General features: G+C 36.5%; 4 protein-coding genes, 1 long non-coding RNA gene and 1 other non-coding gene across 8 annotated transcripts; 3 read left to right on the top strand and 3 right to left on the bottom strand.

Annotated features, from left to right (window-relative positions):
* Nucleotides 1–7001: 7001 nt before the first annotated feature.
* On the top strand, nucleotides 7002–9698 carry LOC112018102 (transcription factor DIVARICATA). The gene is made up of 2 exons (XM_024050614.2): nucleotides 7002–8220; nucleotides 8721–9698. Exons 1-2 carry the CDS (start codon nucleotides 7796–7798, stop codon nucleotides 9196–9198), a joined length of 903 nt encoding a protein of 300 aa, XP_023906382.1. The 5' UTR covers nucleotides 7002–7795; the 3' UTR covers nucleotides 9199–9698.
* Nucleotides 9699–36785: 27087 nt separating this feature from the next.
* TRNAS-AGA (transfer RNA serine (anticodon AGA)) lies at nucleotides 36786–36867 on the top strand. Its single transcript has one exon. It is a non-coding gene; the product is annotated as a tRNA-Ser (tRNA).
* Nucleotides 36868–41104: 4237 nt separating this feature from the next.
* Nucleotides 41105–46171, bottom strand: LOC112018098 (uncharacterized). 2 transcript variants are annotated; one of them, XM_024050603.2, is made up of 9 exons: nucleotides 45417–46171; nucleotides 44991–45201; nucleotides 44567–44657; nucleotides 44322–44467; nucleotides 43417–43660; nucleotides 42925–43029; nucleotides 42660–42842; nucleotides 42260–42461; nucleotides 41105–41858 (listed from the first exon to the last, which is right to left on the bottom strand). In XM_024050603.2, exons 1-9 carry the CDS (start codon nucleotides 45586–45588, stop codon nucleotides 41377–41379), a joined length of 1836 nt encoding a protein of 611 aa, XP_023906371.2. In that variant the 5' UTR covers nucleotides 45589–46171; the 3' UTR covers nucleotides 41105–41376. The 2 variants fall into 2 exon arrangements, with proteins under 2 accessions (XP_023906371.2, XP_065628062.1); XM_065771990.1 differs by having other exon boundaries at nucleotides 44991–45119; nucleotides 45417–45529.
* A 1785-nt stretch (nucleotides 46172–47956) lies between these two features.
* On the top strand, nucleotides 47957–67313 carry LOC136066922 (uncharacterized). Its single transcript, XR_010628448.1, has 3 exons — nucleotides 47957–48086; nucleotides 49096–49219; nucleotides 66257–67313. It is a non-coding gene; the product is annotated as an uncharacterized LOC136066922 (long non-coding RNA).
* On the bottom strand, nucleotides 50555–55983 carry LOC112018089 (uncharacterized). Of its 2 annotated transcripts, XM_065771988.1 has the most exons (9): nucleotides 55328–55983; nucleotides 54910–55120; nucleotides 54522–54612; nucleotides 54276–54421; nucleotides 53421–53664; nucleotides 52756–52860; nucleotides 52491–52673; nucleotides 52115–52316; nucleotides 50555–51300 (listed from the first exon to the last, which is right to left on the bottom strand). In XM_065771988.1, the coding sequence occupies exons 1-9, from the start codon at nucleotides 55497–55499 to the stop codon at nucleotides 50819–50821; spliced, it is 1836 nt and encodes a 611-aa protein (XP_065628060.1). In that variant the 5' UTR covers nucleotides 55500–55983; the 3' UTR covers nucleotides 50555–50818. The 2 variants fall into 2 exon arrangements, with proteins under 2 accessions (XP_065628060.1, XP_065628061.1); XM_065771989.1 differs by lacking the exon at nucleotides 54910–55120 and having other exon boundaries at nucleotides 55328–55344.
* A 139-nt stretch (nucleotides 67314–67452) lies between the features above and the next one.
* LOC112018090 (uncharacterized) lies at nucleotides 67453–69690 on the bottom strand (the record flags this gene model as incomplete). Its single annotated transcript, XM_065771986.1, is given in 4 exon segments — nucleotides 67453–68173; nucleotides 68964–69165; nucleotides 69320–69502; nucleotides 69586–69690. Coding segments are annotated over 4 exon segments (972 nt in total), but the record flags the coding sequence as incomplete, so codon positions are not given.
* Nucleotides 69691–72089: the final 2399 nt, after the last annotated feature.

Below are 72089 nucleotides of genomic sequence, written 5' to 3'. Positions count from 1 at the left end.
GAAACATATACTTTTTAAAAGTCCAACACTCCAATATTTATTCAATATCCATTCCTTTCACATAAATGATCTCATCATGAACTTGAAGTTTACCTATAAAACCCATTATCTCGAAGCACTAAATAAATATTCATAGTAGTTACTCCAATTAAGATTGAATTCTTGCCCTCAAATTTGCATACATTATAGAAATTTTTACATCCAAATTCTCTTAAACTAATTCATGCTTTCAAGTCTTTAACCATTATTTGAATAACTTCTTGACAGTTGTGATTGAAGTCTATCAATTGAATGACAGGCCCTTCCCAAAGTTTTTCAATTAATAAGTTACTTTTGCCTCTCTTATTATACCGACCTAGAAATAGATTGTGGACCACATGCATGCATGTACACGTTAAAATGTGATTCAAAATAACCCTTATGTTGCTGAAAGAGCTTATAAACATTGACACTGCATGTGCTAGTATTTTTTTACTTCTGTGCTAACATTGACAATGTTATGAAACACCCTCCCCAAATCCCCCCAAAAATATCAATCGTGTAAAAATTTTAACTGATAATTAGTATATTATATATTTATAAAGACATTGACCAATGTATTTGAATTTTTCATCTTATTCAATGAAAATGGTTTTTTTTTTTTTTTTTGCTTAAAACAAGTAGGTAATGATGGATTTAAACCATAATTGACATTGAGTTTCAAAACTCTTGACCAAAAAAAAAATAACTTTGAGTATTTGGGAAGATGGTAAAAAAGGGGAAACCATTACATTTTAACATTAGAAAGGGATATGATTGAAACAGAAGTTGCAGAAGTTTTCAAATAATTTAAATTTTAGTTTAAATGGGTAGTTCTGACTTGTGAGTATTTAAGAGATTGGAATTTAATCTCTAATTGTCAAATTTGAGAGAACTGATTAATAATGGTAGTTGTGGTAACTAGTTCAAATTCAAATTATAACATGATTTTACAATGAATATCCTTAAATTTTAAATAGATTAAGTATTTTAATTGTAATATAAGGATATTAATGAGAAAATAGAAGTTCACTATAGCTTCAGCTTCACTTGAGGATTACCTATGGATAAAAGCATGGATACCTGTGGACTGTTCTTTGTTTAAGAGAGAGAACTTGAACACCGAATTGATTCACAGAAGGGACAAACAAAGATGTATTTTATAATTTGGAACAGTAAGTGGAGAATATGAGTTAGTGGAAAAGGGTTCTGGTTGTTAGTTGTGATTGTATTTTCCTATTAGTAAAGAAAAAAAGAGAACATTTTGGCTCATATTTTTATGAAGATAAAGCAGAAGATACCTATATATGTAGGCTACAGCCTACAAATGGGAACAATCACTATTATATGGATTGAGATCTTGATGCAATAGTAATACATAGTTGAGATTAAAAGTAAAAAAAAATAATAATAATTTCCATCTCAACCATTGAATAAAAAAAAAGTTAAAAAATTAAAGTTAAAAAATGAAAATAGTAAAAATTAATGTGAGAGAGAGTGGTGTAATTGCACCTAGTGCAATCCCCTAGGGTATTGTACCAGATCGAAGTCCCTATTACAATTAAATATTTACATACAATTTTCTACTGGAAAAAAAAAAAGAAAATTGAAGCCACAGAAGTAATGGTTGTAATGGTATACCTATACTTTATTCATTAGTTAATTGCATGATGATAAAAGAGAATGAAAAAAAAATAATACACCAACTTAGGAAGCCATTTTTGTAATGTATCAATTTATTTCTTGATACCTTAATGTTGTTTGTGAATTGTATAATATTGATGTCCACGGTGTTGTCTACCTAACCAATAATTTTTTAATCTAGCATTTTGTTTATGAGTAATGACAACCTTAATACACCTTTTGAGTCATTAGCCCCAAGTACCATGAAACATCTCCTTTTAGGTTTAAAGTAATCAACAGATCCCACTTTTGCTTCCCCATTTCATTTGGACCCTGAGATCCCTATGTGCGTGTGTAACCTAGCTTTAGCAAAGCCCATTTTGCATTTCTTTATAATTAATTAATGTGACTAGGAACATTATTAAATACAGAAAGGGTGGTTATTCTGATCAGTCCAACAAAATTTGCCATTAAGATTGATAAATATAAACTCAAGAATTGGCTTAGTGGTTCCTAGAGCCTTATGATATTTATGAGACTTTGGCTTTGAAATCTTTTGCCAACATCTTAGAACCACCTCCATGGGATTGCTCCTTGTAATAACCTGGTGTGTGCAAGACAAGGAGACTGCATATATAAAAGGGAATAGTCAGATATACGAAAAAGTCTAGATACTTTTTTATTAAACAAAATTAATAAATATAGGTTTTAATTAATTCAAATGTTAAAAGTCTCTTATTATAAAAAAAAAAAAAATAGTGATGTATTAGCTTAATGATAAAAAATAATCATATAAAAAATGTTATAAATTTAAATTTTATCTTTTTTATATGTAATAATAATAAAAAATTGGCAAAATTATTACGTTTGAGCTGTTATTTTTCCTTAGCAAATTAAAATGACTATTAATTTGGAAATTTTATACGATCCATAATGAATTGAATGTGAAGAAAAATTCAACATATTTTCTCTTAATAATAAAATTAGGAGAAATTACAATAAACTCACTTATGGTTTAACCCGTTTTCACTTTGTCTACCCATAGTTTAAAACTTAACACTTTGCCCACTTGTGGTTACTTCCGTTTAAGGCTCTGTTACCCACCTTTGGTTTTTCTGTTAAAAAACAACTTTTAACACCAAAATATAACATAACATGATTCGAAAAGTTAGGGTTTGAGTTTTTGAAAGAACTTGGGTTATGGGGTTTTGTGTCTCTTTGCAAACTATTAGTCCTTTGCTAAAATTCCTTTAAAAAATAATCAAGAAAGGAAGAAGGCAAGAAAGATAGGATTTTTTATGATGAACCATTAAAAAGGTCTACATTAGGACCTTTTTTAATATATCTGTAACACACTAAACCCCATAACCCAAGCACAAAATGACTCTATAACACACAAAGAAAATATCTCCCACATCTCTCACTCTAAAATTGAAAAAGCACTGTCTCAACGTCGTGAAATCGAGGTCACCATCGCCGTTGGTGGTAAAACTCATTAACGCTGTACCAAGTTTCCTCCGAACCCATCAACTGATTCTTTGCGATGAGCTCATCTTTCCTCTGCTGCGACTTAACTCATTGCCGCTCCTCTTCTCACTTCGTCGACGCCACCAAAACGCTATAGAAATCCCTTTGCTTACACTCCAACAACGACTCTCGATCCTTCAACGGTCACTCCATCGAGGTCACCATCACCGCCGTGAAATCGACAACCTCATGTTCGAGCAACTTGGTGTTGTTTTTCTTGGAAAAATTTGGGGGAAATCAAGGCAAATCGGGGAAATTTTGGGGCAGTGGTTGTGGACTGTGGGTGTGCTAGTGGCAGTTGTGGGTTCTAATGGTGTTAGTAGTGCCAGTTTTGGGTTTCTTGTTTTTGAGCTTTTCTGGGTTTTCAACTTTTCTGGATTTCAAGTTTTTGGACATGAGGAGTAGGAGATTTGATTTGATTTATTTGAATGTTGTTGAGTTAGATTAGGAGTTTTAATTTTTATCCAATTTTTCTCATACGGCTTTATCATGCTTTCAAATGTATAATTAATTTATTTGTGGTTGAGATGATAAGTTCAAATGCAAGTTGAAGTTCTAAGAAATTACATAATATTTTTTACCAATAGCACATTTTGATATTGTTTTCTCTTGAATTTTTGTGTTTTATGTTTTGGAAGGAGATAAACGTAAAAATGGTGCAAAAATACATATTTAACATTCTTTTTAATAGAGGTGGGTAACAAAGCCTTAAGGGAAGTAACCTCAGATGGGCGAAGTATTAAGTTTTAAACTACGGGTATGCAAAGTGAAAACGAATAGGTAAAGTGAAAACAAGTCAAACCACAGATAAATTTATTGTAATTTCCTCTAAAATTATGTGACTCAAAAGATTGAGTTAAAAGTCTCATAATTTAATTGATTGACATTTTTTGAATCCAATAAAAATATTTAAGGCCCATTTGTTATCGTTGTTTTAAACAAAAATCGTCAATATTTAAACAACATTACATATATTTTTACACATTTTTTTTACTCCGGCATATTTTTATAAAAATTTGTTAGAATTCAAAACCACTCATCCTAATTATTTTTTTAAAAAAAAAGTTGATCCATTAATGGGCTTTGAACTAGTGGAGCATTAAAAGGCTGAATTAATTAGAGGGCATGTTCACCCGTACAACACTGAGGCATGTAGCACTGCCGCACTGCACAACACCTTAATGCATTTTGACAGGGAATTTTGACTCTGAGCATCCGTCCCAACATCATGATTAATTGATTATATGCCACAAGGTAAATAGTAAAAGCATACATAATGGTCAATATCAATATGGTGTGTTGCGCTTGTGATTAAGAAATAGTAAAAAAAAAAAAAAAAATTATCAAAAAAAGAAGAAGTAAAAATAGTGTTAGTAAATATAAATAAAAGTGATTTTATCTATACTATTTATAAGAAAATTTTTTTATTTGAATTTGATTTTTATGTGATTTATAAATATTCCTAAATTTTAGGTTTAATAAAGAAAAATTTGAACACAACCCGATAAAAGTTTGTCTTCAATTTCACTTAAAATTAAAATAAGATATTTTCCTACTAATATATATGTTCAAAACAAACTTATCCAATTTTTTTTTTTTTTAAGAAAAGGAAAATTATGACAGTACACCAAAAAAAAAAAAAAAAAAACTCATTGCACGCGCAAAGCGCATTTGATGAGGCTAATTCTTGTTATAAGAATAATTCTTTTAATTAATATTTAGGTTAAAAGCTAAATTGCACACTTCAAGTTTGATTAAATTTATTTCAGTTTTTTGAATTTGATTTCATTCAATTAAGTTCTCCAGATTTCAAATTTACTCAATTTAGACATTCCATCCAATTTTGTTAAAATTTTTTTTATAAAATAGTATTTTTCTCACTTGAAAAAATTTTTAAAAAGTAATAAAAATATTTTATGAATTTTTAACATGAGAATTTTTAAAATTTGTTTTTCATTAGTTAATTGCATATTTAATGAAAAATTTTTAACGGAATTGGAAGAAAAACCTTAATTGAATAAATTTGAGACTTAAAAAAACTCAATTAAAAGAAAGTAAAGTTAAGAGGCCAAAATAAATTTGAATCAAATTTAAAAGATGTAATTTTCATTTTTTTTTTTTTGATAAGATGTAATTTCCATTTTTAGTCTAAGACTGATTATAACTTGTCAACTTGATAAATCATTCCCTAATATTTGTCAAAGCTATGGGATTCATCATTGAAGGATCATCATTGTAACTTATAAAGTGGATGACGGCTTGAATAAAAAAGGTGAAAAGAAATAGTCCTACAATATATGTAATTTAAATGTTGCTTTCCAATTGGTTAAGATTTTCAACTTGCAATTGTTTATTTGGGAGAGAGAAGGAATAAAATAGCTGCTTTGGATATCCTCACTTTTTAACTTTTTATGGACACCCACAATAATTAATTAAGTATGATATAGTCCCATTAGCTTTAGCTTAGATCTTGCTTTGTAGACTGTAGTACAGTTATACAAAATAATATGTTTAACATAACTGTCTGAACTAATTTGGATCAATAATTTAAACTTCTTTCCTATCTTTTTAACTTTTTCTTTTCCCACTCTCAATAATGTGTTCGAATTATTTTTGCTACCTTTTTTAACCGAATGAACTAACAAAGCCCCCTATATTCTCTCTTATAGAATTTCACATCAAATTTTATACTATTAGTGAGTATTAGGTATTTGTAAAAGTGATGATAGATATAATACAATAATCTTGTTTTGTATTTAAAATATTTTAAAAACTACCGCCTATTTAATAGAGTATTGAATTCAAATACAATATTAAATTCAAAATTTTTTTTTTGAATAATATGACTCTTCTTGGATAGGCTAAAAAGAATGGATAGTGTTATTGTACGATTGAAGAAGAATAATTTAAAGTAGAATAAGTTAGCTAAACCTCTGTCTCGCTATAATTTAAAACTCTCACTCTAAAAAAAGAATAATTTAAAAGACAAAAAGATCATCCATGATAAAGGGGGATTTTTGTTTCCCTCCTAATTATCTATAGAGTTTTGAACAACATGGTAAAATTCAATTAATTAATTAATTTTAAATTGTATGGATAGAATTTGTAATTATTAGAAGTAGACTTCATAGGTTAAAATTTTCCCTCTAAAAAAATGAATAATTTAAAAGAAAAAAAAAAGATCATCCACAATGAAGAGAGATTTTTGTTTTCCCTCCTAATTATCTATTCTAGTTTTGAATAACGTGGTAAAATTCAATTAATTAATTTAAAATTGTATGGATAGAATTTTTAGAACTCTAGAGAATTTTGAATAAAAAATCAACAATAATTTTGGTTTGCCGTTAGGACATAATGAAGTTAAACGTCAACACCATTGGCACCAAGGTAGTTCTACTTAATTTAATTTAAATTGTAGTTGCCACTGATAGATTTTTAAAATCTTCATTAATTAGATTTACCAAAACAAACTTGAATGAATCTTAAAGAATTAATGCAAAATACTAGTACTAATGATAATTAAAAAATTATGAGGTGATGTTAGTGACATGCATTTTGACATAAATGAAGCTAAACGTCAACACTCAACAACGCCATTTTGCCCATTTTTTGATTTAAATAACCAAAATGCCCCGAATGCACGCTAGCCAATCAAAGCTTGTCCTTCTCAAAAAGTCCCACAAATTTTGATTTAGACTTTGGGGGTGATCGGTCTCTCTCTCTCTCTCTCTTTCTCTCTCTATCTCTATCTTTCTCTCTCTCTCTCTCTTCTTGTTAAGCCGCAACGCCCCACAAGTACCACATCAACCAATCACAACTCAACAGCTTTGACCCATCTCTGTCTCTCTCTTATTTTAGTCTCTTCATTCATCCCTGTTCCATAGATCCTTGTCTTGCAAACTAGTACAAAAACGCTGACATATTTGGATTCGTTTCATTCTCACACACACTCTCTCTCTCTCTCTTTTGGTTTTGCTTTGGCCTCCCAAGCTAAAAGCAAAAAAAACAAGCAAAAAAAGCCAAAATCTTTCCCACTGGCCACTGGTACTATAACCAGTAACCACCACTTCATTTCTGAAGAAATCACTCTGCTCTCTCTCTCTGTGCTTCTACTCCTATTTTTATCAACTGGGTATTGTTTGTTTTTTCCTTTTGATTCTGGTTCAAGTTTCAAGTTTTTTTCTTTTATTTATTTCTTTTCTATGGTTGGAAGTTCTGTGTATCACTTTGTGAAGCTTCAAGTTGTCAAATTTATCACACAGACTTGATCTAAGCCTTGCTTTCCTTTGTTTTTCTTTTGTGGGGTTTTGGATCTGATGTGGAGGTCTAGGGTTTATCTTTGAGAAAAATAAGATCTGCTTTGTTTTCTCACTGTTCTCGAATTTTCCTTGGGTTTTGGAAAGTTGGGTCTTTTCTAGATTCTCTATTCCTCACCTTATGCTTATGTGAAAAAGATACTCAAATTCCTTCCAAATGCTTCTTAATTAGTGCCTCCTTGGCCATAAGACCTCCACGTCCCTGCATTTCCTATCTTGGTTTTCTCTCTCTTTGAACTCCCACAGAGAGAGAGAGAGAGAGAGAGAGAGCTGATATTGTGCTTGGTTGTACGGTCTAACTGTTTATAACTATGAATCCGGAAATTGAAATTCAGTCTCCAGCCTCGTATCTGCAGAATTCTAACTGGTTGTATCAGGAAAGCAAGGGAACTAATTGGACCTTGGAAGAGAATAAGCGGTTTGAGAATGCTCTTGCTTTATACGATAAGGATACCCCGGATCGATGGCTTAGGATTGCCGCCATGATCCCAGGCAAGACTGTAGGAGATGTGATGAAACAGTACAGGGAGTTGGAAGAAGATGTTAGTGACATAGAGGCGGGCTTGATTCCAATTCCTGGTTATGGTAGTAATTCTTTCACACTGGAGTGGGTGAACAATCAAGGCTTTGGTGATTTGAAACAATTCTATAGCGTTGGTGGAAAGAGGGGCGCCTCTACTCGGCCTTCTGATCAGGAAAGGAAGAAAGGGATACCATGGACAGAAGAAGAGCACAGGTATTGCATGCCTTGGTATATAATTTGTATAAAATATGTGCCCTGACAATTTGGAATGTGAATGAGATATGATTGGCAAATCTAGCACTCAGGGTTATTTCTCTTGGATGCTAGTTTACATTATGTGTGGCGGAGCTCGATTAATTTATTGAGATCCATAACGGACCCCAAATCTTTAGGATTAAGGCTTAGTTATTGTTGATATATGCTAGTCTACACTACAATTGAACCTATAATAAGATTTGTATTCTTGTTCGTATCTATAAACCATAAGGTTTGAATTGAGATGTTGAAGATAACCTTATATTATGATGTATATGTTTGAGAATTGAATTTTTCCTGATAGATCTAGTTAATTAGTTTAAAATTTGACTTGTAGATTAATGTTCATATTTGCTACTAAAAATTGCTTTATCATTGTTCATTTTTCTATCTGTCTGGCTTTCAATTTCTTAGCGTCCTCCTGCAAGTTTTTAATTTTGTGTTAATTCTAACTACAGGCAATTTCTGCTGGGTCTCAAGAAGTATGGTAAAGGTGACTGGAGAAATATCGCTCGCAATTATGTGACCACTAGGACCCCTACTCAGGTAGCTAGTCATGCTCAGAAGTACTTTATCAGGCAGCTTTCAGGAGGGAAGGATAAGAGAAGGTCTAGCATCCATGATATTACTATTGTCAATGTTCCAGAAACTAAATCTCCTTCTTCAGACGGTAAAAGATCTCCTTCACCAGATCACTGTGCAATGGTTATGCAGCCTCAGCAGCATCTAGAGATGGGTGTTATCAGTAGACAGCAGCCATATGACTGGAAAACACCATATGAGGCTACAACCATGGCTTTCAACCCAGCAAATGTAAACATGTTCATGAAACCATTTTGTGGGATTTCTTCATATGGACCTAACCTGCAGGAACAAAATCTATTTCGGAGCACCCTTCACGGATCTCAGTTTGGACCTTACAATACAATGTTTTAGATGCAGCCAATGCAACATCAGTGAGAGTTCTGGAGGAATCTAATGCCAAACCATGCTATATGATGGTTATATGTGAATATGTTGATGAGGACTTTTAGTTAGTCCTTAGTAATTAGACTCTGCAAAGAAATCAGTTAGTTGATATCATGATTGATATTCAAACTTGGAAGGAAAGTTTATTAATGTGAAGTGTAGCTTTCATCATTAATGCTGCTATGTTGTGTGTTGGGGAATTAAGGGTAGTAAGTGGTCCTTTTCTTGTGCTTTCATGTGTTATACATTGTGCTCTTGTACACAAGATTACATTGAGGATCATGGTCAAAACTATATAGTAGGTTGATAGGCTCAAGTTATCACCCAGTCACTTCTCTTTGGATGGTGGATGAGATACGGGCATTAGTGAGATAATTATCTTGTGGAGGTATATTGAAAGCTTTAAACTTTGTGAATATCATTCGTAAATGTGATTTGTCAATATGCATTTGAACAAATTTCTTGTAGCTTTACTTCCCGAATACGTGGATGCGTCTCCTTTGGCGCTTTTCAATAAATTGTTTAGTTATAAAATAACACAAAAAAACCTTGGAGCTATGTTCTGTTACTTGGTGGACATGTGGATCTTTGCATGATAACGATTGTTCTGCAATAAAATAAGTTGTGTTGGTGGTTATCTAGTATCAAGTTTATTAATTACTTTAATCTATATTTACCGTTAGCCCCCACTGGCACTGAAGAATAGGATTGGTCTCAATACCATTCTTTTTTTGAGAATGAACTGTAGTAGTGAAGCAGAAAATTAAAATGCCTGCCTGGGGTGCAACATGAGGAATATGGTTGCTTTGCATGCATTTGCGTTATTAGCCCAATTGGAAGGAGCTGATCCGAGGACTGTAGTTCATATCAGCAGATGCCTAATCCAATATGCCTTCTCACAAATGCACCAACGAAAAGAGGAGCAAATCAAGCATTTGATTTTGAAGTGATTTTAACTCCTATGGGTGCTATTTGTCATTTCAATTCCAGACTTTGATGCTGCATTGCATATTAAGAGGCTCTGTCCTGAGACTCTATAATACTACTTAGCTTTAATGAAGTGTCTCTTTTGCCCAAAAATAAAAGGATATGCCGTCTAAGTTGACAGTGCCTCTCTCCCTATGACGTTGTTTGCTTTTCTCTAATGCCTTTTTAATAAAACATAATTTATACTCTTAATGGCAATTAATATACTTAGTGTTTGGGGATCGAACCTTGACCCAATCCATGACGAAGGGCCACTTGGGTTGAGTTTGACAATCGAATCTTGACCCTAGCCATGACCAAAGGCCACTAGTTTAAGCATCAGATGCTCAATTCTTCTTTTCCTTTATTCCTTCACGGAATCACAAGGATGACGATTTCTCTTTTTCTAGATTACTTGCTGAGGTTAAAGATCTAATGAGATGTACTAGCGAATATGATTAATCAAACAATCCTTGTAACTATAATGTGTGTTTTCCTTTTTGTTCTTCTGCATATTCTTCTGAACCACAAAGACAAGAATTTTTTTCTTCACTCTAAACCAGTTTTCAATGGTACCAAAGACTTTCTATTCCTTTGGACTCTTTTTAGTCGACTCATCAAAGGCATCAAACTTTTATGATTCTCTAGTGTACCATACCAATTAAAGAAACTTTGAAAATTGTCATGCTGTTATCCAAATCCTGCTCTCTCTTGTGACACTACGCATTACAATTGAGTATCTAGCTTTTCATGACGTTTTAAAAAGCTCATGATGCTCGTTAACATTCTCCAATAGGGCAGTGAAATATTATCATGACCTTCCATTTTGTGAAAACACTGACAGTATTAATAACCGTCTCCCTAGTCAGGTGCAGTTTGCAAAGAATGATCTTATTATCAATAGATTAACTAATCCTACTAGTGCTTATGCGAATTGAATCTCATTCGGTAGTAATTTGACCATTTTGAAAATAAGATGGGAAAGGAAGAACATAAAAATATGTGTGCCGCGAAATTAACCAATGTGCAAATACGTCCACAATTTTGCTAAATTAAGTGTGGGTTTGGATCCACGTTGCATCTCTGCATTGCGTTTTTACTGCGTTTTGGACTTTTTTTTTTTCCTACGTGTTTCAGGGAGACAACGGCTACTGTTCATGAACAATAGCCATATATTGCTTACTTTTCAGCCATTTTCATCAATTTGTGGGTCCTGTGCACTGTTCATGAGACCCACAAAATTTACTTTTTAGTAACTTTTTTATTAAAAATGGATCCCATAGCACTATTAACACATTTAAAAATTATTTTGCTATAGTGTTTTCTGTTTTTAGTTTTCAGTTTTAGCAAAATAAGTTCTATCCAAACGGACCTTAAATGTTTGGGAACCACAATTTGACTCTCTACGACCACTCTAAAAACAAACCCATGAGATGTGATATCGAATATCATAAAAGACTTAAGTATGTCTTCCTTATCACCAATTAATTTTGAGGTAGAGTGACACAACTTACGATTCGACAAGTAATATTAGAACCAAGGTCATAAGTTTGACTCATAGGAGAGTCATTGTGAGATGGGGATTGTTGGGAGGACCATATTTTGGCTCCCTATGACATATCTAAAAATAGGATCGTGAGGCGTGATATGGAATACAATAAAAGATTTGAATCTATCTTTTTCATTACCAATTAGTTTTGAGGTGGAGTAACATAGCTCATGGCCTAGCATTAAAAACTCAACAATCTTGTAATTTTATTGTTTATGATAACCCACCACCTTTTGTGGAGAATTCACTAGCCTTTGATAAGGTTGTGCTTGTTTTTTAGGATTTTTTATGTTAAATACATTTCCCTCTATTTATCCACAAAAAAGGGGGAGGGGTGGGGGGAAGAGAAGATATCTTGTTAATTCTGAAAGTGGGCTAGTTTTGTTAAAAATGGAGTTTTAACCTTTGAAACATTTTTATTTTTTTCCCCTAGTAGATACACAAAATTATACAGGAAAATTAATTTAAAATCTCATTCCTTTTTTTCCCCCTAACACTATAGCACTACTAGAGAAAAAGATCTTTAAAAATGGTGTCTCCTGGGCATGTGCCTTATCCACTATCAAGTTATCTTTTCCATCATCTATGATGACTTAAGCATATTCAAAAGATTATTCAGCTAAAAGTTCCTCAAATATCATGCGTTGTCAGTTCAAAAGTGATATATGATAATAGAATTTCCTGTTGCTATTGGTTTTGTTTACCCTCTTTTCTTTAGCTATTGCTAATTACTGATACTGGCATTGGCATTGGCATTGACATTGACATTTCTATTACTGTTGCAACCTTCATGAGAAGGCTAGATGAGTTATTCTAGGACTATAATTTTTATCACATTTTTTTACAACAATTTATGTGACAAATTGCGACTATTTACCTGTACTTTTATATTAATCTACCATTTTTTCTTCACACTTATTATCATTCTCACATAAGTACTGTGGTAAAGTGTGTAGAATAGGCTATGGTCCTAAACTTTTGAGGCTAGAGCCCACCACGTTGCTTGCACTTACTTTTTGGGGTACTACCCACTCTACAAACACTTCAATCAGAATGACCAATATGAAAGGCATTAAGAAAGAAAATAAAGTAATGTTAAAAAGTCTAAAAATTGTGTCCTTGTTAAATGACAGTATTACCCACATTCTTTTTAAAAAGGAGTAGCTTTTATGCAAGTTGCACAGGAAAGCACTTTGGCTACTTTATTCTATTTTTGATCAAAGCCTTTATGTGTTGATTTGAGGCCACATACCTTAGTCTCACACTTTTGGCTATTTTGTTTTCTTCTATGCTTGCTTTTATATATATATATTCTGATTCTTCCCACCAATACTTTCAATAAAACATTATTTGTTAAGAAGAAAGAGGGAAAAAAAGAAAAAGAAAAAAAAGAGCTTGCCGAGTCTTGTTGAGATCCATAACTGACTCAAAAATAAATAAATAAATAAAAAGAAAAAGAAACTAAGTTTTTGTTATTATTGCTGTATTGACGCTTAAAATAAAATTGGGTTATCCTTGACTACTTTCATAAAAAAAAAAAATAATAATAATAATAATAAATAAAAAGAAGGGTGGGAGGTTATCCAAAATAAAATTAAAATTGAAGAAAGAAATAAAGCGAGAGTTGTCATAGAAAGCTTTTTTTTTTTTTTAGGTGATGAGTTATTCTAGGACTATAATTTTTATCACATTTTTTTACAACAATTTATGTGACAAATTGCGACTATTTACCTGTACTTTTATATTAATCTACCATTTTTTCTTCACACTTATTATCATTCTCACATAAGTACTGTGGTAAAGTGTGTAGAATAGGCTATGGTCCTAAACTTTTGAGGCTAGAGCCCACCACGTTGCTTGCACTTACTTTTTGGGGTACTACCCACTCTACAAACACTTCAATCAGAATGACCAATATGAAAGGCATTAAGAAAGAAAATAAAGTAATGTTAAAAAGTCTAAAAATTGTGTCCTTGTTAAATGACAGTATTACCCACATTCTTTTTAAAAAGGAGTAGCTTTTATGCAAGTTGCACAGGAAAGCACTTTGGCTACTTTATTCTATTTTTGATCAAAGCCTTTATGTGTTGATTTGAGGCCACATACCTTAGTCTCACACTTTTGGCTATTTTGTTTTCTTCTATGCTTGCTTTTATATATATATATTCTGATTCTTCCCACCAATACTTTCAATAAAACATTATTTGTTAAGAAGAAAGAGGGAAAAAAAGAAAAAGAAAAAAAAGAGCTTGCCGAGTCTTGTTGAGATCCATAACTGACTCAAAAATAAATAAATAAATAAAAAGAAAAAGAAACTAAGTTTTTGTTATTATTGCTGTATTGACGCTTAAAATAAAATTGGGTTATCCTTGACTACTTTCATAAAAAAAAAAAATAATAATAATAATAATAAATAAAAAGAAGGGTGGGAGGTTATCCAAAATAAAATTAAAATTGAAGAAAGAAATAAAGCGAGAGTTGTCATAGAAAGCTTTTTTTTTTTTTTAGGAAACTTTGTCACAGAAAGCTTAATTATTAGGACCATAATTTTTCTCTATAGTGCATCAATACAGGTCCACAGACATTTAACAATGCTCTCTTATGGGGTCTTTTGAGTCATATTACAGAAAAAAATTGTATCAATGCAGAAAGTGGAAGATTGTATATGCCATTATATTATTGAGCTTAAAAATAACTCGTGAATTTTGTGTCCAAACAACAGAAACAAAGTTTCTTATATAATAATAGTACCAAAAGAAAACAAGTTTCTTATAAAATTAATACATTCCCTATAATGACTTCATCAACAAAGTGGCAAAAAATATATGTATTGAAAAAGCAGTTGTTGGGAAATACGATTACATAACGAAGCTGACACACTGTATGAGCTGTGTGATGTGTCTGATTGCATAGGCAATGTACGGGTACATTATTTATCATGTCTTCATTTTGTTGGTACTAGTTGTAAAACACTTCTGCAATCATTTTCTCTTCCAGACTATATAGTATTCCCATTTTCTTAATTAATTGTTACTAAATTGTGAATTGATGGATTCCATACGTCATTGTTGATATCAAACAGTTTACTCAAAAGAGTTTTCATACTGGGATTTTCTACTTATTCATTTTTTTATAGCTCATAATGTACACAGCTAGATGGGCTTTGTGACTTTGTCTCTCTGTGCAGAATAGCCCATTGCTCTATGTACCTTGCCTGTTTGAATTTTCAAGCAAGAGGGGAGAGAAAAAAGATAGTCTTGATCCATATGCTTCTTTTGGTTTGTAATGTGAAATCCTGTGTGTTGCTTTTTCTTTTCTTTTCTTTTCTTTTTTCTTTTTCAATAAATTATTGTTTATATAGCTGGGAAAAAAATAGTGAACATTAATCTTACATATTTGCAATTTCATTGAAGTGGAGGGAACGATGGTAATTTCTTGACCTGTCAATATCGCTACTACTTGACACAAAAAAAAAAAGGTGTTGGCATTGCATGCTGCAATATCGTTAAAGGATCTATCATCTCACAATGTGACACAACCATTGGATTTGGAAGACAGTAAGCATAAATTTCTCAAGAGGTTTGCCTTTTGTGTATCAGCTGAGGATGCTTATTGGTCAGTGGTCACCAATAATGCAACAGATCGTTTACAAAATTACAATACTTCCAAGTTCGAACGATTTTAACTTTACAGTACCTATTCTCTACTCACTTTTATAGCTATGAAAAAGCATACCTTTTTACCTAGTAGGAATAAGATTGATTAGTTCCAAGAAAGCATCGCGCCAAGAATAGAAGTTTTTAAGGAATTTTGTATGGTATAGTTCTTTAAATCCTCATTTCTCTTTTAAAATAAATAATTAAATATTATCAAGAGTTTTGTAATTTAATAATATTATCTAATTTTTTTTATGGAACTTGGATTCAATTTCTGAATTATTATAAGCAAAAAAAAAATAAAAATATATATATATTATGCCGCATCATCACTTTAGTAATATAAAACATTGGATAAGATAGAAAAATACATAAAAGTTGTAATTAAAGCTAAATGGTAGATTTTAGCTTATTAACCTTTTCTTTTTTATTTGCATTTATGTGTGTGTAGGAAATTGTTCCAGTTGATTTAACTTATAAAGTCTATCATTATTGAATAAGAAATATAAAGTTCAAACTCAGTTTATTCCAAAAACTAACTGGTGTATTAGCCTAATGATAAGAGTAATCATTATAAAGTAGAAGTCATAGGTTTAAATTCTACCTTATCTATCAAAATAAATAAATAAATAACCCTAAGGATTACCATAAAACTTCGTCGCCAAAATCAACAAAACGAAAGAACTAAAGAGGGGACTTTTCAACCTCTTTTATATTTCCATATTTATTTCTACTAGTCGCAGATCCATACAATACATGGGAATAAATAATTATTTTGAAATTGTTATATAATGTGTCATTTTTTCTCCCTAAATCTTAAATAATTTATATATGTTCAGTCCAATTAGGTCAATTTTGGTTCTATTCAATCCAATTTGGTCCACTTGTTCAATTTCGATCTTCTTTAGTCCATTTTGGACTAATTAGGTCTTAATTGATTCTTTTTATAGGTTGCCTTTTCAAGTTAAACTCAAAAATTCGTTTTATTTTCTTAATTTTTGGGTAGAAAAGTATGAAATTTTATTATATTTAGGCTAAACTATTTAGTTTTGATTAAAAAAATACAAATAAAACAGGCATTAGAAATTAAAAATATGAGTCCTAAAAATGCAATAAAAATAATAAATATTAAAAAGTCCTATTTGATCCATTCTATCCTCTTCGGTACACTTTGGTTCTATTCGGTCCATTTGGTACACACTGGTCCTATTCTGTCTACTTCAATCCTATTCAGTCCACATTGGTTCTATTTGACCCATTCTATCCACTTCGGTCTTATTCAGTCCTATTTGTTCCTATTTAGTCCATTATGTCCAGTTTCGTCCTAATCTGTCTATTCATTCTTATTTGGTCCCTTTAAATCCTTTTCGTCCCACATTGGTATACTTTGTTCTATTTGGTCTATTTTAGTCCTGTTCGGTTCATTTCGGTCCACCTTGTTCCCATTCGATCCTATTCTGTCAATTTGGTCCACTTCATTCTACTTGGGCCAACTGCATCCACTTCAGTCCATTCGGACCACTTCGGTCTATTTTGGTCTACTTTGGTCCATTTTTGTGCACTTAAATATAGAGAAAAAAACATGTTTGGGTTGAGAGCACCTATTTTAAGTTCAAATTTATTAATATATATATATATATATATCAAACTGGTAATATCTAAAATTTTAAGCATAACATTTATTGTTGCAACACTTTTATTGGGTTGCATTAATATAGCATTTTCGTCCATTTCAGTTCATTTAAATTTAAGTGAAAGATTTTCTAAATATGAGAGATATAAATATACAAATCTAATCTTTAGGGCAGTTACTCATTTGCAAAACAAGGAAAAGCCTTAGAAGACAAAATTAAGGTAAAATCCTACTTCACAAATTAAGAAAAAAACTCATGAGATATTCCATAATAACTCTTGTCTAGTAGAACTATGCCATTATATATTACTCTATATATAATGAAAAGTAAGTGTCCATTTGAGATCCGCTTACTTTGCTGAAATTGAAAACTTTTTGCTTAAAGTACCATAGATATCATAACATTTATTGTTGCAACACTTTTATTGGGTTGCATTAATATAGCATTTTCGTCCATTTCAGTTCATTTAAATTTAAGTGAAAGATTTTCTAAATATGAGAGATATAAATATACAAATCTAATCTTTAGGGCAGTTACTCATTTGCAAAACAAGGAAAAGCCTTAGAAGACAAAATTAAGGTAAAATCCTACTTCACAAATTAAGAAAAAAACTCATGAGATATTCCATAATAACTCTTGTCTAGTAGAACTATGCCATTATATATTACTCTATATATAATGAAAAGTAAGTGTCCATTTGAGATCCGCTTACTTTGCTGAAATTGAAAACTTTTTGCTTAAAGTACCATAGATACAAATAAAAATTAGCTAAAATAGTACAGTAAGACCCATAAACAGTACCAAAAAATATAGTGGAACCCATGAATGATAATAAAAATAAGCTAAATAGTAAAATAAATTGGCAAAAATAATCCATGTCAAACGCAATCTAAATATCAGAGAAATGATTTACGTCTATAAATTAAAAAGCTGCGAATGAAGGCATGACAGCACTATGCCATTATATGTTACTCTTTCTATGATATTTACTCTTCATTATATATAGAGTAATATATAATGGTACAGCTACAAAATTCATATTGATAATTAATTATTCCAAAACATAATTTCACTATAGTAAAGTATCAACTATAATTTAAAAGGAACAAAGAGAACAAGAAAAACATTTCGAATGGCTGGCCTATCAAACTTCGGAACTGGTGTTGGCCGCGATGGTTGCCCTCAACTCCTTGCGCTCTTCTAGTTTAGAAGCAACCTTTGCGAGTGTAAGTAGGAAATCCCATTCACGCTTCAATGGGAGAGGAACTGGCGTTGGCCACGATGATTGCCCAACTATGAAGACATGTTTTGCATATACATTGTACGCTTCCAAGCTGGTATTGCCTGCTAAGATTCTTCCCCTATCTCGCAGTCGGCCGGCCATTGTTAATACCTTCGTCCGCATGTTACACAACACAATGTAATTGTGAAATTGTAAGAAAACAATTTCGCCAACATTTGGATGGAAAGCTAGCAATGACCCAGGCGGCGAGATCTTCTTTGCTATCTTAACGAGATCGGTGTGCTCTGAAACCATGTCCTTGAAGTAAACTTTGTATTTCAAACACCATTTTCCTGCATTATTGTAATCCTCGAGTTCCCAAACAGAAAAATTGCAATGGTTTTGAAAAAAAGGCTTTTGGAATATCCGTAGACGCCCTTGGAACACTCCAAGGTAGACGAAGTCTCCAAGGCAAAGGTCACTGGGTGGATCAACATAGCGGCATCCTTGTGCTTCGTTGAATGGATCGAACACGACAAAGCCTTTGATCGTTCTATCATTTTCGTCCACCCAATGCAGCATCCCATTGCAGGCAACAACACCAGCATTAGAAGACCTTATATGGAAGGGATTCAATCCGCGTGGTGACGAAACAAGAGAGTCGCACCATTCATCGGTGTCGGAAGAAAAGATCTGCATATGTATGTGAGTAGCGTTGGATTCAGTAGGAGAAAGAATGCGTACCACCTTGTAACTGTAATCGGCATTGGTAGTACATCCCTGCTCTTTATCACAGCTATATGGATTGCATATAAAGCCCACCAAAACGACTCTGTTACTCTTCGGGAATGGAAGGCAAGGGAGCGTGATCCATTGTTTGGTAAGCGGATTGCAAATGCAATACACCCTAAAGACTGGCCCCAAATGCCAAAAACGGCTCAAACTTTTTGGAACTTCGCTGTAAACCAGCAATAAGTCATTGAACGAAGCTTCAATGGAAAAGGTGTAACCTTTTCTTGCTCGTTCGATATTGGGAAGAAAGTTGAGAAAATCGAGTCCGTCACCGTCACCGTCACTGCCACCGCCACCGCCACCGCCACCAGAATCATTGTAGAATGGAAGAGCGAGGATATTGTTTGTTAGAGATATATATTAGACATATATTAGCCCAATGTAATAGGCCCAAGCCCATTCCTGCTTGTACTAGTAGTCTAGGGTTTAGTCGCCTATATATACTCATGTTAGGATTCATTGTAACACAGGATTTGTACTACACTATAATATATTATTGATATAGCCCTTTAGGGTTTCCTTCTTGGATATAGGCCGTTAGGCTGAACCACGTAACCCTCGTGTGTTATTGTGTTCTATACTCTATGCTTTCGCTTCCGCATCCATACTAGCATATTCAACATGGTGTATCAATGCTAATATTTAACATGGTATCAGAGCCAAACTCCGTTCTTGGCATCAAACAAAATCTCTAGCAAGCAAAGAAGATTTTAATGTGCACATCACCATCAGAAGTCACACATGCTTCTCTGTTGAATCTAGACTCCATGGCATCTTGCAGCCACCACGGCTCAGTGCCGTATCCAAGATCCACGAACTCATGCAAAGCCGTGACACAACTTCTCAAATCTGTGCAAATCCAAGCCTCGCCTGATGAAACCAACACCACAGACGTGATCCACGACCTCCCGCGACCAAAACCCAGGAACACGGCCTCCAACGGCGTCCTCACGCGCCTCCACGCGCCGCCAACAGCTCCGGTAAATCTCCCACGCGCCGCCACAGATTTCCATTACCAGGTAGTCTTATTGGTACACGCGCCACCCATACGGCCTCCACGTCGACCGATCAACAGAACCTGAAATTTCGGCAGCCATCTGACACTGCACGCGCTTTCACGCGCCACTGGGATTTCGGGCTTCTCCTCCACGCGCCGGTGAACATTGCACGCTCCTGCCACGCGCCGGAAAATTGCCGCTGATGTCATCTGACGTCACATGATGACGTCATCACTCCACGTCAGCAGCCACGCAGCACGTCCACATCAGCCCTAGTCCACGTCAGCGACACGTCATAGGATGACGTCAGCGGCCCTGCTACCCGACCCAGAAACCCAGAACCGACCCGGACCAGTATCCGTTGACTTTGACCCTGGACCAGTTGACTTTGACTTTTTGCGTTGACTTTTGACCAAAAGTCAAAATTTCCGAAAGGGCCTATCTTGCTCAGTTTTTCACGTAGATTCCGATTTTGGACTCCGTTTCTTCATTTGAAACTCCAAAATTGGTCAATTGGCACATTCTTCATTGTGGTTTCTTCAAAGGCATTCTTCAAGGCATCTCCAAGTGATCTTCTCATATTTATCCAACCTCAAGCCTTCATCGAGCTTCCGCCTTGAGTTTGAGGGAGGGTGTTAGAGATATATATTAGACATATATTAGCCCAATGTAATAGGCCCAAGCCCATTCCTGCTTGTACTAGTAGTCTAGGGTTTAGTCGCCTATATATACTCATGTTAGGATTCATTGTAACACAGGATTTGTACTACACTATAATATATTATTGATGTAGCCCTTTAGGGTTTCCTCCGTGGATGTAGGCCGTTAGGCTGAACCACGTAACCCTCGTGTGTTATTGTGTTCTATACTCTATGCTTTCGCTTCCGCATCCATACTAGCATATTCAACATGGTGTATCAATGCTAATATTTAACATTGTTGTTAAATTGTTTGCCATAATGTAACACAAGAGTAAAGGGGTTTGTGTCTGACTTACTGAATTGGTGGCGGTGGTGAATGTAGCTGCGAACAAACTGAGGATGGGAAATCAAAGAACACCAGCGCTTCGACACGGACTTATATTGGAGAGCCCGTCGGCAAGGGAGTCGATAAAGGACCTCGAACAATAAAGCATCAGGCAGCTTTTCGATATCGATTTGGATCGGATCATTCGGCTTTTCTTCTATTATTCTTCTTCTTTTTCTTCTTTTATAACACAGAACCAAAGAATCTGTGTTTGTGCTTTTGATCGACTCCACCGCCATGGAAACAGAAGTTTAATAAAAGGTAATTTAACCCTATGGATTTGCTTTTAAATATATTTATAGATAGCCATATGGGTGTCAGTTTCCTAGTCGATTTCTAGTTGGGGTGGCCTAATCCAAACCGTTTCTTTTTATTTTCAATAAATGGCCAGAAATTGCATAGAGTTATTTTCGAATTGACTTCTCTTTTTTTTCTTTCTTTTTTTTTCATATTCTAATAAATAAATAAAGGGTAAATTTTATTTTAAAAATATTAAAAAGTAAATTACAAAGTTTGTCACTATGCTTTATATTATATCTCAATTTTGCCTCTAGCTAACTTTTTTAGTATTATGTCACTTTATTCGTCATCATTATCTCTTTAATAGAAAAAGTTGTGTCAAACAAAATTATAAAAATTATTTTTCCTACCATGTTAACGGTCAACTATACCATCATGTTCAAGTTTGGGGAAAATCTAAAATCCTAACTCTCTCTATCCTCATATTACATCTCCCTCTTCTCCCTCATCCTCACTCTCATGCCATTGAAGTATTGAACTCAAAGTGCATAAAACAAACTATTACTTGACTTAAAACGTTAGAAGTATATTGGATTGGTTCGCACACTAGCTTTGACGTTTTGTTTTATGATTCTTGGCCTATCAATTACGCTTTTCAAACTCAAATTTCAAAAATTGTGTTGGATGAAAATGGGGAGCTTAAACTTCTCATAATTAGAAGAAGGGAAAAAGTGGAATTCCACATTACTGTCATCTAGCATCCAGGTGTGGGGATTATGCTTTATGCAGTGCTTTAATAGTGATGTTTAGAATGATAGGTTTCTTCTCATATCTAACATTGATTGGCTCCATAATTTGCTGCCAAAGAACTTTTTTTTTTTTTTTTGATAATCTGCAATAACATTAAACCAGATAAGGAGAACAAGGAAGGTAATCCGCCCTATTAACAGACTCTAAAACAGCAGGGAGATTACCATTATTGAAAAGGACTGACATGAGGTTAGAGCAAATTAGGCAGCTTCATGTGCTGCTGCGTTGCCTAATCTCCTAACCCAACTAAACTTAACAGAGATAAAACTAAAAGAAAGACAACGGATATTGCTAATATAGGTGCTGATCAACCAGTGTGGAATGGTGTCTTCAATTGATAAGCAGTCAAAACATGCTTTAGCATCATCCTCGAAAATCAGATGGGTCCATTTTTCCCGGTTGGCAATCTCAACTGCTTATAGCAAGGCTGTCGCTTCAGCTTGGAGGGGGCGACATGAGGATCAGCATCTCCCCCAAATATTGATCACTTCTCTATTATGATTTCGAGCAATAACACCTAGAGTTGAGGTAGAGCCGGAGACAACAGCGTCAACATTAATCTTGATCCATCCTATGGGAGGTGGGGACCAGATAGTGACAGCTTCAGAAGAAGACTTAGGAGGAACATTAGCAAACAGCTTGGAGCTTTCTAAGAACCTAGATTGCACAGATTTTGCTAACTTATGGATGTCTACGTGGTCTTCTTGGTATAAAACACAATTTCTAATGTGCCAAATCTCATCCACAACGAGGGCCATATTTAAGGTGATAAGTCATGCTTCTTGAGTAGGGATAGCTGAGATAGGAGGCTCCAAGATTAATTTTATGATATCCATGTGATTAGACCCTCTCCAAGTCAGCTCTGAACCCCTAGCAAGCTAAATGCTAGAGACAACTGGAAATGGGGCATTCAAAGAAGAGATGCAAACTAGATTTTGTACCACTTTTGCACAAAGGGCAGGTAGGGTCAACATGTTCCAATCTTGTTGAAATATTTACTTTGGTGGGGATCGAATTTGAGTCTATCCTCCAGAGTAGCATTTTGATTCTCCTTGGCAATCTTGCCTTCCACAGCTTCTTCCATAGACCTTTAGAGGGGTTGGGACTTGGCTCATGAGCAATAGCTTCCTTATAGGCTGATTTAACAAAGAACCTCCCCCTGGGATCCAAAATCCACATAAGTTTGTCCTGCATAGGACTGACATGGAGAGGAAGTTTTAGTATGGCATGAGCTGAAGCCTCATCAAATAACTCATAGTGAGCCTTGAATTCCAACAATGATTAGAAGTATCGAAATGCTGTGATACTAAAACAGGAGTGTGTCTCATAGAATTGGTTTTGGGAATAGGCTAAAAACCATGGATCCAAGGAACCCACGAATCAGACCACACACTAATAGAAGCACCATCTCCAATGAGGTAACATGCGCCCTTGTCAATCAAATTTTTTGCTCTTTCGATGGCTCTCCAGCAAGGGGAGGCCATTTTTATGGGATCAGTATATAACCAAGCATGCTTCACTTTGTATTTGGCTCTCAAAATGTCCATGCGTATACTTTCCCTCTTGGATGCCACCATCCAAGCAAGCTTAGCAATCAGAGCTAAGTTGAAATCCTTTGCTTTCTTGAAACCAAGTCCACCTTGACTCTTGGAATGACACAGCTTCTCCTGAGCATTCCAAGCTATGAATCTACCTTGAGTGGATTTGGGCTTCCACCAAAATCTTCTTGAGATGGTGTCCAATTTGTCACAAATTTTGGTAGGAATGTTGAATGCTGACATGGAGTAGATTGGGATGGCTTGAGCCACCGAACCCATAAGAGTTCCCCTACCAGCCCACGATAAACACTTCCTTCTCCACCCCATTAGTTTGGTCTCAAGCTTATCTAGAAGAAATTTAAAATACTTAAAACGGGCTTTGGAAGAGGGGGGCTCCAAGATAGATTGCATCCATTTTTAGGCTTTCCATGTTTAGAGTATGCTTGATTGCTCTTCTGATACTAGGCTGAGTGTGAGTGGAGAAAAATACTCCAAACTTGTTCCAATTGATGCTTTGTCCTGACCAGCTACTGTACTTCTCAATGCATTGTAAGATATTGGAAGTTTCATGTCTGGTGGCCCTTGAGAATAGTATAATATCATCAGCGTACATAACATGGTTGATGGCTAGGCTGCTTTTGCTGGTTTTGACCCCATTAATATTTTTGTTGCAGAAATCTTAGTCTAAGATCCTAGACTGAACTTCTTGCCCTAAAATGAAGAGGTAAGATGACAGTGGGTCTCCTTGCCTAATCCCTCTACTAGGCTTAAATTGTTTTGATTTACCCCCATCTATAAGGACTTCGAAGGACATAGAGGAGATGCATGAAGCAATCCACTTAATAAACCCCTCGGCAAAACCAAACTTTTCAAGAGTAGTAAGTATGAAGCTCCAATTGACTCTATCATAAACTTTTTGAAGGTCTAACTTAATGGTCATGAAACCTGCTTTAACTCTCCTCGTTTTAAAGTTGTGGAGCATCTCTTGGACAATGATCTGATTCTCTACTATCCATCTACCTGGTATAAACGCAAACTGACAAGGTGAGATGAGCTTGTGAAGGAGAGGCCTAAGCTTAGTGACCAAAAGAATTGAGATAATCTTATAGACCACGTTGCTTAGACTAATAGGCCGAAAATTGTTGGTTGAAGACGGGTTAGCGGTTTTGGGTATCAGAACAATGAGAGAGCTATTTACTTCTTTTGGCATTCTTCCTTCTACAAAAAAGGATGTGACCGCTTCAATCACTGCGTCTAGGGGTGTTTGCAGTGCGATTTTGGGCCATTTTTAGCACCACACTTTGCAGTGCGGTTTAGCTAAAACCATAACTGCACTGCACCTTATTTTTGCAGTTTAGCCAAAACCAAAACTAATTTTTCCCTTTATTTTGGGCCAAGTTTTAAACTATTAAACTAGTTTTTCTTTATTTTGGGTTGGCTTTCTTAGTCAACACTTGCTAGGATTATCATTTTTTTTTTTTTTTTGGGTTGAAAACTAGGGTTATTAAACTATTAATAATATATTCAATATTACAAATAAATAAATATATTAATATATAGAGAGGGTGGGGTGCATTGCAATTTGTGCAGTTTTCTTATTATAAAACCGCAAATCGCACTACACCATGCGGTACAATGCAGTGCATTATTACTTACAATGCAGTGTGATTATGCTATTTTGTAAGCAGTTTTAGTGTTTTTTTTGCGGTTTGTGTAGTTTGGTGAACACCCCTAACTGCGTCGCATACAGTAGGCCAGAACACTTTGTAGAAAAGAGCTAGGAATCCATCAGGCCCCAGGGCTTTTGTGTCGTGCATATTGAAATGAGTACTCTTTATCTCCTCTGGGGTAGGGATCTTACTCAAGATAGAGTTTTCAGCCTCGGTGATGCAAGGGGAGATTGGATGAGATGATTGACCCAAAAACTATGTAGTTTACCTTTAATTAATTAATGTTTTCCATAGAACACGTGGAAATTGTAAAAGAAAATAGTAGAATGATTGGATAAGATGTTAAACTTCTATGTTGCATATGCTTCACTTGATTATTTTGATAACATACTGAACTCAAGTACATAATTGGGATTAAGATTTTGATGTTATTGTTGTATTGGTGCTTAAAATAAAACTGGTTACGGGTGACTATTTTTCATAAACAAAAAAAGGGATTATCTGGAATAAAATTAAAATTGAAGAAGAAATAAAGGGTTGTCACAGAAAGCACCATTATTTTTCTCTATAGTACATCAATGTAGGTCCATAGACATTTAAGAATACTCTCTTACTAGTTACGAATCCACGTGTTGTGCGTGATAATTATTTTATGATAGTTTTATTAATTTGGTTTTTACAATTTAAACTAATTTAATAAAGAGTAATGTATTTCGTAATCATTTTTTTATTTATTATAGGAACAATTATAAATCATAAATATAAATTTTGTTGTACCAAAATGAAAAAAATACAATTTTTCTCAAAAATTCAAAAGGCAAGTTAACAAAAATATTCATTTTTTAATAAAAGTTATTTATAACATTTTTTGAATCATTAAAAAGAATATAAAATTTGGAAATTATTCTTTTAGTTTTAAACAAACTTTATCAAACTTTTTTTTTTCTACCTACCGTCCAAAATACCAAAAAATGTAACTAAGAAAATTAATAAAACTTAACAATGATTAATTGGATCAATTAGGAAAACAATTTGTTGTAATTTCATACACCCAAAACATATTATCAAATAAACAATTATTAGCAAAATCTAATAATTAAATTTCTATATATGCATTGTTATAAAATAATTAAAATAAAATTGCAAAAACTAAAATTTGTCACCCATTCGATTATTTTTGTTTGGTTAACCTTTACTTTTTCTTAAATAAATGGTATTATAGTGTACTTCTAATACAACTATTAAGAGTACTTTGTCCACCACAAAGGATTAAAGAGTAGACAAAATTAGTAAAGTCTCATAGTTTAATATCTAAGTTGAGCACTATAAAAAATCATGCTATGTAATAGAAGATGTAGGGGTGATAGGCCCAGGAGCCCATATATATGTATATATTGGGCCAGAGGCCCAATTCGAGGACGTTAAACAATTCGAGAACCGGTAAGCTCTTTCATAAGGATCCGTGTTAGCAAGTGAATAAGAGAAATTTGATTAAAGTCTTCCAGAAGAGTGGTTCAAGAAAGAATCCCTCCTCAGCTGAGCAAAGCCGAGGTCAGAGGATGTGGTCTGCCATCAAGAGTAACGTTCTGGATCATTCCATGAATAAGGATAAGTATCAGGAAGAAACATGACAGGGAAAAGTCATGAAATATCTTAAGGGAAAGTTGCTACCACCGTATTAAATGCTCTACAGCTAACTCTCTAGCCGCATTGATGAGGAAGTGATACCTGAATAGTAACTTTCAGCCTTACAGCTACTACCTAAAGACTTTAGAAAGGTGCTGATGGGACAAGGATCAACACCAACAATCTGATCTGCACATGGAAGGTGGAGATGAAAGGTAAAGGTAGTATAAAATGGAAGGGATACTTTGAGAAGAGGGATCGAAAATATTGTAGCAATCAAGAACTGAATTTGTAATCAAAGTTGAGAGAAATATATAAGAATTGATCTCCTTAGACTGTGCCGAAGACGATTTTTTTTTAGATTAAATCAGTCTATCTTCATTTTCTTGTCATCTAAATCCACTTTACTTGCTGTCCAACTCATTAAAGCCTAAATTTCCAATCCACTCTCTACAAATTTATTGTATTGGACTTTTTAGGTCTAAGTTCATCCATAATTTGGGCTAGGGACCCAAATTGCGTCCTTACAGAAGAAATATCAATTTACAATAAATACCAAATTATCCAAATTATGCTATATAATAGAATAATATTATATTTTTATATGCTATATTTAATTCTTTATAACGCAATAGGATAACATTTAACAATCAAAGAGGACAAAAAAATAAATAAAAATTAAAAACAAAACTAAATCGCATTAACCCAAAGTAAAGTGTTAAAGAATATATAAAAAATTATCAACCTAAAGCAAATATGCAAGAAAAATAAAAATAAAAAATCCACCAAAATTTTGAGGGAGAGAGAGAGAGAGAAACAACATTTTTGTTGTAAGGGAAAACTATATACAGAATAGAAGAAATAGTGACAAATTTATAGTAAAATGATGAGAATAAGAAAAGACCAAAAAAAAAAAATGATGAAAGGAAAGAAGAAGAATGATATTAATTTTGAGGGTAGTAAAAGATAAGGAAGGGAGAAATGTTGGAGAAGTAACAGGGAGATGAAAAGGTAAGAGAGAAAGGTTGGAGAAGTGTAAATATTAAAAAAATAAATGTTAAAAACAATTATAGAAAAATTGAAAAAAAAATAATAATAATAATGACGTAAACGCTGATCTAGCTTAACTGGAGCGTAGTATCAAAAAAATACTACACCTCAGTTTTTAGAAATAGGACTTGGTTGAGGACTGTGCCCCGAAGACACGGTTGAAGCACGCCCTCAAATTAAAAGAGATCGGGGTCGGAAATTGGCAAAAAAGTTTCTTATAAGATACATCCCTTATCATGTCTTCATTAACACGGGCAAAAAATATTTGTATTGAAAATGCAGTTGTTGGGAAATACCAATACATAAAAAAGCTGATGCATTGTATGAACACTTCTGCTATCATTATCATGTCTTCATTTTGTTGGTACTATTTGTAGAATACTTCTGCTGTCATTTTCTTCCAGTCTATATAGTATTCCCATTTTCTTAATTAATACTTACTAAATTGTGAATTGTTGGATTGCAGACCTCGTTGCTGATGTCAAACAGTTTACTCAAAGAGTTTTGTGTGCTGGGATTTTCTTCTTATTCATTTTTTTATAGAACTTGGATTTGAATCCTTCTTCCCAAATTAATATAAGTAAAAAGAGAAAACAAAATAAATATTATGCCACATCATCATTTAAGTAATAGAATCATAAAACATTGGATAAGATAGAAAAATGCATAAAAGTTGTTGTGGGGCCAGGAAATCGTACAGCCACGGCCCACTCTAAGCCAGGCCTAAATGGCCCAGTCCGAGGAGGGATGACTACCCAAGGCCAATTTGGGGAGCAAACCCTCCCTTGGATCCGCGCCGAGGATCCCCTCGTCCTCGGCGTACTAAGGATAACTATAGGGGAGGGGGGACAGACCCAGAGTCAATTGTCACCTCAACACTTAATACGTTCACCAACCCTTCTGGCCGCATTAATGGGGATGCAACCCCCGGGTAGGGCTACATCGATCGGAGTGAACCATTTGAGCACAGATACGACCTCTGATGGGACAGGCGGCCAGAAGAGAGGCCAATGAACGATCAACAGGAAGAGGAAGAGAGTAGTATATAAGAGAGACAAGCAAAATGTAAGGGGGCTTTTTGGAGTAGAGAGGAAAAAGGGGAAAAAAGCCTTCTCGGCCATGGGCCGAAGAGCATCTCCTAGTTGTAAATTGTTCCAAGTGTTTCTTCAATAAAAGGAAAAGATGTTCCAGCTTCTAAGGGGCTGGTCAGCGCCTAAACCTTCAACCCACTCTCTACAAATTATTGTTCTGGGTTCGTTGGGCCTATAACCAATCTCTTTGGGCTTAGGCTACAGAAATCGACCCTACAATTGGCGCCGTCTGTGGGGAGGATTAGTGCGCCGGCCGGCACAACAGGCAACGGTTCCAAGTAATCATTCTAGGAAAGATTGATGGTGGTAAAAAAAAAAAAAAAAAATTGAGACAGATGATTCAACAGCAAAGAAAGAGAACTCGATATTATTTCATAAAAAAGAAAAATTACAGATTACAATCAGAGGCTCAGGCAGGCGTGTTTCACAACTATTCCTACCAACTAGTTTTACAATCAGAGGCCCAGGTGGACCCTACAATTCCCTAAAACTAGCTAGAGGGAAGTTTCAACCCGTGCTTTTATTGGTATCAAGAGAATGGGAGAACTTGACACTAAAAGCAGGGAAGGGGAAGGGCCAGCTTATTTCAAGGCCACCAACAACTCCTTTCTCGTTGCGGCGAAGCTTGAACAAAGGGAGGAGCAGATGCAGGCGCACCGGGACACCCTCCCTCATGATGTTCCCTTGATTCTCTCCAGCCCTCACGAGCGCTGGCCGTTGGAGACGGCAGCGCGCGGGCACCATCCATGACGCGAACTCACACATCTCCTCCGTCGGGAGTGCGCTCCAAGGAGAGACATTAGGTACTCCAACGACCTCCCTCCGGGCCACCATGCATAGCGCCACCGGGGTTACGCCTAAACTCTGCCGCACCGGAAGCTCAGCGGGGGCTGCGGCCATAATGGCTCCTGGCACGGATGCCCTCACACCCGCCCAAGACCGCCCCATATCTACTGACTCCAATCACAATTTCGGTGAGGTTATCAAAGGAGCTGAAGGGGTGTGTTCTTTCTGTTTGTGTAGGGAGGTTCATGGTGTGTGGAGAAACCTTTCCCCCCGAAGAGCCTTATATAGGGGATAAATGTTGGTGAGACTTAATTCACGCAGAATTCGAAAAGAGAATTGTCAACAGTGCTAATTATGAGGCCACCGAATTCCAAGGGGACCGTAGACCGTTGGATTTGTGCTAATTCACGAGGACATTAATGAGGGCGCGTCTCGCGCACCAAAACGTCAAGCACAGAACACGAACGGCCAAGGGACGCTTCGTAAGTGAAGAAATGGGGGCTCGAGCTGGATGCGAGATTAACACCACGTGTGAGATCAAAGTCCGACTCGAGGAAGAATCATCTCCAGTAGGGCGTTCCGAAGACAAACCCCTACTTACAGAGAAATGAAAGCGTTAGACAGAACCAAGGCACTGCATGGTCCTTGGACTCAGGCCTATGGGGAAACTACTCGCTCCTCTACGCCTGGGTACTAGACAGAACCAAGGTATTGCATGGTCCTCGGACTTTGAGACAGATGATTCAACAGCAAAGAAAGAGAACTCGATATTATTTCATAAAAAAGAAAAATTACAGATTACAATCAGAGGCCCTATGGGGAAACTACTCGCTCCTCTATACCTGGGTACTAGACAGAACCAAGGTATTGCATGGTCCTCGGACTCAAACCTATGGGGAAACTAGATACTTACAGAGAAATGAAAGCGTTAGACAAAACCAAGGCACTGCATGGTCCTCGGACTCAGGCCTATGGGGAAACTATTCGCTCCTCTACGCCTGGGTACTAAACAGAACCAAGGTATTGCATGGTCCTCGGACTCAAACCTATGAGGAAACTAGATACTTACAGAGAAATAAAAGCGTTAGACAGAACCAAGGCACTGCATGGTCCTCGGACTCAGGCCTATGGGGAAACTACTCGCTCCTCTACGCCTGGGTACTAGACAGAACCAAGGTATTGCATGGTCCTCTTACTCAAACCTATGGGGAAACTAGATACTTACAGAGAAACGAAAGCGTTAGACAGAACCAAGGCACTGCATGGTCCTCGGACTCAGGCCTATGGGGAAACTACTCGCTCCTCTACGCCTGGGTACTAGACAGAACCAAGGTATTGCATGGTCTTCAGACTCAAACCTATGGGGAAACTAGATACTTACAGAGAAACGAAAGCGTTAGACAGAACCAAAGCACTGCATGGTCCTCGGACTCAGGCCTATGGGGAAACTACTCGCTCCTCTACGCCTGAGTACTAGACAGAACCAAGGTATTGCATGGTCCTCGGACTCAAACCTATGGGGAAACTAGATACTTACAGAGAAATGAAAGCGTTAGACAGAACCAAGGCATTGCATGGTCCTCGGACTCAGGCCTATGGGGAAACTACTCGCTCCTCTACACCTGGGTACTAGACAGAACCAAGGTATTGCATGGTCCTCGGACCCAAACCTATGGGGAAACTACCCGCTCAATCAGACCAATGTGCCGAACAGAACAGGGGCGTTGCATAGCCCTCGGACTCAGGCCCGCAAGGAGGCCAACCACAGAACATCCCAAGTTAGGAAAGGACCAAGCACCACAGGGCCCTTGAGACGCGAGAGAGGTGCCCATGCATACGTTCTCTCTCCTTATCATTGTTACTGGCGCAACTAACTAACATGCAATTGAAGCTAAAGTCATACTGATCTAAGGAAGAAAGGAAAAGCAGGCAGCATGTACACAAATGAACAATTCAAGTAAAGAGAAATCAAATTCACATTACAACGATGAGTTCGTAAAAATTGAATGGCAGGGGCCACAGTACATAGAAGAGAAGTATAACAAAATAAAATAACAACGTAAAAGCAAGACGAGCCGAAATGCCAGGGAGCCTACTCCTCTTGCTCTGGTTGGACAGAAGCAGCCCCTGACCCCTCCGAGCCCTGGCCCGAAGGGATAGTCTGCGGGGGTACGGCGAGAGCAGCTACTTCCTCAGTGGTGGGGGCTGGATCATCGGAAGGGATCTCCACTATCTCTGGGGGAACCTCCTCACTCGAATGCTCCCCCAGTTCAACTGTCCGCACTTCTTCAGTAATCTCCCCAACCTCAGGGTCCTCAGGGGCGGCCTCACGGATAGCGGGGGGATAATACACGTTCTCTGCCTTCCACAGGTCGGACGCAGCCTCCACCCCAGCTTGTTTGAGGGCCTCAGCCCAGACCTGAGAGCAATATCGCCTACACACTCCCAGGACTTGAGCCTTGTAATCGGCCTCTACTGCAGCCACCCCCTCAGCGTAGGCTGCGGCCTCGGCCTCCTCCTTGGCACGCTCGGCCATCTCCTTGCCATGATCAGCCTCGTCCTTGGCCCGCAGGGCCTGGCCCCTGGCCCATTCTGCTGCCCTCTGATTCCCCTCGGCCTTAGCTACGTCAGCTCGCAGGTTAGTAATCAGATCCCTCGCGATCCGCAATTGCTCCTCCGCCTCGCGTAGGTGCGTCGTCTGCTCCTTGGCCTGGGTCTGGGCGCCCTTAAGACCAGACAGCGCATTATCCCGTTCACTGGTCACCTCATTCAGAGCCTGTCGAGCTTTGACGAGGTCAGCTTCAGAATTTTTCAGAGTATTGGTGGCCTGGTATCGCCAGTCGCGCTCCTTTTTAAGAGCCTCATTCTGGTCGTTTGCCGCCCCCTCCAATGCAAAGATAGCTTGGACGGCCTGTCAAAATGACCAGTGTGCGATGAGCCCTATAAAAGAAAAAGAGTGGGAAAAGAATTGAGGTTATAGCCCTTACCATCCCCACATATCGCTTAAGGCTGAGGAAGACCTGCTCGCTCGTCAATAAGTCAAGCTCAGCCATGTCCGCTGGGAGCAGCAAGCTCCTCTCCAATGCGTCTGCCACCCGCGTACCCTCGCCCTCGTTGAAATCCCTAAGAGAGGCGTTATCCCTCAATGGCTCCCCGTGGAGTATCGGGGCTGGGAGCCAGGCATCAGCCCTGGACGAGGTGGTGTCGGCAACCTGCCTATCCGGGCTCCTTTCGCCTATCTTAAGCTGCTTGGATGGCCGCAGAGCAGTGTCCTCCTCCTGTGAGGACACCATCCTATCCCCCACAATCCTTTTACCCTTATCCTACTTCTTCTTAGGACCAGCAGGCACGGACCCAGAGGGGGAGCGCGTCTGAGAAGGAAAAGGAGAAGGAGGAAGCTTTTGCTGAGCAGAAGTAGACTTAGCCTTCGAAGGAGGAGTAGGAGTTTTCTGTTGGGACTCTCCCGGTTGGCCCTCAAGCAGGTCCAACAACTTGGTGGTGGGTTTCCTCTTGTAACCCATTGGCGGCCGAGGAGGGGTTTCTAAAACAAGGAGGTCTGCTTCGCTCAAATTTGGATCACCCAAGTCCCCGGGAGGATCCTCGGACTAATCAAGATGAGCGAAAACTTTGAACGCATCCCCTCCCCCCTCTGGAGCTTCCTCGGCGGCCTCAACAAACAGTTGGGAAGAAGAGGGGATGGCTAAGGTGACAGCTTCCTGGTCGGAGGGCTCCTCGGGGATTGAGAATCCGTCCTCGGTCACAGTAATCCTCTGAAGCCGAGGATCGTTGGCGAGGATGACGTGCTTCGAAACTGGGAACGATCTCTGGGCAGGTGTATAACCCAAAATTAGGTGGGCGGCCCTAACCTGGTTGTCGTCCTCGTTTATGTACACTGGCGCCCTCAGCACCTTTTGCAAATCTTCCCGGTTGACCAGATGGAAGTGACGCTGAAAGGCGTGCGGATCTGCAGACGGAAAGCACCACCACATTAGTAAAGAGAGAAAAAAGAAGAAAGGGGGTAAGGAAAAAAGACAATAGCTTTAAACCCTATGTCTCCCGCTGCCCCACCTGGCGTTCCCTCCGTTGTTGGGCAGTGAAGGCCATCGTGCCACTCCCCGGACACAATAAGGAAATCCTCATAGAACCCCTTGCTGGACTCGGGGAGGCACTGAATGAGCCGCACCCTGTCGTCCCTCATTTTCAGGTAATACGACTTGCCCTTAAGAAGCTGAAGATTGTAATACCAGTTCACGTCATGGTGGGTCAACCTCAGCCCCATCTTCTCGTTCAGGGCGTCCACACAGCCCAAAATTCTAAAGACATTTATCCCGCACTGGGTGGGGCCCAACCGAAAGTGCATGAGGTAACCCCTCATCACCGGACCCATGGGGATCGTCATCCCCCCTTCAAGGAAGGCGACTACGGGAATTACCACCTCACCCTCCTGTCTGTATATGCGCCACTCCCCGTCCTCACAATGTCTTAGATTCACATTGCTGGGAATTTTATAATCGGAGATGAATTTCTCCATCGCCTCCTCAGTATCGACGTATTTCTTAAACCTACCCATCCCAGTAGACGCCTAAAAGAGCTAAGAAAGAACAGGCGAAACAGAAAAAAGGGTAGCAAGAAAGGACCAAAGAGAGCGACTTACAGGAAAGAGAAAGGGCTCCTCGGATAGGCTTTTGTGCTGAAGGTGCTAGTTAGGGTGTGTCTGAACTTGGGAAGGGCGCACGAATATCCTCGATTACAAATGAGGAACAGGGAGAGGCGGTTCGTACGGGTATTTATACCCCAAATCGAGGGGCCATGCTGGTTTTCCCGCTCATGAATGCCAGACGAATCTCCACCGTTGGATGGATAACTCCTCGTTGGACATGGGGAGCACAGAGCCGCCTGGATTTAATGATGGACACGTTACGTGCTCCGAAGCGCCAGCGACGTGCCCTTGGTAGGTGAATGAGCCCTAGCACTAATGAGGGGTGGGGGGGGGGATGAGGCCGAGGATGTCAAAATCCTCCTCCCCGCCCAAGGATGCGTGCAGCAAGATTTTGAGGGGCTATTGTGGGGCCAGGAAATCGTACAGCCACGGCCCACTCTAAGCCAGGCCCAAATGGCCCAGTCCGAGGAGGGATGACTACCCAAGGCCAATTTGGGGAGCAAACCCTCCCTTGGATCCGCGCTGAAGATCCCCTCGTCCTCGGCGTACTAAGGATAACTATAGGGGAGGGGGGATAGACCCAGAGTCAGTTGTCACCTCAACACTTAATACGTTCACCAACCCTTCTGGCCGCATTAATGGGGATGCAACCCCCGGGCAGGGCTACATCGATCAGATTGAACCACTTGAGCACAGATACGACCTCTGATGGGACAGGCGGCCAGAGGAGAGGCCAATGAACGATCAACAGGAAGAGGAAGAGAGTAGTATATAAGAGAGACAAGCAAAATGTAAGGGGGGCTTTTTGGAGTAGAGAGGAAAAAGGGGAAAAAAGCCTCCTCGGCCATGGGCCGAAGAGCATCTCCTAGTTGTAAATTGTTCCAAGTGTTTCTTCAATAAAAGGAAAAGATGTTCCGGCTTCTAAGGGGCCGGTCAGCGCCTAAACCTTCAACCCACTCTCTACAAATTTATTGTTCTGGGTTCGTTGGGCCTATAACCAATCTCTTTGGGCTTAGGCTACAGAAATCGACCCTACAGTTGTATTTAATGCTAGCTAGATGTTAAATTCTAACTTATATGATGTGCTATTGTGTTAGAGTTGTTTTCCCTTCCCTTTTCCTTGCGTGCGTGTTTTTGTTTCTTTACAACAACAAAAAATGCTAAATAGTAGATTCCAACTTAGCCTCTTTTTTTTTCTTTTTTTTTTCATATTTTTATGTGTGTGGAAATTGGAAAATAGTTCTAGTTAGTTCAACTGATAAAGTTTCTCATTATTGAATAAGAGACATGAGATTCAAATTATGTTTATTGCAAAAATTAACTGGTGTTTTAGCTCGATGATAAAACAATTATTATAGAGTAGATATTATAAGTTTAAATTTTACCATATTTATCTAAATAAATAAATAACCCTAAGGACTACCACAAAACTTGGTCACCACACTCAACAACACGACTTTCTAAAAAAAAAAATCAACAACACGAAAGAACTAAAGAAGACACTTTTCAATCTCTTTTATGTTCCCATATTTCTGTCTATTCTTTGCTCTATTTGTCCTAAAAATTCCTCTCGCCTTGTGTGTGTGTGTGTGTTTTTTTTTTCACACTAATGCATGATAGATCCATTAAAGCACCTCTTATTATCATCCCTATGTAATGCTTGAAATGTGTTTTTTAATATATATATATATACACACATACACACACTATGTATTTCAATTTATAAGGAAGAATCCTTTAAATTAAGATGGTTCCAAACTATTGCTCGGAGATTTTGAACTTATGAATCTCATAAGGTCTTAGAATCACTAGGTCAATCTTTTGAGGGAGGTTTTTTAAAGGTCAATTAAGGCAAATTATATTTGCATCTTTATTCTCTCTAAATTATTCCTTTAGATGCAGGATTTTTTTTTTCCGAATTAATTTGTTGGTAAAATATATGAGGGTTGCTAGCTACACCACAAAATACATTAGAACGAATCAACAAGATCCATTTGAAAAAAAAAAAAAAAAATACATTATGCCATTTTCAATAACAATGACAAAGTAAAACAAATATGCAAGTAGGTTCTTTTAACACTTGTAAATCCTAAGTTGTTTTGTTAATGTTCCACGTAAAAGTAATTTTCAGTTTCTTTTTTCTTAAATGATCTATTAATATTTAATGTAGCAAAATCTAGGTATTCTTATGCTGCCTAAATGCTTTATATTAGATAACTCAAGACTCCTACAATCACCTGGTGGGCGTGCCGGAGTGGTTATCGGGCATGACTAGAAATCATGTGGGCTCTGCCCGCGCAGGTTCGAATCCTGCCGCTCACGCTTTTTTTTAATCCTTTTTTTTTTTTTTTAGTTAACTAACTAATTTTTGTAAAAGAATATAGTAGAATCATTGGATAAGATGTTGTTCCTCTGAGTTACATATGCTTCACTTGATTATTTTGATAACTTACTGAACTCAAGATCATAATATTCTTCTTCTCAATTAAAAAAAAAATGTACATTATTCTTTTGCAATCAATTCTTTTTCTTTCACTGTTTTTCAATATCACATTTTACGGCTATTGCAGATGTAGAAGTGCACCATATAAGTATGTGCTAAAAATATGATTAGACTTATACTGATTTACTTGAGATAGAAACTTAAATAGGCTGTGTAACAAGAGGAAAATTGTCACACTCCAAACCTAAAAGGGTCCAAAGCATGAGAAATACATCCCAAAGGTACCTGTAAATTTTTCCTTTTTGACAATTCAATCCAAACAATTCATACAAAGTATCAACATTAAGAATTTTCATGATAATTTCATTAAAAATTACTTTCAAAGTAAGTCAAAGCTCTTAAAAGCTTTTCTCACACTCTTCTTTTCACTCGAATTTAACATTCTTCCTAGTTAATAGTGTCAAAGGAGTTGCAATGCTGGAAAATCTCTCTATAAATCTTCTATAATAACCAAAAATGCCCAAGAAACTTCTAACATCAGTCACATTTGTAGGCCTATCCCAATTATATCTTATTAGGATCCACTATGATTCAAAACCATTTTGCAATCTCAGGAAATCTGGGAGTGGTTACAGCCAAGGTACGTATGCTTTTGTAATGTCTTTAATTGACTAAACTCAAAAGGGATGTTGGAAATATTTTAGTGAATAAACAAGTTTTGATACAAAAACAATATCCCAAATAATTATCAAGAATATAAAATAAAATAAAAGGAATTTAGTACAATCTCACAATGCTATAGAATCACACTGCGAAAGCATTGTCCTTAAAGGTTGATTCGTGCCACTCAAAGTAAAACTTGGTGCGATTGGTTCTCTTGGCCAAACAACCTCCCAAGATTAGACTATAGTGTCGAACTTTGTGATGTACGCACTTCCACTCACAAAAGGTTTAAGAACAACCCTCTATTACCTTTCCTTAGAACAAATATTCTTGTAGAAAAGTATGTGGGAGAGAAAGATAGTAGAATTGTGTATATCTAAAACATAGAATAGTAAAAAAAACTCTCTAGAAAATATGTTATGATGAGTATTATATAGGCTACTTATGAAAATAATAGTCTATAGTTATTGGTTACTAATAACCCTTAAAAGTCCAATGACTATATTATCAATTATTGTCTAATGACTATTTTTCTCATAATTGTCCAACGGCTATTTTACTCATAAATTTCCAACGGTTAGAAAATAAATAAAAATAAAAGTGTTTGAAATACACACCCATACCAACAAGGGAAACCCCAATTATTTGGGCAACTCCTCTCTAAGAATATACATCTACTTGGGGAACCATATGGAATTATGGACCATCGATATTTTTAAAGGCATTTCCTAGCGTGCAATGCAAAGTTCTTGTTGTCATAATCCAAGCTACTATGGACCTGTTCTAGAACTATGAAGTATTTAGTTGGGAAACATTAGAATGTTGCATAGCAATTGAGGTTTTAAACCTACTGTTTCGGTCCAGTCCAATCTGTTCGGCCCATTAGGCCAATCCAATCCATTATGTCATTTCAATCAATCTAGTTTACTTTTTGTGAAACCTGGGATCCGGACCGAAACTCAGATTTTATAAAATTTAGAACCACCAGTCCATCAAGAGTTTTCAACGAGTCGTCTATACAAATTAATAATAATAAATAAATAAATAAATAAGGCAAAAATACAAAGTACACCATTTAAGTTTGGTTAAAATTCATTTCAATTCTCAAATTTTGTTTTTGTTCAATTGAATATTCTAAGTTTCAAATTTATTCAATTAAGTCATCTCTGTCAACTTCCATTAATTTATTTAAAAAATATATAATTTTTTTTTCAATAATTTGTTGGATTTTTTAATTAAAAAATTTGAAGAAAATAAATAAATATTTGGACACTTAGCCACAACATTTAAGAAAATTTGATGGAGGTATCTCAATTGAATGAAATTTCTTATAAATTAAAATTAAATTAAATAAACTTAAAACTCAAAGAACTCAATTAAATAAAAAGTAAAATTAAAGTACTAAATAAATTTTTGTCAAATTCAGATGATGAAATTTTTATTTTTACCAGGTAAAAAATCTTATAAAAAAATAAAATAAAATAAAATTTACATGGTACTTGTCTTCCAGGAAGTAAGGTACGTGTATTTTTATTTTACTAAAACAAACAACACTGTCAAGCGACAACACAACCTTCCCTCTTTCACTGTCTTCTGCTCTGCTCATCTCAGTTCTCACTCCCACAGTCCCACCTACCACACTATGCCCGGTTCAGGGACTTGCCAGTCGGGTCGGGTTACGAGGCCGGTGTACGGTCTCTGACTCTGGGAGCGATTGTTTGTGGAGCTGTGTTGCAAGTCAGGAATTTAAGGTTCTCTCTGTTTTCGCATTCTCTTGTGATAATTGGTTTCGCCCTCAAGTATGTGTCTTTTTTTTCCTTTTTGAGTTTTAAATGATTGAAAGAGTTATGGTCACTAATGATGCAGATGGAAGTTGAGTTTTTAATGGAATTATTTGAAATGGGTAGCTTGTTCAGGTCAGCATGCGCATTTGATAGACTATTTCACTTCATTCAATTGTTACATATTTTAGATTGAAGTTGAGTTTTCATGATTTGTAAGATGCTATATTTAGATTCAACTAAAGGGTATTGAATTGAGTGGCATGGATTGGTGAGTGAGTGAATGATTACAAAGGACCAATATTTCTGGTTGAGTGAACTGATTTTTTTGTAAATGGGATTTGGCTTTCCATTTAGGTAGATGGAAGTTGAATATAGCTGAAACTGGAAAGGGCTGTTGAATATAGTCTTTGCATGAAAAATCCATTTTTTTACTTGAATTTTCTTCCAAAAACACCCCATACAAAGTTCATCATTATTAGAACCCCAGTTCTTGCTTCTGTTAAAAAAATGAAGCTCTCTTCTGTAACCAGTTTGGCAGTGTAAGAGGTCATTGGGATAACATGGACTATATCAACCTGAGTACCTAACCATATTGCATCCTATTAAAGTCTTAAGGTATCTATTTAACAAAAGCAAATCTTTAACCCAATTATTTTTGGGGTCGACAAAGATCCTCAACATATTAGTTAAGATCGGCCACATGTATTCTATCCAAAGTTCTAAGGTATCTATAATGTTTCATATTAGTCAGGATCTTTTTTATTTGTGTATCTATCGTAATTTTACAACTGGCCTACATTAAATTGTTCTTTGCATAATCTCCACACTGTCAAGTATGACAGATATTTCATATTTGTCATTTACAAGTTCTATGGCTCTGTTAGAGGTTCCCCAATAATGGTCTTGATTTGACTTGAAAATTACTCTTTGATTTTTGGGGCTAGGGGGTTAAGTTTCAGCTGTGTGGGTCTTGGACGCCTTGATTTCTTGTTTTCTTTTCTTTTCTTTCGTTTTACTTTGCTTTCCTCTATGTTTTCTCTTTTGTCTTGATATAGTCCTAGCCAATGTACAGTACAGATCTTTGTTTTAATAAATCACTTGATTTTTCTCTCTCCAAGTCTCTACCCTTCCTTTTGTCTCGTACTGGTGCAAGAGGCCTATCAAATTTTACTTCTAAAATTCGAAGTAAGTCAGTCTATAAAATACCAATCACCTCTTCCATACCCCCACAAAAGTGAGAGTCTTATGCATTAAGTATTAATCATTTCATATAATCGGAGAAAGAGTACTATCAGTTTCTCCTAATGCGCAGTTGGTTTGGTGTATCAAATCAGCAAATAAATGGTAGTTGCTCTCTCCAATGTTACTCCCTGCATAGTTTTCCTTCTTTTTTTCTCCTCCCCATGAAAGTTTGAAATGCCAGTATTACCACCAAACCAATAATTTAATGTTTACCATCTTAGCCAACCAAAAAAAATCGACCACGTGAGTTCATTTATCTATTTGGTAACATGTCATCACACCGTACTTTTCAAAATATAACTTCTTCTTTTTTTTAATTTTCAATTTTTTAGGTACAATTTTTTTTTTAATAATCTCTATGAAAAAAAATGAAAAATAAATTGTACCAAACAAGACTTTTGTTTTCATTTCAATTTCACTTACAAGATGAGTAGAAACAAAAGAGAATATTTTATAAAACCATCATATGGGCTTTCAAACATATGATCCATGCATGTTCGGCTAGATTATGGCTCATAAAAACGGAGTAGACATAATGAGAATACACAATACAGATAATACCTAAACTGGGCTGGTTATAAGGTAACCTACGCTTGGCTTGACTAAATTCACATAAGCAAGCACAACCTTTTTCACAGCTGCTGCTGATATGACCTGTTGTGTGCCTAGCCTTATTGGAATTCAGATACCCAAATTCACCTAATGTATCTTCATCTTTAAACCAAAGCCTAAAGGAAACAAAGGATCATAATGCTCATCCCCATAATTCACAGGCAGCTGGTCTGCTCTCTTGAACCAAGTGACAGGGAGCTTTCCCTGGAACTCATATTCTCCAAACACTACATCTGCTACTCCCTCTCCTTGGCTCCCCGGCAACCAAGCTGCAACCAATGCATCAATCTTTTCCAGAAGTTCTGGTTCCAAAACAAGAGGCCTTCCAGATATCAGAACTACCAAAGTAGGAACTCTTTCTGCAACCATGTTAATAACATTGGCACCATCAAAAGGAATCTTGAGCTCTACATTATATCCCTTGCTTTCAGCATAAGCAGGCTCACCAACAACAACTATAGCAAAGGAGAATTCTAGGCCTTCAAAGGTTGCTAATGATGGGTTTTGCTCATATATGACTTCTACATGTTCTCCAACTGCTTCTTTAATGCCTTCCAATATTGTTGTGCCTAGAACACAAGGAAAATCCGTATGAGAGAGGTATAAAACTATACAAATTATTCCATTGCTTTTAACATGGTTGCATGGTCTTTCAAATGTATGTGTTCCCTAAATACTTAATAAAAAAAAATTCTCTTTTTATCTCTTTCCCTTGATGGTGACACTTCATTTCTCATTTCTTCTCTACCCCATCTCCCAAATAAAATTTATTAGTCAAAACTTTAATACAATTTTTTAGTTACTATACCTTAAGTTCAAAATCATGTAGTTTATTGACAATGCAAACAATCATGTACCTTACTAGCTTATTGGCCAATGCATTTTTTAGTTACTATACTTTATTAGCTTATTGACAATGCAAACTATCATGTACCATATTTTTATAGTTAAATCAACCATGTGTTCTTACCTATGGTTATTCTGCCACTGGTTCCATACTTTGTTATTGTCCAACCTCCACACTGGTACCCAAGATCATCAGCATGCCTCCCAATAACTAATATTCTTCTAGCATTTTTATTTAGAGGGAGGAATGGCTTCTCCAGGTCCTTCCCATTCTTTAGCAAAATCAGTGATTTTCTTACTGCTTCACGTGCCAATTCTCTGTGCACCTTTTATCAAAGAAAATTATAAGATAATACAACCATTTCTATCTTCCGCTAAGGATAGTGTGACTATTATTTCATTCATTTAGGCTTAGTCTATGTAAATTGTAGCAACTGCACATAAATAGAATCAATAGTCAGTTAACTCTTTTATCAAAAAAAAAAAAGTCAGTTAACTCTAAAACATGCTCCACTAAACAATACCTTGCAACCAACCATATCTAGCAAGGATCTATCAGCAAAGGGATGCTCAAAAAGGCCAGCAATAAATTTGACTTTCAATATTCGTTTCACAGCATCATCAATCCTGGACATGGGTATCTCCCCTGATTCAACGAGAGATATTAAAGTTTCAAAATATTCTTCATATCGAAAAGGCTCCATATTCTGCACATAATCACAACACATTAAAATTAAGTGGCTTGCACAACTTTGCGGTCATTCAATTATTTGAGACTTCAAACTTTACCATGTCCACTCCTGCATTAATTGATGTTAAAACGCAATGTCGATAATCTGCTCTGTATGGTTCACATATCGTGTCAATTCCTTCCCAACCTGATAAAAGAAATCCCTGCCAAAAAGAGAAAGAAATAGTTCATTTAGCTTTTTTATGATGAAGTTCCATTTTAGCAACTCGCTGTTGTCCAATATCACTTTAAACCAAGACAAAGATAACTCAATAAGCACACATACACAAAGAATACAAGATTTTATATTTGTGGTTGGACAAATTGCATACATCCACAGACCAAGATGGAAAAAAAGTATTTCTAAGAAAACAAGAGATTAAAATAGTAGTGCGAAGGCTCTGTTACGTGGTTCCTGTTTTCTAACTTGTTATGTGTTTTGATTACATCTAAATTCAACCCACATCATCACTTACAAAGTCCCAAGATTAAAGAAAGATGAGCAAAGGTATATGTCTTGGTGAAAATCTTGAAATCAGAGGCTTAAGCACCTTGAATCCCAGCTTCTCTTTCAAAATATCTGTTAAGAGAAAACGGTGACCATGCATTCTAGTCCCATTCCAGCTGGTATAAGAGGGCATAATAGTGGAGACTCCTTGAGCCAAACAATGCAGGTAAGGTTTCATATGGATCCTCTCCAAGTCTTCAAAAGATGAGACGGTATTTCCTTCCATTAAACCTAGTTCAGTGCCTCCATCTCCAACGAAATGCTTGGCACATGCAATAACATTTGTTCTGCATTTATAGATGAAAAAAAATAGTCAAACAAAAATCAAATAACCTACTGTCAACAAATTTTTTTTAACACTTCCGTGATGGTGGCATTGGAAGACTTATGTGATTAAGGCTCTTAGTGGCATTGGAATAATTATGTGATTAAAGGCTTTTAGAAGAATGTGGAATGGATTTCCACAAAGCGTTTGGTACATTTTTGGGCTGTATGAGAGAGAAACATTTGGTGTTTGGGGCTTGGAAGTTATGAGAGTGTTGAGTTTGTGAATTGAGATTATAAGTTTGAGTTGAGTTAGGTGTTGTTACATTTGGGTTAGGTTTGTGTTTGAGGATTTTTGAATTTGATTTCTGATAATGTAGGCATAAATTTGGTAGAACCATATAACAATGTTGTCACATATGTTTCACTAACAAAAGTACATAAACACAAATCAAAAGAAGTACAACAAGATTAAAAATTTCTACGTTTCGATTTATCAAGTTTGAGGTTGAAATTCATTTTATCATTATATGAACTTCCACTGCTAAATGATGTACAAAAGACAAAGCGATGAAGAGATTAACAATGTTAATAGACAGATCCCATAAAAAAAAATGTTAATAGACAGTTCACATTCATTATAGAAGGTTAGAATGAGAAGTAGTTCTAGAATTTTTTTCTTACCTGCTAGCTACGTAAGGATAACCATTAGGATGCCCTTTGGGCGGTATGCCCTGATATCCTACAACAGCAGATGTCATGGCACTAACTATTTCACTATCCTCACTAAAACTCTCATAACATAATCCCCACCTTGGATCTCTGATAACCTGTAGGTACATTTCCACAGCAACCCCAAAAATCATGCATGTGGATTAATAACTGAAGAACACAACGAAATGGTCTTGCATTAATATGAATCAACTTACAGCTACACAAGGAGCAATAGAAAAATTAGTTCCAGTTGCTCTGAGTTCCAGTGCAGTAGCAGCTGCAATTCTTTCAACCAAGTTCTTATCTCTACAACAAATAGCAGTCGGGATAATGAACAACAAGGAATATAAGGCTATGACATAAAAAAGTCTCTTTATGCATCGATGAGCTTGATATATCTTAAAACATTTTAATTAATATGTAGTTGATTCTTGAACATGCTACAACCAATAAAAATCATCTATCCCACTAGATGTGTTCTACTTTATACTCCACCAAATGTAAAATGCAATGTGTAGTGAAACATGAAGTCAGACACTCAAGTTGGGACAATAGATATTTACTTACTATTGAAATATGGCATCTAGCTATATGATTATACGTGCATCAATCAGCTGCAATATATATAAAAGGACTTGCCTAGTTGCTCCAAGGCCAATGTTATGAGGGAAAACTGTAGTACCGAACACATTGCCATGGCCATGGACAGAATCACACATTTGTATAATTGGAATGCCAAGACGTGATTCTAAAGCTGCCTTCTGTAAACTGTCAACCATATCAGCCCAGTCAGTTGCTGAAGCAGGTTCAGTCGGATAACAACTGGCTGGGAAAGAATATAATATAGCTCCTATATGCAAATGATATAGAACTAACATAAGTGAAGGAAAATGTCTATAAAAAAAAAAAGTCTATCCAGTGCTCAAATCTCCAACTTTTATGGGGTATTAAAGAAATGATTGTTAGGCAGACTTATCCCAAATTTATTTTTGGAGAGACTAACTCCCAAACTCAAATCCAAGACATATTAAAGACAAGATGTGCAAATTATTAAGAACAATGTACCAATGGACAAGTCTTTGATGGTGGAAGGACTAGCAGCAGGATTCTCAGTACAGGTCATTTGGCCAACTTTCTCCTTCAAGGACATGTGAGAGAGGAGGTTATTGACCCTAGCTTCAATTGGCCGATTTGGATCTTTGTAGATGAACCTGCAGCTATCTGTTGCTTCACTCATCTTTGGTTTTTTTTTTTTTTTCTTCTTTGTTGCTGAACTGACCCCGGTTCTGCTTACACAAAAGCTTGGCTAATCTTTGAGTTACAAGATAAACATTACTACTTGTAGTTTTTATACTGAGATAGTAATGCAATGGGCAGCAATTTCAGAGTAAGATATTGATAGTAAGTTATTGGAACAAAAGAAACACAAGAAGCTAAACTCTACTGCTGACAAACCTACACTTATATTATAGATCAACCACTTTGCAAGAACTAATTCACTAATTTAAGTTATTTCCAGGAATCTAAGCATGAAAAGTAGTTCTCTTTTGGTTTATTTATTTCTTATCCTAGGACCTAGGCGAATTAAGAACAAAAAGAAATAATCACTAAGATAAGAATGAAATGGGCATGAGCATGACTAAAAAAAGACTACTTTTTATTATTAAAAAAAATAGAAGAAGAAGAAGAAGAAGAGTGTTAGTCTTTTTAGAGTTGATACGAGTAATGTCAGCCAAGTTTTTTTAATTAAATTTTATGACTCTTAAATGATGTTTCCCTTTCTTTCTTTGGCCTTCTCGGTTTTTTTTTTTTTTTTTTTTCCTTCCTCCATTGAGTCTTGAGAGATATAACATTAGGATATTTGACTTTAGCTGGGTGGCTGTAATACTAATTTTATGTTCACAAATTTACATGAAGGGTGTTTTATAAATCTCAGTTTGCATTAGCTATCATATGTAAAAAGAAAATTTTATATTATAAGTTTTCATGGTTACAAACAAGATAATGCAGGGAAGGGAGATCAAACCTTGGTGTTCTTCACAAAAAAGAGCATAAAATCCTGCTGAGTTACTAGACTTTTGGATTTTGAAAATCTTTTTCAAACTACGCCTAAACAAAAATGAAATTTTGTATCAGTTTGGATAGTGCTTAAAGTAAAGTTGCGTTTTCTACGTTGCGGTTTCTCTTTTTTTTTTTTTTTTGACCGGCTTTCTTGACTTTTTAGAGACAAAAATTACTGTTTATGAAAGTGTGTGCACGGTTTATGCACTGTTCATGATTAAAAAATATTAAGAATAAGTCCCACGGTACTATTTATCCATTTTAAAATTATTTTGCTACAGTGTTTTCAGCCACAATCAGTTTTCTGCAACTTTCAACAACAATAAATTGTATCCAAACAGACCCTTTATGAGATTGAACATACAAAAATAAGTTGGTTTAATTTCTAAATTAAACCTCAACAAACGGCACCTAAGTAAGACAACATTTGATGTATAAAATAGTTGTCTCCACAACTTTCTAGAATAATTTTAGCGGGGTCTATTATAATGAGAATATGTCTATTAATTTTGACATAGTAGTGCACCGCACACCCAATTTGTTAATTTTGATACTAATTTTGGATGACAGAGTGGATATTATACATCAAACTTGAATTGGTGTGTTAATTACAAAAATAAAAATACAATATGTGATACATATAACAAATAAACCTTTTGTGTGACATTCTCAAAAAAATAAATAAATAAAAAATAAAACCTATTCTATGATTTTTTTTTTTAGAGAGTTTTACAATTTATGGCGTCCACTCCTGATGATAACTTTTTATCATCAAACTAAGATATCAATCAGCTTTTAGTATAAGCAGAGATTCAACCTCAAATCTCTTATTTAACTATTGATAATTAACCTAGTTTACATTTTCTTTTTACTTATACTCCCCCACTCCTTTTTAACTCATAAATTCATCATTTTTTTTAATAGAAAAGGTTAGAACATACTAGAGTCTACCAAGTTTGGCCTGTGAAAGATGTCTCTCTTTTTACTAATTTAGTTTTCTTATTCTCTAAAGTCTAGAGTATTTTCATTTTTTTATAAATATATTTTCTTCTGGTTATTTATTAAATTATATCAATGGTTCAAAAATGTATGCATAATGTAATAGAACATATACGTAAACCGCATATTGAAAAGAATAAAAAATTACAAAACTAAACTTAAAAATAAAATAAAATAAAATAACTTTGGAATTTGTACGGATCGCGCGGATAAAACTGGTAATATTTAATTATTTATGGAGTTTGGTGCTCTAACTATAGTAAATCTAATTTATATGTGAATAAATTAATTTGAAAATTAATAGAAAGCAGACTTATGTTTTAGGTAATGTTTTAGTGGGAATTAAAATTAAATTTTTGCTAAAATGTATTTTAGTTTTGTACAGTATAAGTAATATTTTAGTGGAAATTAAAATTAAATTTTTGCTAAAATGTATTTTAATTTTGTACAGTATAAGACATTTTTAAACTAAAAAATTGAATAATCCAAACAGGGAAGTCCTTAAATAAAAGTAGATATCTGTATCCATGATTTTGCTTAACACAACACAACACGATAAACCTTCCCTCCGTTGAACGTAACGTAAACACCCGTTGGGCGAACCCATATACATGATCCACAAACACAAATGGGTCGACCCGAACCCTACTTCTTCTTCTCCTTCAATCTGGACGAGTACGTAAAACTCTCACTTTCACTCGATTCTGTGTTGCATGTTGGGAATTAAGGTTCTCTAACTTTTTTTTTTTTTTTGGGGGGGTTTAAAGTGATTGAAAGAGTTATAGTCACTAATGACTTTTAAGCATTATTTGAAAGAGGATTGAGAGATGAAATGGGCAGTTTGTTGAGGTCAGCATATCAGAAACTTTTTCACTTCCTTCATTTGCTACATCTTTTAGACACACAGAGACAGTATCATTTTACTATAAAGATTTACTATTTTGTTTTTGAGAATTTAAAGGTGTTTATTATGGTGGTACTTTCAATGACTTTTAAGCATATGTAATATTTTTGTATTAGATGGTTTCTTTCTATTGGTGTGGTGTATCACATCAGATTTTGTGACAAAATAAATCTTTTTAATGAAATAGAGGATCCTGATCTGTATCCATAGCTTCGGTTTGCATTTGTAAGATGCTATATTTATACTGAAAGGGTATTGAATTGAGTAATTGGTTATGTGAGACTTGCAGGAATTGGGTGGCATGAATGATTACAAAGGACCAATATTTCTGGTTAAGTGAACTGATTTTTGTAAATGGGGTTTGGCTTTCCATTTAGGTACACGGAAGTGTTATTATGCACGAGAATACTGATGTTTCCAAATGTTAACTTTTATGTCAAGTTAGTGACTTTAGAATGCTGTTTTTACAATATTTTAAACTAAAAGTAAGAAAGGAAATTGTTTGAGCTTGATGGGAGTGACTGTACCAGTTGCTTTTAAATTTTCAAAATGGTCTAAGCTAAGACAAGGAGTGAAATTCTGAGTTCCTAGATTTAGGATTTTTCACTTTTTGGTTGGAGTATGATTTGCTGCCATTAACATATAGTTGTTGTGATGATCTTAATCATATACAGTTTTCATTATATCTGAGTGAAGGTATGTTGCATTATTGACTTGATAGATTACATGGTCTTATATAGTGGGCATACATTAATCATGCTGATTTTTGGCTTGTGACAGGGAAAACATTCAAATTTCTGTACTTGGAGATTCCTCTAAGCTACAAGATCCCTACAAGAGCTGATAACATGAATTGAGTAGACCACCAACACTAATTGTGGACTCCAACTAATTGCTTTTTAAGGTATCTATAATGTTTCGTGATGATCCTGTTACTGCTGCTGTATTTCCTATAGCCTCATTTGTGTTCAAAGCTGTGCAAAGTTATTATATTTCTTTTGTAGCTTGCTTTTTCACTAAGTTGTTGTGCCATATACATTTACAGAATTTTTTTTATTCTTTCCTAGGTTAGACAATATTAGATATGTGGTGTAGATTGAGACTTTTTGCCCTCTGGTGAGTGATCTATAATAGTTTTACAATTGGCCTACACTATATGTCATTTACAAATTCTATGGCTCTATTAGAGATTCCCCAATAATGGTCTTGATTTGACTAGAAAATTACTCTTTGATTTCTGGGGATAGGGAGTAAGTTTCAGCTTTGTGGGTCTTGGACGCCATGATTTCTTGTTTTCTTTTCTTTTCTTTCCTTTTACTTTGATTTCTTCTATGTTCTCTTTTCTGTTGATATAGTCCTAGATGATGTACAGATCTTTGTTTTAATAAAACACTTGATTTTCTCTCTCCAAGTCTCTACCCTTTCTTTTGTCTCCTACTGGTGTAAAGGGCATATCAAATTTTACTTCAAAATTTGGAAGTAAGACTGTCTATGAAATACCAATCACCTCTTCCATTCTCCACAAAAGTGATAGGCTTATGCATTAATTACGAATCATTTTATATAATTGGAGTAAGAGTACCATCCGATTCTCCTAATGGGCAGCTGAGTTGGTGTGTCAAATCGGCCAGTAAATGGTAGTTGCTCTCTCCAATATTACTCCCTGCATAGTTTTCCTTCTTTTTTTTCTCCTCTCCATGAAAGCTTGAAATGTCATTATCACCAAACCAATAATTTAATCATGGTTCAACCTATGAGTCCTTAGTAGATAATGTTTATTGTGATGCCCCAATTTGATTGATTGTGTGATATGTGTGGATGTGTGATGAGTCCCACATTGAGTATTTACTGGGTTGAACTAGGCTTTATTAACAACTGTAAGGAGTCTCAATTGTAACTAGTCCTTTTGAGGTATGACACAGATGTGGCTAGTGCTTTTCATTGGGTCATTACATATGGTATCAAAGCCGACCCAGTAACCCCGTGTGGGCTCGGAGATACTACTCCACAAAATGGGCCCTAACAAAGATATTAGGGATTTAAGTGGGGGAGATTGTGATACCTCAATTTGATTGATTGTGTGTTGTGTGTGGGTGTGCGATGAGTGCCACATTGGGTATTTACTGGGTTGAACTGGGCTTTATTAACAACTGCAAGAAGTCTTAATTGTGACTAGTCCTTTTGAGGTATAGTTCTTTTCAGGTACAATATTTTTAAATAATCTCAATAAATAAAAAAATTGTACCAAACAAGACTTTTCTTTTCATTTCAATTTCATTTAAAAGATGAGTAGAAACAAAATGGAATATTTACATATGATCCATACATGTTCGGCCAGATTAAGTCTCATAAAAACGGAGTAGACATAACCCAAATTGGGCTGGTTATAAGGTACATAAGCTTGGCTTAACTAAATTCACATAAGTAAGCACAACCTTTTTCACAGCTGCTGAGATGACCTGTTGTGTGCCTAGCCGTATTGAATTTACATACCCAAATTCATCTAATGTACCTTCGTCTTTAAACCAAAGCCTAAAGGAAACAAAGGATCATAATGCTCATCCCCATAATTCATAGGCAGCTGATCTACTCTCTTGAACCAAGTGACAGGAAGCTTTCCTTGGAATTCATAGTCTCCAAACACCACATCTGCTACTCCCTCTCCTTGACTCCCTGGCAACCAAGCTGCAACCAATGCATCCATCTTTTCCAGAAGTTCTGGTTCCAAAACAAGAGGCCTTCCAGATATCAGAACAACCAAAGTTGGAACTCTTTCTGCAACCATGTTAATAACATTGGCACCATCAAAAGGAATTTTGAGCTCTACATTATATCCCCTGCCTTCAGCATAAGCAGGCTCACCAACAACAACTATAGCATAGGAGAATTGTAGGTCTTCAAAGGTTGCTGATGATGGGTTTTGCTCATATATGACTTCTGAATGTTCTCCAACTGCTTCTTTAATGCCTTCCAATATTGTTGTCCCTAGAACACAAGGAAAATTCGTATGAGAGAGGTATAAAAAAATACAAACCCGTCCATTGCTTTTAACATGGTTGCATGGTCTTTCAAATGTATGTGTTCCCTATTATTGACTTAATCAAAATTTCCTCTTTTTTTCTCCTTCCTTTGATGGTGACACTTCATCCCTCATTTCTCTTCTGCCCCATCCCCCATACAAAAGTCATTGATCAAAAATTTAATACAATTTTTTAGGTACTATACCTTAATTTCAACAATTAAATTTAATCATGTGCTTTATTGACAATGCAAACAATCATGTACTTTATTAGCTTATCGGCCGGTGCATTTTTTTTTGGTATAGTTACAACTTCTAAGGCCACATGGTTGAATTTCACTAAAAAACATATGGCACAACTAAGGAACTATACCCAACTGTTGGATAGATCCTCGAAGCTGCCTAGGCTTAGTGGAAGATATATGGAAGGAAGACATTAGTTGTATTCCAATGTTCTAGCTTTGTTCCAAGCTAAAAAGATTGAAGAATGTGCTTGGGATAAGTTTTTAACAGAAAAAACAAAATGAAATAAATAAAAAATAAAAACCACTCTTAATAGAAAAATTATTTAGTATTCTGTGAGTAATGCTCTCTCCTCCTATATAAACAGTGGATCCCACTAGAAAGTTAATTGGTCAAACCAACTATCATGTAAGCGTAAGAAGTATTACCATTGGATTATTGAATAATTACTCATTTCAATAATGGGATAGAAGAGTTAAAATTAAATGAGTGTCCAAGTGCCCCATATTTATATGGTTGAATTAACTGTGTTCTTACCGATTGTTATTCTGCCACTGGTCCCATACTTAGTTATTGTCCAACCTCCACACTGGTACCCAAGATCATCAGCATGCCTCCCAATAACTAATATTCTTCTTGCATTTTTATCCAGAGGGAGGAATGGCTTCTCCGGGTCCTTCCCATTCTTTAGCAAAATTAGTGATTTCCTTACTGCTTCGCGTGCCAATTCTCTATGCACCTGTTATCAAAGAAAATTATAAGATAGGACAACCATTTCTATCTTCTGCCAAAGATAGTGTGACTATTATTTCATTCATTTAGGCTTAGTCTCTGTAAAATTTAGCAACTGCACATAAATGAAATCAATAACCATCAGTCAGTTAATTCTAAAACATGTTCCACTAAACAATACCTTGCAACCAACCATATCTAGCAAGGATCTATCAGCAAATGGATGCTCAAAAAGGCCAGCAATAAATTTGACTTTCAATATTCGTTTCACAGCATCATCAATCCTGGACATGGGTATCTCCCCTGATTCAACTAGAGATATTAAAGTTTCAAAATATTCTTCATAGCGTAAAGGCTCCATATTCTGCACATTATCACAACAAATTAAAATTAATTGGCTTGCACAATTTGCAGTTATTTAATCCTTTTGAGATTTCGAACTTTACCATGTCCACTCCTGCATTAATTGATGTTAAAACGCAATGACGATAATCTGCTCTGTATGGTTCACATATTGTGTCAATTCCTTCCCAATCTGATAGAAGAAATCCCTGCCAAAAGGAGAAAGAAAAAGTTCATTTAGCTTAATTATCATAGAAAGAAGTGGGGGGAAGGTTAAATAGTATGCTATAACAAATAAGCAAAGGTTCCTGCACAATGAAATCAAGCTTCTCATTCAAGTTTTTGGGAGAGCTAAGTTTTAATATCAATTTTTTTATGATGATGTTCCATTTTAGCTACTCACTGTTGTGCAATATCACTTCTAGGATTTCAACCAAGACAAAGATAACTCAATAAACACACACAAAGAACACAAGAATTTATATATGTGGTTGGACAAATTGCATACATCCACAAACCAAGATGAAAAGAAAATCTTACTAAGAAAACAGGAGATTAAAATAGTAGTGCAAAGGCTCTGTTATGTGGTTCCTATTATCTAACTTGAATTATGGTGCAATCAATAAAAACGCCTTATTTTGAGGGTACTTTAGTATCTGTCACATTGGATTTAATCCCATGTGATGCAAGCTATGTGTATTGGTTACACCTAAATTCTAGAGAAAGGTATATATCTCGGTGAAAATCTTGAAATCAGAGGCTTAAGCACCTTGAATCCCAACTTCTCTTTCAAAATATCTGTTAAGAGAAAGCGGTGACCATGCATTCTAGTCCCATTCCAGCTGGTATAAGAGGGCATAATAGTGGAGACTCCATGAGCCAAACAATCCAGGTAAGGTTTCATATGGATCCTCCCCAAGTCTTCAAAAGATGATACAGTATTTCCTTCCATTAAACCAAGTTCAGTGCCCCCATCTCCAACGAAATGCTTGGCACATGCAATAACCTTTGTTCTGTATTTGTTTATGAAAGAAATAGTCAAACAAAAATCAAATAAACTTACTGTCAACATATTTTTTAAACACTTCCAGAAAACAATTTTATGTGATGGTGGCATTGAAATACTTAAGTGATTAAAACTTTTAGAAGAACATGATATAGGTTTCCACAATGCGTCTGGTACATTTTTGGGCTGTTTCAGAGAGAAACATTTGATGATTGGTGCTTGGAAATTATGAGAGTGTTGAGTTTGTGAATTGCGATTATAAGTTTGAGTTGAGTTAGAGTTGGTTACATTGATTTGTGTTTGTGAGGATTTTTGAATTTGATTTCTGATAATGTAGGTATAAATTTGGTTGAACCATATAACAATGTTGTCACATGACTCGCATATGTTTCAGTTCACTACAAAAGTACATATACACAAATCAAAAGAAGTATAACAAGGTTAAAAATTTCTACGCCTCGATTTATCAACTTTGAGGTTGAATTTCATTTTATCATTATATGAACTTCCACTGCCGAATGATGCCCAAAAGATAAAGCAATTAACAATGTTGATAGACAGAGTTTACATTCATTATAGAAGGTTAGAATGAGAAGTAGTAATGGAATTTTCTCTTACCCGCCAGCTACATAAGGGTAACCGTTAGGATGTCCTTCAGGGGGTATGCCCTGATATCCTACAACAGCAGATGTCATGGCACTAACTATTTCACTATCCTCACTAAAACTCTCATAACATCTTCCCCATCTTGGATCTCTCATAACCTGTCAGTACATTTCCCAACGAAATTCCAAAAGTCATGCATGTGGATGTAAAACAGAAAAACACAACGAAATGGTCTAGCATTAACTTGAGTCAACTTACAGCTACACAAGGAGCAACAGAAAAATTAGTTCCAGTTGCTCTGAGTTCCAGTGCAGTAGCAGATGCAATTCTCTCAACTAAGTTTTTATCTCTACAACAAATAGAAGACAGGATAATGAACAACAACGAATATAAGGCTATGACAAGAAATTCTCCTTATGCATCAACGAGCTTGAGATATATATATATATATATATTTATATTTTTTTTAATTACTTCGATTACTTTATAAGGAAATAAAAAAGGACATGTAGCAAGTTATGGTGCCAGTGAAAGATAAAGTTAAGCACTCAGGTTGGGATAATTGATTTTTATTCGTTACTGAAATATGCATCTAGCTATATGATTATATGTGCATCAATCAGCTGCAATCTATAAAAGGACTTGCCTAGTTGCTCCAAGGCCAACATTATGAGGGAAAATTGTAGCACCAAACACATTTCCATGACCATGGACGGAATCACACATTTGTATAATTGGGATACCAAGGCGTGCCTCTAAAGCTGCCTTCTGTAAACTGTCAACCATATCAGCCCAGTTAATTGCTGAAGCAGGTTCAGTCGGATAACAACTGGCTGGGCAAGAATATAATATAGCTCCTATATGCAAATGATATAGAACTAACGTAAGTGAACGAAAAGATTTATAAAAAAAATTCTGTGCTCAAATCTCCTACTTTTATGGGGGTATTAATGAGATGATTGTTACGCAGACTTATCCCAAAAAAAATTTGGAGCGATTAACTCCCGGATTCAAATCCACGACATATTAAAGACAAAATATGCAAATTATTAAGAACAATGTACCAATGGACAAGTCTTTGATGGTGGAAGGACTAGCAGCAGGATTCTCAGTACAGGTCATTTGGCCAACTTTCTCCTTCAAGGACATGTGAGAGAGGAGGTCATTGACCCTAGCTTCAATTGGCCGATTTGGATCTTTGTAGATGAACCTGCAGCTATCTGTTGCTTCACTCATCTTTGGTTTTTTTTTTTTTTTCTTCTTTGTTGCTGAACTGACCCCGGTTCTGCTTACACAAAAGCTTGGCTATTCTCTGAGTTACAAGATAAACATTACTACTGGTAGTTTTTATACTGAGATAATAATGCAATGGGTAGCAATTTCAGAGTAAGATATTGATAGTAAGCTATTAAGGAACAAAACAAACATAAGAAGCTAAACTTTACTGCTGACAAACCTACACTTATATTATAGATCAACCACTTTGCAAGAACTAATTCACTAATTTAAGTCATTTCCAGGAATCTAAGCATGAAAAGTGGTTCTCTTTTGGTTTATTTATTTCTTACCCTAGGACCTAGGCGAATTAAGAACAAAAAGAAATAATCACTAAGATAAGAATGAAATGGGCATGAGCATGACTAAAAGAAGACTACTTTTATTATTAAAAAATAAATAAAAAGAAGAAGAAGAAGAAGAGTGTGTTAGTCTTTTTAGAGTTGATACGAGTAATGTCAGCCAAGTTTTTTAATTAAATTTTATGACTCTTAAATGGTGTTTCCCTTTCTTTCTTTGGCCTTGTCTTTTTTTTTTTTTTTTCCTCCTATTGAGACTAGAGAGTTATAAAATTAGGATATTTGACTTAGCTGGGTGGCTGTAATACTAATTTTATGTACACAAATTTACATGAAGTGTGTTTTATAAATCTCAGTTTGTATTAGCTATCATATGTAGAAAGAAAAGTTTTATATTGCTTTCATGGTTATAGACAAGATGATGCAGGGAAGGGAGATCAAACCTTGGTGTTCTTCATAAAAGTGAGCATAAAATCCTGCTGAGTTACTAGACTTTTGGGTTTTGGAAATTCCTTTTTCAAGCTACACCTATATAAAAATAAGTTGGTTTAAATTCTAAATTAAACCTCAACAAACGGCACCTTAGTAAGACAACATATTTTTTTTTTTTTTGGGAGAAAGAAAAAAATGTTGTCTCGACAAGTTTCCAAAATAATTTTAGTGAGGTTTATTATAATGAGAATAGGTCTATTAATTTTGACATAGTAGTGCACCACATACCCAATTTGTAATTTTGATACTAACTTTGGATGATAGCTTGGATATTATACATCAAACTTGAATTGGTGTGTTAGTTACGAAAAGAAAAATACAATTGTGCATACCCAAATTCTGCTATGTGGACCAGGCTTAGAATTGGGCTCACAATCTACTTGTATAGTAGGCCTAGTATTTCCTACTATGGGCAATTCCACCACAAATCACTCTATAGCTTTCCTTAATCCCAGTGACTACCCTTACTCTTCTCTCTGTGTTACTTACTCTTGGGTTTCACTTGTATAATTTCTCTCTCTCTCTTCTTCCTTTCTTCTTTTCCTATCAGGATTGCCAACCCCCTACTTCTCATTCTCTTCTCCTTTTGATTGCTTCATGTTGGTGGAGGCGTCATGATTATTCCCTCAGTTCACTCGTGTGGGTGGGGTCCAATTTAATTATTCCTGATGAAAATGCGCTCTGATCAAAACAGTGGTAATGGCATTGGAATTGACTCTAGCCTCCAGAAGTCCGCTTAGCAGGGATATCCCTTAAGGCAATACCGAGCTGCTGAGAACTTGGGTACCCCCGTGCACTCGCACTCCCGACCAAGTTAAAGTTGATCGGCAAGGGTTTGCTTTTGACAAGTTCGATACAAGATGGACTCATTGTGGTTTTTGGGCTCAGATTGGGCCTTATAGTGTGTCCGAATCAAGGTCATAAGTGCAACGGGGACAGGGTCATGTACTATACCACAAGGTCAGGGCCCAAGGCCCAATGGGCTTGACAAGTTCGATACAGGATGGACTCATTGTGGATTTTGGGCTCAGATTGGGCATTATAATGTGTCCGAATCAAGGCCATAGGTGCAACGGGGACAAGATCATGTATTGTACCACAAGGTCAACGCCCAAGGCCCAATAGGCCTGGGGCCCTACCCCATACAGTACCACAAGGCTAGGGCCCAAGGAACAATGGGCCTAGGGCCTTGCCCCGCACAATAGCCCCCCTTGATTCGTGTCTAGCTTTCGGGAACGAATCAAGGATGACAAGCGCTGGAGACCTCTCAGGAAGCTCAGTTGCAAGTTATTGAAGGGATAGGATGGTCATTAATGCGCTCTCAAGAGGGGCATTACGCTAGGCTGTAAGGTCTAGCCGCCATCATAACCTGATGGTTTGTGAACCGAGGCTGCGCGTGTGGGGGTTATAAAAAAGAATTTGAAAGGTTTTCCCGCCTCTCTTTTCATTAAATGCCTTAGCTCTTATAAATAGTCTCTTCTAAGTGTTCACTCCACTTTTTACTTCCTTTCTCATCCAACTTCCTCTCTGCCGAGCTTCCTTCTCCCGTGCATAAATTCTTCAATCAAGATCACCCATTCCTGGAGCCCGCATTAAGTTTCTCTACTCCTTCCTCTTCTTTCAATTTTTTTCCTTTGCTTTAGAGTTTAAGAATGGGATTTTCCCATCTTCTGTCTACTAAGGCATCTTTGGCTAACTTTAGAGAAGCTTTCAACATCCCTGGTGATGTGGATGTGGCTTATTGTCATGAGGGCGACATCGCTCTCCATCGACGTTCTAGGTCCAACACGGTGTTTTTTCCTTTAATGGCCATTTTAAAGGGAAGGGTTAGGTTTCTTGTGGACTCTATTTTACTTAGTACCCTTAGGTTTTATGGTTTGTGTCCTAATCAACTTCCTTCCAATTTTTACTGAGTCATAAGTTGCGTCAGTAGATTAAATCGGATATACAGGCTACAGTTAAACCATCATGACATAAACTTCATGTACAGTTTGTGTGGAAATCTTAAGTCTAACTATTATTTAAAGGCTAGGGATGTACGAGTACGGCTCATATCATGCCTTCCCAATTCTAACAGAAACTCAACGGTGGAATACGTTCGGGTGAGCGGCAACTGGCTTGCTGACAAGCTCACTTACCCACTTTCACCGCGCGAAGTTGGTCGGTACCGAAAAGTTTTAATTCTTTTATTCGTATTTTGCCTGTGATTGTTTCGCTTAAACAGGCAGTAACCAGTTTTAGTATTATTTTAATGCAAACGGTAGAAGGTTTAGGCCAAACATTAGAGTAGTGTATGTGAGAGACTTGAATTTCGTGCTCCAGTCTGAAATATTTGTGAATTCCGATGGGCAACTCCAAGCGTCGCACCTTATACTCGGTTGCACTCCCGTTTACACAACTTGGCAACTTTCGGGCAAGCTTTGCTAGTGGACAGCCCTTTATTGTCGTATATAGACGTGTGGCACTCAAACCTTCTTCCCCTCAGTTAACTGTTGGTGAAGCTCAAGACTTCGATCCCCAGTTTACTAGCACGAAGTCTCTTGTACTGGTAAGGGACGCCTCGGCTGATCTTGTATCTCAAAGCCGTAGAGTCCATGTACCCATTGAAGAGCCCGAAGCTCTAGTTCAAATAGCCAAGCCAGCAGCCGAGTTGGTTAATTCCTTGGAAGTAGAGGCCGATCACGGTGAAGAAATGGTGACCAAGCGAACAATGACCATTGATCGGTTTTTTCCCGGCACCTGTCCTACGGCTTAGCCACAACAACCTTAAGGCAAGGATCAGACTCCTCCTCCTACTGGCCATACCTGAAAAGGCAGCGCACTACTAAACAACCACCTAGGGTTTCAAGCGATGCTCCCTCAAGGACTCCCCTCCAGGCATCTGGTGGGATTATGATCTGGGAGCCCGCTAGTGGTTCTCGACCAACTGCCTAGGTCAGGACTAATGTGGCATCCTCCTCTCGGCCAGAGGTGGGTTGGCAAACCACCTTCAGACTTGGTAACAAGCCACTGTCGGTGTCGGCCAGCGTAAGGACATGGGAACAAGGCGAAGGGGGGCAAGTCGCCCAGAGCTTGGTGCAAGGCCTCCTACTACCTGAGGACATTCACTTCTTCTCGGGCGGAACTAACAAATCGTTGGCTAAGCGGCTGCAGTGGCATACCATAGCAGTAACTCACTATCCCGTCTTTTTCCATATGTTTTAATGCATGTGTATTCACTTTACCTTCATACTTGTCATTGTTATGTTATTAGGCTACGCAGCTAACCTATGTCATTGACAAAAGGTTAGAGGAGACTACCGAGGATGCCGAACAAGAGAAGGCCTTAAAAGACGTTGCGGTTGACACGGCGAAGGACAAGGGCAAAGCTGCTGAGGCCGCCAAGAAGAAGGCGCAGTCTGCTGAGAAAGCTCAGTTAATGGTGGAGAAAAAGTTGACAGAGATGGATGTTAAGCTAGGGGGCACGGAGCTCAAATTGGCGGAGGCAGAGAGCTTAAACTTGGCTCAAGCTGATGAGATCGCTGACCTTAAAGCGGCCCTTGAAGCTTGCAAGGAAAAGTGGTACAATGAAGGCTTCGTGGATGTTGAAAACTTTGTGAAGCCCATTGTCCATCATCATGGGTTCGGAGAGGGGTGGCTGGCAACCCTGCAAGCAATGGGAGTGGCTGAAGATTCCCCACTGAGGAATCCTAAGCAAATTCCATACCCGGCTCCTCCTCCCCCCATTCAGAGTCAAGCTGATGCCGCTAACGAAGAGGATACCCCCAGCATGAGGGAGCTGGTGCACGCGATTGACACTTATGTGGAGACAGTTGACCTCGAGGTCACCAGCAATCTCAATGCTGCCAAGGATGTACAAGCCCAGCCATTTCCCGCCAATCAGCCAACCGAAGAAGCGCCCGCACAACCTGCCAATGTTGCTGTTCCGTCTCAATTCGTTGACCTTGTCGCCTAAGTTTGCAGAAGTTGTTTACCCTTTTATTATTGTTTTTCTTTTTTGTTGTTTATTTTTCTTTTATTTGGTTTTACCTATGGTCACCGGGGTGTGGTGACGAAACACTAGTTTAATTTTAATTTGTGCTTGTTTCATTCCATTTGATTAGTCATCTTAAGATGGTGATTGGACACATATTTCGGCCATATTTATAAATAATTGCCAAATCTATAAATGATTGTTGTATTGTTATCAAATTACTTATTATACTGTATTTTCTCATTGATGATGATCGGGGATCTAGATCGAAGTTTACCTCAAATCGGTAATAGAAGATTACTCTTGCACTTGTACTCGAAAAGGATAGACTAGGTTTTCACCCTTTCGGTGGCTGTGTCCAGACTAAAAATGGGTTTCTTGTATTTAGAAGTAAATGTTAGGCTTGCACCTTCTCGGCAATTATGACCGAATCGAGCACACGCTTGTGTACTTAACGAAAATGAATGTTAGGCTCCCGTCCTTGAAAAAAATGAGTGTTAATATAGGGTTTCTGCCCTTAGAGAATTCTAGTATAAAGTTTCCACCTGCTTGGTGATTGGGGTCAAACCGGAAACAGACTTCTGCCCTTAGAATAATTTGATGTATGGTCTCTACCTGCTCGGTGATTAGGATCGAACCGGGAATAGGCTTATGCCCTTAGAATAATTTGATGTATGGTTTCCACCTGCACCAAGCTCTGGGTGACTCACCCCCCCTTCGCCTTATTCCCATGTCCTTACGTTGGCCGACACCGGCAGTGGCTCATTACCAAGTCTAAAGGTGGTCTGGCAGCCCACCTCTGGCTGAGAGGAGGATGCCACATTAGTCTCAACCTAGACAGTTGGTTGAGAACCACCAGTGGGCTCCTGGATCATAATCTCGCCAAATGCCCGGGGAGGAGTCCTTGAGGGAGCATCGCTTGAAACCCTAGGTGGTTGTTCAGTAGTGCGCTGCCTTTTTCGGGTACGGTCAGCAGGAGGAGGAGGAGTCTGATCCCTGCCTTGAGGCTGTTGTGGCTGAGCCGTAGGACGGGTGTCGGGCAAAAACCGGTCAATGGTCATTGTTTGCTTGATCACCATTTCTTCATTGTGATCGGCCTCTGCTTCCGAGGAATTAACGAACTCAGCTGCTACTGGCTCGGCTATTTGAACTAGAGCTTCAGGCTCTTCAACGGGTACGTGGACTCTACAACTTTGAGATACAAGATCAGCCATGGCGTCCTTTACCGGTACAAGAGACTCCACGTTAGTAAACCGGGGGCCAAAGTCCCGAGCTTCACCAACAGTTAACTGGGGGGGAAGAAGGTTTGAGTGTCGCATGTCTATAGACGACAACAAAGGGTTGTCCACCAGCAAAGCTTGCCCGAAAGGCTACCAAGTTGTGTAAACTGGAGTGCAACCGAGTATAAGGTGTAACGCTCGGAGTTGCCCGCCGGAATTCACAAATATTTCAGATCGAAGCACGAAATTCAAGTCTCTCACGTGCACTACTCTAATGTCTAGCCTAAACCTTCTGCCGTCTACATTAAAATAATACAAAAACTAGTTTAGTGCCTATTTAAGCAAAACAATCACAAGCAAAATACGAATAAAAGAATTAAAGGTGCTTGGTACTGGCTAACTTCGCGCGGCGAAAGTGAGCAGGTGAGCTCATTGGCAAGCCAGTTGCTTCTCACCCGAACGTATTCTCCCGCTGAGTTTCTATTAGAATCGGGAAGGCATGATATGAGCCATACCCATACATCCCTAGCCTTTAAATAATAGTTAGACTTAAGATTGCCACACAAATTGTACATGAAGTTTATGTCATGATGGTTAAACTGTAGCCCGTACATCCGATTTAATCTACTAACGCAACTTACAACTTGGTAAAAATTGGGAGGAAGTTGATCATGACACAAACCATAAAACCTAAAGGTACTAAGTAAAAGAGGGTCCACGGGAAACCTAACCCCTCCCTCTAAAATGGCTATCAAAGGAAAAAAACATCGTGTTAGACCCAGAACGTTGATGGAGAGCGATGTCGCCCTCGTGACAATAAGCCACATCCACATCCCCAGGGATGTTGAAAACCTCTCTAAAGTTAGCCAAAGACGCCTCAATAGACAGAAGATGGGAAAATCCCATTCTTAAACTCTAAAGCGAAGGAAAAAAAAAAATCGAAAGAAGAGGAAGGAGTAGAGAAACTTACTGTGGGCTCTTGGAATGGCTGATCTTGATTGAAGAATTTATGCATGGGAGAAGGATGCTCGGTAGACAGGAAGTTGGATGAGAAAGGAAGTAAAAAGTGGAGTGAACACTTAGAAGAGACTATTTATAAGAGCTAAGGCATTTAATGAAAAGAAAGGTGGGAAAACCTTTCTGAATTCTTTTTTATAACCCCCACACGCACAGCCTCGGTTCGTGAACCGTCAGGTTATGATGGTGATGTCGTGGAAGCCTAAAGAAAAGCACACACGATGCTCTCTTGATGGAACAGAAACTAAACTGTTAGTTCCTGGTAGTAAACCTCAAATCCATGAGGAGTTCCTTGAATCCACAAGGTGATAAGTCTGGAATCCACCAGAGAACACAAAAGACACAAGTCTGGATTTTTATTGATAATAAACTATGAAAAACGTTTATAGACTTAGGGGCCTTTTTAAGGGCTCCATAAAACTAGACAGACAAAAAAATATAATCTAAAATAACTCCTAATTAATACCTAACCATAACAGGAACCAAATTTGACCTAAAAAGTATTAAATGCACCTAAAACCAAGGAAATAAATCAATTAAACCTAAAATAACGTTTTTTTACATAAAAATACCAAAAATAATAAATTACAATAACTAAATAGTAAATTGTGTCCTACATCAGACCCCTCCACTTGAAACAAACTCATCCTCGAGTTCATCTTTGAAATCTGGAATCTCCCATGCCAAAAGAACAAATATGTTGAATGCTTCATCTTCTTTGTCTTCTTGCCAAACTTGAAAGTCATTAATTGGACAACTTGAACTTCTTCTCCCTTGATCTTCATGTAATTGACAATATTCACTAAATAAAAGTCAATGATCAAATCAAATCTTTCCACTCCAATAAAATCAATAAACTTTGTTTCGGTGTCTCCCAATAAAATAATAGGAGTTTGAATGTTGCAATCATCTAACTTGATTTCATCGAGATCGTTGACAACTTCCTCTATAATTTCTTCTTTAATGGTCTCTACTATCCCAACCTCAAGATCTTTCTCTATAATAGGGTCTTCATTAATCTCCTCCACCGTCTTGATTTTAGGTTCTTTTTCTATAACAAGGCCTTCATTAATTTCCTCAAAAATCTCGATATTTTCGTCTTTGACTTCTCCATATTCTTCAAGAACGATATTTTCTTTAACATGTAATTCTTCCTTTAACGATGGAATATTTGGCTCTTCAAAATAATTCAAGTATGAACTTCTTGGCCAATAATAATCTTGTATTGTATATGACAAAATTTCTTCACAATCCAAAGGATAAAATTTGATAGCAAGCATCTTTTTCATCCTTGACCATGATCAAATTTTGTCTTTACCTTGTCAGATTTTATCAGATTGTACTCGTTCCCACCAACATAAGGCATACTTACTAAGTTTATACAAAGCAAGTCCAACTTTTCTCTCATAGCAAATATTCTCATAGTCAAATAAATCCTCTAGATCAAGTATCCAATCAAGAAAATCTTCTTTTAAAAAATAACCATTAAAACTTGCAATTTTCTTATAAGGTTTATATAAAATTTACTTACCAATAAGTTGCCCGTAAGTTATGTCTTCGCTGCAGTTATCCCTATTGTTTCCATTCTTCAACGACGCCATCTTAGCATAGATATTTATGAGTGCTTGTTGTTCGTCACATAATACTTGCTAAGTTATTCGTCGTTGTTGTGGTGGTGGTTACCGTCTCGCCAATTAGCAATCAGATCAGGGTAAGTCAAGGCTTTGATACCAACTGATGTCGCGGAAGCCTAAAGAAAAGCACACACGATGCTCTTTTGATGAAACAGAAACTAAACTGTTAGTTCTTGGTAGTAAATCTCGAATCCACGAGGAGTTCCTTGAGTCCACAAAGTGATAGGTCTAGAATCCACCAGAGAACACAAAAGACACAAGTCTGAATTTTTATTGATAATAAACTATGAAAAACGTTTACAGACTTAGGAGCCTTTTTAAAGGCTCCGTAAAACTTGACAGACAAAAAAATTTAATCTAAAATAACTCCTAATTGATACCTAACCATAACAGGAACCAAATTTGAGCTAAAAAGCATTAAATGCACCTAGAAATAAGGAAATAAATCAACTAAACCTAAAATAACGTTTTTTTACATAAAAATACCAAAAATAATAAATTACAATAATTAAATAGTAAATTGTATCCTACATCAGATGGCAGTTAGACCTGACAGCCTGGCATAACGACCCTTTTGAGAGCGCATTACTGACCATCCTATCCGTTCAATAACTGACGACTGAATTTCCCGAGAGGTCTCTGGCACTTGTCATCCTTGATTCGTTCCTGGAAGTCAAACAAGAATCAAGGCTGAGCTATTGTACAGGGCAGGGCCCCAGGCCCATTGGGCCTTGGACCCTGACCTTGTGGTACAGTACATGACCCTATCCTCGTTGCACCTATAGCCTTGATTCAAACACACTATAAGGCCCAATCTGAGCCCAAAAACCACAATGAGTCCATCATGTATCAAACTTGTCAAAAGCAAACCCCTACCGATCAACTTTAACTTGGTCGAGAGTGTGAGTGCACAGTGGTACCCAAGTTCTCGGCAACCCGGTATTGCTGTAAGGGATATCATTGCCAGGCGGACTTCTGGAGGCTGGAGTCAGTTCCAATGCCATTACCACTATTTTGATCAGAGCGCATTTTCATCAGAAATAATTAGATTGGACCCCACCCACATGAGTGAGCTGAGGGAATAATCATGACATCTCCACCAACACAAAGCTATAAAAAGGAGAAAAGAATGAGTAGGAGGTTGGCAATCCTGATAGGAAAAGAAGAAAGGAAGAAGAGAGAGAGAGAAAGTATACAAGTGAAACTCGAGAGTGAGTAACAGAGAGAAGAGTAAGGGTAGTCACTAGGATTAAAGGAAGCTATAGAGTGATTTGAGGTGGAATTGCCCATAGTAGGAAATACTAGGCCCACTATACTAGTAGATTGTAAGCCCAATTCCAAGCCCGGTCCACAAAGTAGAATTTGGGTACGCATAGTAATATTTTTGTATTAGATGGTTTCTTTCTATTGCTGTGGTGTATCACATCAGATTTTGTGACAAAATAAATCTTTGTAATGAAATAGACATTCTTTGTATCAAAGCAAATGGAGAGGATCCTGACCTATATCCCTAGCTTCGGTTTGCATTTGTAAGATGCTATATTTCTATTGAAAGGGTATTGAATTGAGTAATTGGTTATGTGAGACTTGCAGGAATTGGGTGGCATGAATGATTACAGAGGACCAATATATCTGGTTAAGTGAACTGATTTTGTAAATGGGGTTTGGCTTTCCATTTAGGTACATGGAAGTGTTATTATGCACAAGAATTTTGATGTTTCCAAATGTTAACTTTTATGTCAAGTTAGCAACCTTAGAATGTTGTTATTACATTATTTTAAACTAAAAGTAAGAAAGGAAATTGTTTGAGCTTGATGGGAGTGACTATACCAATTGCTTTTAAATTTTCAAAATGATCTAAGCTAAGACTAGGAGTGAAATTCTGAGTTCCTAGATTTAGGATTTTTCACTTTTCGGTTAGAGTATGATTTGCTGCCATGAACATATAGTTGTTGTGATGATCTTAATCATATACAGTTTCCATTATATCTGAGTGAAGGTGTGTTGCATTATTGACTTGATAGATTACATGGTCTTATATAGTGGACATACATTAATCGTGCTGATTTTTGACTTGTGACAGGGAAAACGTTCAAATTTCTGTAATTAGAGATTCCTCTAAGCTATCAAGATCCCTACAAGAGCTGATAACAGGAATTGAGGAGACCACCAACACTAATTGTGGACTCCAACAAATTGCTTTTTAAGGTATCTATAATGTTTCATGATGATCCTGTTACTGCTGCTGTATTTCCTATAGCCTCATTTGTGTTCAAAGCTGTGCAAAGTTATCATATTTCTTTTGTAGCTTGCTTTTTCACTAAGTTGTTGTGCCATATACATTTACAGAATTTTTATTCTTTCCCTGGTTAGACAATAGTAGATATGTGGTGTAGATTGAGACTTTTAGCCCTCTGGTGAGTGATCTATAATAGTTTTACAATTGGCCTACACCATGTCATTTACAAATTCTATGGCTCTATTAGAGATTCCCCAATAATGGTCTTGATTTGACTAGAAAATTACCCTTTGATTTCTGGGGATAGGGGGTAAGTTTCAGCTTTGTGGGTCTTGGACGCCATGATTTCTCGTTTTCTTTTCTTTTCTTTCCTTTTACTTTGCTTTCTTCTATGTTCTCTTTTCTGTTCATAAAGTCCTAGCTGATGTACAGATCTTTGTTTTAATAAAACACTTGATTTGCTCTCTCCGAGTCTCTACCCTTTCTTTTGTCTCCTACTGGCATAAAGGGCATATCAAATTTTACTTCAAAATTTGGAAGTAAGACTGTCCATGAAATAACAATCACCTCTTCCATTCTCCACAAAAGTGATAGGCTTATGCATTAAGTACGAATCATTTTATATAATTGGAGTAAGAGTACTATCCGATTCTCCTAATGGGCAGCTGAGTTGGTGTGTCAAGTCGGCAAGTAAATGGTAGTTGCTCCCTCCAATAGTTCTCCCTGCATAGTTTTCCTTCTTTTTTTTCTCCTCTCCATCAAAGCTTGAAATGTCATTACCACCAAACCAATAATTTAATCATGGTTCAACCTATAAGTCCTTAGTAGATAATGTTTACCATCTTACCCAACCAAAATATATTGACCACATAAGTTCATTTATCTATTTGGTAACATGTTATCAAACCGTACTTTTCAAAGTATAACTTTTTTCAATTTTCATTTTTTTAGGTACTATATTTTTAAATAATCTCAATAAATAAATAAAATTGTACCAAACAAGACTTTTCTTTTCATTGCAATTTCATTTGCAAGATAAGTAGAAACAAAATGGAATATTTTTTAAAACCTTCAGATGGGCTTTCAAACATATGATCCATACATGTTCGGCCAGATTATGTCTCATAAAAACGGAGTAGACATAACCCAAACTAAATTCACATAAGGTGACATAAGCTTGGCCTAACTAAATTCACATAAGTAAGCACAACCTTTTTCACGGCTGCTGATATGACCTGTTGTGTGCCTAGCCGTATTGAATTTACATACCCAAATTCATCTAATGTACCTTTGTCTTTAAACCGAAGCCTAAAGGAAACAAAGGATCATAATTCTCATCCCCATAATTCATAGGCAGCTGATCTACTCTCTTGAACCAAGTGACAGGAAGCTTTCCTTGGAATTCATAGTCTCCAAACACCACATCTGCTACTCCCTCTCCTTGACTCCCTGGCAACCAAGCTGCAACCAATGCATCCATCTTTTCCAGAAGTTCTGGTTCCAAAACAAGAGGCCTTCCAGATATCAGAACTACCAAAGTGGGAACTCTTTCTGCAACCATGTTAATAACATCGGCACCATCAAAAGGAATTTTGAGCTCTACATTATATCCCCTGCCTTCAGCGTAAGCAGGCTCACCAACAACAACTATAGCATAGGAGAATTCTAGGCCTTCAAAGGTTGCTGATGATGGGTTTTGCTCATATATGACTTCTGAATGTTCTCCAACTGCTTCTTTAATGCCTTCCAAAATTGTTGTCCCTAGAACACAAGGAAAATCCGTATGAGAGAGGTATAAAAAAATACAAACCATTCCATTGCTTTTAACATGGTTGCAAGGTCCTTCAAATGTATGTGTTCCCTATTATTGACTTAATCAAAATTTCCTCTTTTTATCTCTTTCCTTTGATGGTGACACTTCATCCCTCATTTCTCCTCTGCCCCATCCCCCATATAAAATTCACTGGTCAAAACTTTAATATAATTTTTTAGGTACTATACCTTAAATTCAAAAATTAAATTTAATCATGTGCTTTATATATTGACAATGCAAACAATCATGTACTTTATTAGCTTATTGGCCGGTGCATTTTTTTTTTTTGGTATAGTTACAACTTCTAAGGCAACATGGTTGAATTTAACTAAATAACATATGGCACAACTAAGGAACTATACCCAACTGTTGGATAGATCCTCAAAGCTGCCTAGCCTTAGTGGAAGATGTATGGAAGGAAGACATTAGTTGTATTCCAATGTTCTAGCTTTGTTCCAAGCTAAAATGATTGAAGAATAAAAACAAAATGAAATAAATAAAAAATAAAAACCACTCCTAAAAGAAAAATTATTTAGTATTCCAGGGGTAATGCTCTCTCCTCTTATATAAACGGTAGATCCCACTAGAAAGTTATTTGGTGCAACCAACTATCATGTAAACGCAAGAAGTATTACCCTTGGATTATTGAATAATTTCTCATAACGGGATAGAGGAGTTAAAATTAAATGAGTGTCCTAGTGCCCCATATTTATATGGTTGAATTAACTGTGTTCTTACCGATGGTTATTCTGCCACTGGTCCCATACTTTGTTATTGTCCAACCTCCACACTGGTACCCAAGATCATCAGCATGCCTCCCAATAACTAATATTCTTCTTGCATTTTTATCCAGAGGGAGGAATGGCTTCTCCGGGTCCTTCCCATTCTTTAGCAAAATCAGTGATTTCCTTACTGCTTCGCGTGCCAATTCTCTATGCACCTGTTATCAAAGAAAATTATAAAATAGGACAGCCATTTCTATCTTCTGCCAAAGATAGTGTGACTATTATTTCATTCATTTAGGCTTAGTCTGTGCAAATGGAATCAATAACCATTAGTCAGTTAACTCTAAAACATGTTCCACTAGACAATACCTTGCAACCAACCATATCTAGCAAGGATCTATCAGCAAAGGGATGCTCAAAAAGGCCAGCAATAAATTTTACTTTCAATATTCGTTTCACAGCATCATCAATCCTGGACATGGGTATCTCCCCTGACTCAATGAGAGATATTAAAGTTTCAAAATATTCTTCATATCGTAGAGGCTCCATATTCTGCTCATTATCACAACACATTAAAATTAAGTGGCTTGCACAACTTTGCAGTTATTTAATCCTTTTGAGATTTCAAACTTTACCATGTCCAATCCTGCATTAATTGATGTTAAAACGCAATGACGATAATCTGCTCTGTATGGTTCACATATCGTGTCAATTCCTTCCCAGTCTGATAGAAGAAATCCCTGCCAAAAAGAGAAATAAAAAGTTCATTTAGCTTAATTATCATAGAAAGAAGTGGGGGGGGGGGGGGGGGGGGGGGGTCCTATGGAGACATGAGAGACATAAAATTAGGATATGTTACTTAGCTGGGTGGCTGTAATACTAATTTTATGTACACAAATTTACATGGAGAGTGTTCGGTCACTAAGCCATTGTGGAGCTGTGTTGCAAGTTGGGAATTAGGGTTCTCCCTGTTTTCGCATTCTCTTGTGAGAATTGGTTTCAACCTCAAGTAAGCTTAAGAAGTAAGAACACTTTAGTTAAGGTATCGTACAATGTTGTATCCGTATCATACTCATGTCGTACCGGCATTTTCATATTATAAATTTTCAAAAATTGCTCATGTCATTGTATCGTATCCATACTCGTACTCATGTATGTGTCTGTGTCCATGCTTCCTACTTGTGCTTTTTTTTTCTTTTTTTATAAAAAAATGTTGGTGCTTTTTTTGTTTTGTTTTAAACGATTGAAAGAGTAATGGTTACTGGTGATGCAGGTGGAAGTTGAGTTTTTAAAGGAACTAGTCGCAGACCCACACAATGTGTGGGGATAAATAATTATTTTCTATTGTAATATAATGTATAATTTTTTCTCTAAAATTTTTTGAAAATAATTTGTTCTACCTAAAAATTAAACAATTTTTATTCAATCCCCTTTAGTTCATTTTAGATTAATTGGGTCTTAAATTGATTCTTTTTGTAGGTTGTCTTTTCAAGTTTAGCTCAAAAATTCTTTTTTTTTCCCTTAATTTTTGGGTTGAAAAGTATGAAATTTTATTATATTTGGGGCGAAACTCTTTAGTTTTAAGTTAAAAAAAACAAAGAAAATATACATTAGAAATTAGAAATATGAGCCCTAAAAATGCAATAAAAATGATAAATATTCAAAAATCTCATTCGGTCCACATTGGTTTTATTTGCTCCATTATGTCCTCTTCGGTCCATTTTGGTCCTATTTGGTCCATACGGTCCTAATCGGTCTATTCACTCATATTTAGTCCATTCTCTCCACTAAAGTTCTATTCAGTCGTCTGTTGGGTCTTATTTAGTCCACTTCAGTCCTATTCTGTCCATTCAGTCCACATTGGCTCTATTCGGTCCATATTAGTCATATTCTGTCTACTTCAGTCCTATTCGGTTCATATTGGTCCTATTTGACGCATTTTGTCCTTTTTGGTCTACTTCAGTCTTATTCGGGCAATTCCGTCCATTTTGTCCACTTTGGTTCTATTTGGTCCATTCTGTCCAATTCGGTTCTATTCAGTCCACATTAGTCCTATTCAGTCTACTTCAGTCCAATCTATCCATTTAGGTCCAATTTAGTCTCATTCAGTCCATTTTGTCTACTTCAATCCTTTCGGTCCATTTGCTCTTATTTGGTCCATATAGTCCTATTTAGTCTATTCGGTCCTATTCTATCCATTTGGTCCACTTTGTTGCATTTGGTCCAACTCGCTCCATTTGGACCACTTCAGTCCATTTTGGTTCACTTTGATCCATTTTTGTGCACTTACATAATGGGAAAAGACATATTTGGGTTGAAAGCACCTAATCTAAATCTAAATCTGAAACTCATAAAACCTTACGTATAGCATTTATTGTTACTACGCTTTTGTTGAGTTACATTAAAATAGCATTTCAGTCCATTTTGGTAGTGCTAAATTTAAGTAAAAGTCTTTCTAAACATAAAGAATATGAATATACAAATGTAATCTTTAGAGTTATTCATTTGTTCTAATATCATTACTTTAAATGAATTATATGAGGTTGATTATACATTTAAGAAATATATATATATATATATGTATGTATGTATGTATGTATGATTTTTAGTTAAATAAATTATTCATTCTCTTAAAAGAAATTATCGTGATAATCAAAACTCATGTTGAACTTATATTTGATATGTATAATTTATTCTCTAAATTTTATTATAGAGAGAGAGATAGACCACTCGTGATGGGGAACTAAAAAATAAAACACAAAAATGTATGAGCCCAAAATAGAGTTTTAAAAATCACAATAATTCATCAATATAAAGTAGAGTTGTAAGAAAGAATAAAAAAAATCAATAGAAAGAGAATAACCACTTTTTAAAAAAATAATTGAGAGAGAATAATAAGAAATTTATAGAAAATAATATGAGAAGTGTGGGTGTCGGGGATGAACACTTTCTTTTTTTGATAACTAAATAACTGACTAACACAACTAATTTATCATAATTCAAAGATAAACATTTTACAATGGGAGATCTAGACAACTGATTAGAAGGCAACAAGGAATACAAAGGATTGTTTATTGATATGAAAACATCTTTCTCGAGATACAAAGGACTGAGTTAAAAGCTAAACACTTCTATTTTT

The sequence above is a fragment of the Quercus suber genome, unplaced genomic scaffold (assembly GCF_002906115.3).
Source record: "Quercus suber isolate HL8 unplaced genomic scaffold, Cork oak 2.0 scaffold_52, whole genome shotgun sequence".
In the NCBI taxonomy this organism is placed as follows: domain Eukaryota; kingdom Viridiplantae; phylum Streptophyta; class Magnoliopsida; order Fagales; family Fagaceae; genus Quercus; species Quercus suber.
The sequence above is the reverse complement of the archived record's forward strand: the minus strand, read 5'-3'. Positions and strand labels throughout refer to the sequence as shown.

Bases quoted from the DNA above. Each gene is read 5' to 3' on its own strand.
- LOC112018102 (XM_024050614.2), top strand. From the start codon at position 7,796: ATGAATCCGGAAATTGAAATTCAGTCTCCAGCCTCGTATCTGCAGAAT. The intron at 8,221-8,720 runs GTATTGCATGCC...TTCTAACTACAG, and splicing joins TGGACAGAAGAAGAGCACAG to GCAATTTCTGCTGGGTCTCA.
- LOC112018089 (XM_065771988.1), bottom strand. From the start codon at position 55,499: ATGAGTGAAGCAACAGATAGCTGCAGGTTCATCTACAAAGATCCAAAT. The intron at 52,674-52,755 runs GTAAAGTTCGAA...GATAATGTGCAG, and splicing joins TTAATGCAGGAGTGGACATG to AATATGGAGCCTTTACGCTA. The intron at 51,301-52,114 runs GTAAGAACACAG...CTTGTGTTCTAG, and splicing joins CAGTGGCAGAATAACAATCG to GGACAACAATATTGGAAGGC.
- LOC112018098 (XM_024050603.2), bottom strand. From the start codon at position 45,588: ATGAGTGAAGCAACAGATAGCTGCAGGTTCATCTACAAAGATCCAAAT. The intron at 44,468-44,566 runs GTAAGTTGATTC...ATGTACCTACAG, and splicing joins CTATTGCTCCTTGTGTAGCT to GTTATCAGAGATCCAAGGTG. The intron at 43,661-44,321 runs GTAAGAAAAAAA...CTATAAATGCAG, and splicing joins TATCCTTACGTAGCTAGCAG to AACAAATGTTATTGCATGTG.